The sequence below is a fragment of the Asparagus officinalis genome, chromosome 3 (assembly GCF_001876935.1).
Source record: "Asparagus officinalis chromosome 3, Aspof.V1, whole genome shotgun sequence".
Classification (NCBI taxonomy): domain Eukaryota; kingdom Viridiplantae; phylum Streptophyta; class Magnoliopsida; order Asparagales; family Asparagaceae; genus Asparagus; species Asparagus officinalis.
Genome location: NC_033796.1, coordinates 31,368,486 through 31,438,195, shown reverse-complemented (window position 1 = coordinate 31,438,195; position 69,710 = coordinate 31,368,486). Strand labels below are relative to the sequence as shown.

General features: G+C 39.0%; 3 protein-coding genes and 1 long non-coding RNA gene across 12 annotated transcripts in view; 3 read left to right on the top strand and 1 right to left on the bottom strand.

Annotated features, from left to right (window-relative positions):
* Positions 13,818-20,389, top strand: LOC109833660 (alanine aminotransferase 2-like). The gene is given in 17 exon segments (XM_020401407.1): positions 13,818-14,028; positions 14,030-14,096; positions 14,944-14,994; positions 15,711-15,761; positions 15,844-15,909; positions 15,994-16,055; positions 16,513-16,591; positions 16,681-16,785; positions 16,880-16,990; positions 17,736-17,873; positions 18,367-18,441; positions 18,693-18,813; positions 18,887-18,982; positions 19,087-19,145; positions 19,255-19,329; positions 19,714-19,911; positions 20,002-20,389. Coding segments are annotated over 17 exon segments (1,581 nt in total). The 5' UTR covers positions 13,818-13,918; the 3' UTR covers positions 20,119-20,389.
* Positions 25,350-33,592, bottom strand: LOC109833659 (proteasome subunit alpha type-5-like). The gene is made up of 9 exons (XM_020401406.1): positions 33,452-33,592; positions 33,274-33,355; positions 33,088-33,168; positions 28,579-28,692; positions 28,398-28,499; positions 27,191-27,249; positions 25,907-26,009; positions 25,748-25,813; positions 25,350-25,642 (listed from the first exon to the last, which is right to left on the bottom strand). The coding sequence occupies exons 1-9, from the start codon at positions 33,463-33,465 to the stop codon at positions 25,550-25,552; spliced, it is 714 nt and encodes a 237-aa protein (XP_020256995.1). The 5' UTR covers positions 33,466-33,592; the 3' UTR covers positions 25,350-25,549.
* Positions 40,641-53,242, top strand: LOC109833657. 8 transcript variants are annotated; one of them, XR_002245303.1, is made up of 5 exons: positions 40,670-40,726; positions 50,705-50,764; positions 51,215-51,293; positions 51,372-51,474; positions 52,931-53,242. It is a non-coding gene; the product is annotated as an uncharacterized LOC109833657 (long non-coding RNA). The 8 variants fall into 8 exon arrangements; XR_002245301.1 differs by having other exon boundaries at positions 50,705-50,794; XR_002245304.1 differs by having other exon boundaries at positions 40,670-40,733.
* LOC109833656 (uncharacterized protein At3g61260-like) overlaps positions 68,512-69,710 on the top strand; it is a 4,108-nt gene continuing 2,909 nt past the window's right edge. Inside the window, exons 1-2 of one of the 2 annotated variants that reach the window (XM_020401404.1) lie at positions 68,512-69,209; positions 69,291-69,696. In XM_020401404.1, the coding sequence (XP_020256993.1) occupies positions 69,390-69,696 (307 nt within the window). In that variant the 5' untranslated portion in view covers positions 68,512-69,209; positions 69,291-69,389. Of the gene's footprint in view, positions 69,697-69,710 lie in introns of both variants that reach the window. The other variant, XM_020401405.1, reaches the window with a different exon arrangement.

Below are 69,710 nucleotides of genomic sequence, written 5' to 3'. Positions count from 1 at the left end.
GTCTTTCTCTCGATATGAACTCTCTCAAATCTGTTGTAAAGATTCGAGGAGAATTACTCACTGATCGTAAGGTTTGAACTGGAACCCCCAGTCTATGATTGGACAGGACTGGCTCTTGGTGAACATGGATCTGGTTGAGATGCCTTGAATCCATGGACTTTTGACATCCGCCCCTCAATCTAGTCGCGCTACGCAGAGTATTCGGGGGTCTCGCTGCCCGGTCAGCGAGCCGGGGGTCCAGGGGGCGGCGCGCCCCTGGCCAGGGGGTCTGGGGGGGATGGAATACCCCCCGGCGGGGTTCGGGGCAGCGCCCCGAAGCTCCACGGTATACACCAGGTTCGGTATTGAATTTCGCCAACTGAACGCATGCCTGAGCTTCAGGTTTTGCTGATGAAACGCATATTTGAGAGTTGCGTTTATTTTGTGGAACGCACCCCTGAGGGTTGCGTTCATTTTGTGGAATGCGCCCCTGAGGGCTGCGTTCAGTCTTATTCACACAGAGCCTATGTTTGGGCTCATAGACGCGAGACTTGCATTCTGAAACAGAAACGCAGGGCATAGGGTCGCGTTTAGGCTCACAAACACGAAGCTCATGTTGACTTGAGGATCGGCATTCTCGGAGATGTGCTCGTCGTAAGGATCTCCTCCTCCGTCGATCGGCATTCTTCTTAGCCTGCTTCAAGGCCTTTGTTGCCTCAAAGGGCATCTTTCGACCCGATACCCGTCGTCTTGGCGCGGGTTTGGTTGAAGCTGAGCCCACTCCATCGGGGGAGGGGCTGTCCGAGCAATCTTCCTTAGGCGGTTCGGCTGTAATTGGAGCAGTTGGAGCTTTAGTCTCTTTGAAGACTTTGTGGATCTTGCGCATAGCCTTGGGGCTAAGGGATCCGGAGGAGATGGCCTCCTCATACTTGGCTTGATTAAACTCGATAATCAGAGTTTCAACGGTCATTCCAGTGAGATGAACGTCGGATTGCACCACCACTTCTTTGTCAGAGAAGCTAGTCCCCAGCGGAGTCGCCATCTTTTGTTTGTTGGAAATTTGCAGTAAAAAGACAGTGAAAGAAAATTTGACTTGTATTCCTCTCAAAATCAATTACAATTTGGATTCCGATTACAAAAGAGAGGAGAATGAATTTGATTCTCCCCTTTGTTTAATTCTGGGTTCTTCACGGTGGCGATGAGATGCCTCCCTCGAATGCTCGCGTCGAGTTTGCTTCTCGTTGACGATCCGAACGTCTTGATTCACTGGAACGATGTCTTCTCCTCACGATTTGACGCTGTGGAGAACTTGCGTGGCAAGTTTTGAAATAACTCTTGACGAGTTGATAACTCTGAACGAGTTTTAGAAGAACTTGCAGAGCAAGTTTTGAACTCTGATCGAGTTGATAACTCTGACGAGTTTTAGAAGAACTTGCAGAGCAAGTTTTGAACTCTGATCGAGTTGATAACTCTGACGAGTTTTAGAAGAACTTGCAGAGCAAGTTTTGAACTCTGATCGAGTTGATAACTCTGACGAGTTTTAGAAGAACTTGCAGAGCAAGTTTTGAACTCTGATCGAGTTGATAACTCTGACGAGTTTTAGAAGAACTTGCAGAGCAAGTTTTGAACTCTGATCGAGTTGATAACTCTGACGAGTTTTAGAAGAACTTGCAGAGCAAGTTTTGAACTCTGATCGAGTTGATAACTCTGACGAGTTTTAACTCTTGAAAAAGAGTTGATTTGAACCGAAAGTTCGGTTAATAAGCCAAGGAAGAAGTTCCTGTTGCTGGTCTCCCAAAACTCCAACAATTCAAGCCGAGAGCCAAAAAGCCAAAAGCCTTCTCTCCCAAGCCAAAATCCCAGCCAAAAAGGAGAGCCCGAACTCAGTATTTATAGGGGGTTAAGGGTATAACCGCCCCCTTAAATATCTCCTTAATGGGCTGAGTGGGGTGTAACTGCCCCCTCTTAAACAGCTCCCTACAGGGTGGCAACTGCCCCCTTAATTAGCTCCTCCATGGGCTGAGTGGGGTGTAACCACCCCCTCTTAAACAGCTCCCGAAATAGTGGGGAAAACGGTTTTGAAACCGTTCTGTTAGTGCTTTGAACGAGTCAAAACGCTGAAAATAGCGTTCTGGGCCTTAACTCTGCGTCTTATTGATGAGACGCAGAGTTGGGCGCTTGTTGGGAGTTGATAGAGATGAACTCTGTGTTTTAGGCTGAAAACGCAGAGTTGGGCCTGTTTAAAGGCTGAAAACGCACAGTTGTGCTGTTTTAGAGATTAACTCTGCGTTTTGATGTTGAAAACACAGAGTTGAGCCTGTTCTAGGCTGAAAACGCACAGTTTGTGCTGTTTTAGAGATGAACTCTGCGTTTTAAGACTGAAAACGCAGAGTTGGGCCTGTTTAAAGGCTGAAAACGCACAGTTGTGCTGTTTTAGAGATTAACTCTGCGTTTCTAGATTGAAAACGCAGAGTTGAGCCTGTTTAAAGGCTGAAAACGCACAGTTGTGCTGTTTTAGAGATTAACTCTGCGTTTTGATGTTTGAGAACGCAGAGTTGAGCCTGTTTTAGGCTGAAAACGCACAGTTCGTGCTGTTTTAGCGATTAACTCTGCGTTTTGATGTTGAAAACGCAGAGTTGAGCATGTGCGCTTTGACTCTGTAATGCAGAGGCGAACCTTAGGCGGGCTTGGCGGGCTTCAGGCTGAGTTCAATGTTCTGACGAAGTCCAGTCTTGCAGACGGACTTCAGAACATAACTTGCTAAGAAGAACAGGTCATAACTTTCAAACCGTAAGTCGGAATTGGACGAATTATATATGAAAATCGGCTATCTCGACGAGACGGGGCCATCCGAACCAAGCCTTAGGCTTTGGTTCGCTTCCTCCGTTTCGCCAAATTCCTTACGGTTTGAGAGATATCTGCATTCTAATATGAAGAGACCGTCAATTTGTAGTCTCTTTTGCTAGAGCTTTGCACAGATCGTCCTCTTGTAATCTTCGTCTTGGCTCCTTGAAAATATGAGAGTCGTCAGATTGTAACTCTCGATGTTGATTGTGAAGGCTGTTGAATTAGAGCTTTCATCAGTTGTCGTGAAGGTCCTCAAATTGTAGCCTTCTGGAAGTCGTCAGATTGTAACTTCCGTCGTCGGTGTTTGATGGGGGATAAGCTATCTATTGTGATTTTTAGACAGCCTACAGTGGTCTTGGGGCAGCTACACGCCGATAATACTGCCCTGATAATCTTAGCCTGCGAAAAGCGAGGGTCCGCTTCTCGGGTACTTCTCTTACGATATTTGTTCATACCCCCCAGCCTGATAGTACAAGTCATCGGTCGGATGACCGGAGCAACCTATCGTGTGTTGACATGACTCCCCTGGTATAACGTTGTTATCGTTAGATGAATATGTTTCTTTCAGGGGATTTACCGCTTTATTAGTGTTCTCAAGAGTCACATGTTTAGAACTACGCTTTTAGGAGCGTAGGATCTTAACAGGCTCCTGGTTTTGAATACACACCCCCATGCGGGTGGAAACTGGAGTTTTCCCTTTATGAGAAGGTTTGAAATTGTTGTGAGGGCGTGTGCGACCCCCAGCTCGATGATTCGCTCGGGGTTCAATCACCGGACCCAAGCGTTCTTCGATTATAACTTTGCCTCAATCCTCATGCAAAGGACCCAGGCGATCGACCATCCTCACTTTGAATCGGGACAAATCCACACTGTCGCGGGGCTCCACTGGAGGTGCGAAACTCAAAGGGATCGACAAAACTGGTGCAGAACGTCTTCTGTTTTTACCTTGGCACGGGTCATACTTGGGCGACCCGCGGGTTGGAGGGTCGGATCCAAGTGACCCGCGAAGTGGAGAGTCGGATCCAAGTGACCCGCGAAATGGAGGGTCGGATCCAAGTGACCCGCGAAGTGGAGGATCGGATCTAAGTGACCCGCGAAGTGGAGGGTCGGATCCAAGTGACCCGCGAAGTGGAGGGTCAGATCCGGATGACCTGTGAATTGGCGGGTCGGATTCGGGTGACCTGCGAATTGGCGGGTCGGATTCAAGTGACCCATGTTTTGGCGGGTCGGATTTGAGTGACCCGTGATTTTTGATCTTTTCGGCCGCTGTCTTGGACTTTGGCCTCCAAACTTTGTGCGGTTTTTGTGGCTTCTTTTTTACTTCTTCCCTCTGCAACCTTTTTGCCTCTTGCGTAAGAATTCGCGTGTACGCAAGCAGTGCACGGCGCTTTTTGATCCGCTCTTCAAGAGTTGAACGGGTCCTTTTGACTTGTACCCATTCACTTGTTGGTGATTTGGAGGAGAGGGCATTTGTCCGTTGTTGGGGCGCTTGGCGTTGCCTAATTTTTAGATACGCCTCGTAACGGATCCCGTCAATTGACTCCAAAGCCCTAACGAGTTGGCGTGCAAGGCGTTGGCGCTGCCTTTGATGAGCTCTCTTCGATAAAGCGGGCGTGCTTTCTGTACTCAACTCTTTGATTGAGGAGGAGTTTAGATCTGTAGATCCGGACTCGTTGGAAGCCGGAAGGGCGTCGTAAGATTCAGCTACCGCAGCAACGGGGGCATTGATCTTCCTGCGCTTGCGAGAAGTGAAGGATCTGGAGGAGGAGGACGAGAGGTATTCTTCATACTTCTGTTGGTCGAACTCGTATTCGACCACCTCTTCAACCAGGATCTTAATCATCGGTTGCGACACGACGGCCTCGGCAGCGAGACCATTGGCTCCCACCGTGGTCGTCAGTTTGTTTGCGTCGAAAATTGATGTATTCATTGTGATATTCATTACAACTTTAGTCGTTACAATGAAAACAAAAAATGATTGTCTTTTTATAAGACTTTTACACAATGAAAACAAAAGTTACAACTCTCGTCAAAACAAACGCAGAGAGATCGTTTATCGGTCTTCTGCTTGCGTGGGTTCTTTGCCGGTACCGGGGTTTATCCGTGGACGACCTTTGATCTGGATCCGGTTGTTGAAAATTGGGCAGAGCTTCGCCTTCCCGGGGTTTATCCGTGGACGACCTTTGATCTGGATCCGGTTGTTGAAAATTGGGCAGAGCTTCGCCTTCACCGAGGGAGTGTTTGATTTGAAGCGCTGAGATCGACCAAGCGAAATCAGAACTCTTCTCGAGATTAAGACCAAGCCTAATCTCGAGGAATGGATAGGAACGGGTGTCAGATCTCTCGAACTCTCCTTCTTTATGCCAAAAAACTCGTCAAGATCTGTCAACTCTCACTGAAATTCGTGCTCCTTTGACTCCTCAATCCGGCAGCACCTCCTCGTCTTGATAATTAATCCGCCCCCGCTGAATGGAGCCATTAGGCCTGTATTTATAGGCTTTGGAAGCGGTTATTTGGATGAGAACAAGTGATTTGGCCTTATCTTCAGTTAATAACTGATTAACCATGTTTAGAGATAGGATTTAGGTAGTTAGGAACCTTTAGAACTGAAAAGATCTCGTGAAAACCCGTCGAAACCGCCAAAAACAGGTTTTCGGGTCAAAACAGCGCGACGGGTCGCGCTGACCCGCGGGGGGGGGGGCGGCCCTTGGCCGACCCGCCCAGCCGACCCGCGCTGGTGTGGGTCGGTTTCGGCCGTCCCGCATCGGCGCGAGTCCCGAAGCTTGACACTTTCTTTTGGTTTTCCGACTCTTCCAGGACTTGTATTTTCCATCATTTTACGTGTTTGACCGTCTTGTTGACTTGTACACTTCATTGTGGAATTGACTGTCGAACGTGCGTTGGTTGATTGATGCACGCATGTTGACCGACGCGCACGAACTGATTGACGCGCGCGTGTTGATTGATGCGCGCGTGTTGATTGATGCACGCGAGCTGATTGACGCACGCGTGTTGATTGACGCATGCGAGCTGATTGATTCGTCGTTTCGTTTCATGCGCTTGTCAACGATAAATAATCCTCTTAGACTCGGATAACAACGTTCATCGCTTTCTCTTGGTCTCGAGCTGCGTGCGGGCACCCATAGACATTTTTAGACGCCTACAGAAACCATGTGATTAACTTAGCTCAAAGGCCCGACAACTTAAAGTCTACTGCTAGAGTATTATTGTATGCCCTTACACATCCAATGCAAATTATGGAATATTTTTTGAAATTTTAATGGATTATTTGTTGCACATATAATTTGGGTATCATTTATATAGTTGTTATTGTCCTTGAAGTTATTTTTAGATCATGCATTGTGATGGTCGCTTGATTGAAGATGTAATCTAACTTAGAGATTTCTTAAACTTGTAATTAATCTTTTTTTGGACGCAAAAATAGGGTTAAACGCCCTATTCAGAAGATGTATATGTATGTATGTATGTATGTATGTATATACGTGCATGTGAACATAACCATGACTTAGGAGGAGGGCTCACTCATGCCAAGATCAAAGAGCAGTCCTTTGACGTAATTTGAAACTTGAGTTGAGAGTGAGCCAATCCTCCCAAGTCAAATTGCTAACCGAAGATAATTACAAAAACTAAGATCAAGCATGTTCGCCTTTGTGTCCACCTACTAAACTAAACACCGTTCATCTAAGATTTAAAGGATAACTTTGTGATAACAGGTTATTATGTAGACGTATGAGATATGGTGGTAAGTCTCAATCACCAGGAATGAGATTTCTTGGGTATACGTCATAAGCATATATTGTGATGTGTGTAGTACTAAACTGCATTTGAATTCTCTAGGACGAATCATCCAAGAGGTAAAGAGTTCAAATTATTACATGGTCACTTTGACTTAATGATATTGTCTTTTTTTTATAATTATGATTTGGTGTGATTTAAACTTGTTTACCAAGTACTATACAATGTGAAATATTGAGTTGATAGATTTCTTTTAGGAAAATAATTAATGTCTAGATAGGATCCAGTATGCTCACTATAATGAGTTAATTTATTATGCATATCCCATAAAGTTTTCAAAACCTCACCGGTGGGTCTAGAATTTTTTTCAAAATTTAATTTTTTATAAAAATATGTTGATATCTCAAAATAATTTGTATTTATGTTTATGGGAATTGTAATGTTAGCATGGGAAATTACATAAATTATTCTCGTCAATCAAGTTGCCTAAAATAAAATGACACTGGAGGGGCCTAAATCTAATATAATAATATTTACAAATAATTAATCTTATATATTATGAAAGAGTTTTTATGAATAGTTATCTCAATAGGAATTTGTCTGTTAAATTAAAATTATTAATTTGATTAATAATTAGTTCTCGATATAGGACCCAATTAGTCTCACTAATCTTATTAGAAGAGGTACAAATGTAATACAATTCTATTCTAACCTTAAGTGCTATGGATTGAGTTTTTGAAAAGTCCTAAAGTGTTTAAGAATTATGATACATAAGGCTAGTCTAATCCTATGCATAAGATTCATATGTAGCTTTATGAAGATGAGACAATCATGAAAAAAAAATGAAATAGAAATTATTAGAACCTGCTTTTCAGTAATAGGTGGATTTTAGTTGGAGACTTTTTCTCTTGAGTAAGCCTTTTAGGTAGAGCTTGAGATTTTTAAATAGCTCTTTGGAGATGACATTGTAAAGAATCAGAAAGTGTTCTAAATATTCTTCTAAATTTTTATTAATTTTGATTAGTTGTTACGATATGCATAGTCGATATTATTGTATGCCGTGCTTCCAACACCTAAATGATGCTAAATAGATAAGAAAATATCTCAATACATTAATCACAATATTTATATTTGATAAAAATAAATTAATCCAGTCTTGAAAAATAATAATTGATATATTAAAGATGTGTCCAAGCTAGCTTTGATATAAATGTTTATGTTAGTAAAGAAGTTTTCATGTTATTTATGTAGAACAAATGGATCTTCTTAATCTATAAGCAAATGCATATCCTTGTACATCTTTCATGTATATAGCTTATCAGTTTGTTATATCAATCAATCTATCAATATATATAGTTCGAACTAATAAATCAAACAACTGTGTACGTTCAACTAATTAATTAAGTTGTGTTTTGATATAAGGATCTCATTTAAAATTCTAGAATTCAATTCTATATTTTAAAATTTGGAATTTAATTTTAATTTCATTGTTTGAAAATTGTTAGAATTTCAATTCTAGAATTCTCAATCCTAAAGAAAGATAGAGACTAAGAAAGAGGTACCTTATTTGTTCTTTTTTTTTTAAATCCTAGCCGTCTTAGACTGAGAACAAAGGAGGAAGAATAGATGTACCTATGATTAGGGTTAGGGTTTCAGAATAATTTAGAATTTCAATTCTAGAATTCTCAATCCTAAAGAAAGATAGAGACTAAGAAAGAGGTACCTTATTTGTTCTTTTTTTTTTAAATCCTAGCCGTCTTAGACTGAGAACAAAGGAGGAAGAATAGATGTACCTATGATTAGGGTTAGGGTTTCAGAATTATCTATACAATGTGAAATATTGAGTTGATAGATTTCTTTTAGGAAAATAATTAATGTCTAGATAGGATCCAGTATGCTCACTATAATGAGTTAATTTATTATGCATATCCCATAAAGTTTTCAAAACCTCACCGGTGGGTCTAGAATTTTTTTCAAAATTTAATTTTTTATAAAAATATGTTGATATCTCAAAATAATTTGTATTTATGTTTATGGGAATTGTAATGTTAGCATGGGAAATTACATAAATTATTCTCGTCAATCAAGTTGCCTAAAATAAAATGACACTGGAGGGGCCTAAATCTAATATAATAATATTTACAAATAATTAATCTTATATATTATGAAAGAGTTTTTATGAATAGTTATCTCAATAGGAATTTGTCTGTTAAATTAAAATTATTAATTTGATTAATAATTAGTTCTCGATATAGGACCCAATTAGTCTCACTAATCTTATTAGAAGAGGTACAAATGTAATACAATTCTATTCTAACCTTAAGTGCTATGGATTGAGTTTTTGAAAAGTCCTAAAGTGTTTAAGAATTATGATACATAAGGCTAGTCTAATCCTATGCATAAGATTCATATGTAGCTTTATGAAGATGAGACAATCATGAAAAAAAAATGAAATAGAAATTATTAGAACCTGCTTTTCAGTAATAGGTGGATTTTAGTTGGAGACTTTTTCTCTTGAGTAAGCCTTTTAGGTAGAGCTTGAGATTTTTAAATAGCTCTTTGGAGATGACATTGTAAAGAATCAGAAAGTGTTCTAAATATTCTTCTAAATTTTTATTAATTTTGATTAGTTGTTACGATATGCATAGTCGATATTATTGTATGCCGTGCTTCCAACACCTAAATGATGCTAAATAGATAAGAAAATATCTCAATACATTAATCACAATATTTATATTTGATAAAAATAAATTAATCCAGTCTTGAAAAATAATAATTGATATATTAAAGATGTGTCCAAGCTAGCTTTGATATAAATGTTTATGTTAGTAAAGAAGTTTTCATGTTATTTATGTAGAACAAATGGATCTTCTTAATCTATAAGCAAATGCATATCCTTGTACATCTTTCATGTATATAGCTTATCAGTTTGTTATATCAATCAATCTATCAATATATATAGTTCGAACTAATAAATCAAACAACTGTGTACGTTCAACTAATTAATTAAGTTGTGTTTTGATATAAGGATCTCATTTAAAATTCTAGAATTCAATTCTATATTTTAAAATTTGGAATTTAATTTTAATTTCATTGTTTGAAAATTGTTAGAATTTCAATTCTAGAATTCTCAATCCTAAAGAAAGATAGAGACTAAGAAAGAGGTACCTTATTTGTTCTTTTTTTTTTAAATCCTAGCCGTCTTAGACTGAGAACAAAGGAGGAAGAATAGATGTACCTATGATTAGGGTTAGGGTTTCAGAATTATTACAATGGACGAGGTAGGAATTGGGGTGGGAGGGGGGGTGGGGGGGGGACAGTCAAGAGGAGAGAGTGAGTGGAGTCAAGAGAGATGAAATTTGAAAATGACATGGGTTTAGCTGCCATTTACAATTAATGGTCCAGTATAGTATTACAATACAATTAGAACCGGGCCAATTCCAAAAGACCCAATTACTTTGTCATCCAGACATTGAATTGGTCCAATTCTAGTTTCCAAGCGTACAATCTGACAATGAGTCAGAGGTATTGGAAGGAGAGAGAACGACAATAGGGGACAATCAAGCTGAGGGCTCATCGTTGGAGTGGAAATTTGTATGGAGTTTAGATTCCAATTAAAATCAAAATATTTGCATAGAGAGCATGTCATGATATTATACCTAGATAATAAATATTAAACCATAGATGCTTAATGGTGAGAAATGGTTGTTTGGTGTGTGGAGCAAAGAGAGAATTAATATATCGTGTTCTATATATGGGCATGTCCGTTCGCGAGACTAGCTAGTTTGAGCAATTACATGCATACCTTCATTTTTGGAGTGGATAGAGGTGAGCCAAGGACTAGTAGAGAACCCTTTTGCAGGTTGAGGTAAGCATCAAACTTGATTTGGTCATTGTGATCTCTTGGTCCTAATGGAGAAATAGAAATGAGGTTAAACATCAAGGGAAAGGAAGAGGAGCTAAATATTTATTTCATGGGGCTGGGGATTACCAATATGAGTACCTTGCTGCTCAAGAAGCACAATTGTAAACACCTTTGAAGTCGGTTCCTACGTGATGGATCCCTCCAAGATTGAACAACATGAAGGTCAGTGTCGACGGAGGAGTTTTTGACTGTCAGCGTGCAATCGGAATAGCAGTTGTGATTCAAGATAATCATGGGCTTTTCTTTGTAGATCTCTCAAAGATGGTACGAGTGCATGGCAACATGAAGTTTGCAAAATTCATAACTATGAAATGAGGCAGTTCAATTTGCATTGGAGATTAGCTTTCAAAGGGCTTAATCCGACGATGATGCAGAAAAGGTCATCTTAGTTATGCGAAAAATAGATACAATACTCCTCTTTTGGACATATTGTAGAGGATGTGAGACGTCTCTGTGGCACATTTGAGCACCATTATTTCAATATGGCTCGTTGGACAGGGAATAAAGCAGCTCATGTGCACTTGCTAGAAAGGCTATTAATTTCGAAGAGTGTCAAGTATAGTCTTTGAAGACCCACCTGATTTCATGGAGAGCACTCTTGTCACGGATAGGGAAAAGTTGGTCGAGGGTGAGATTTGTCATAGGCGTGCTCAAGAAGTTCAGAAGTAAGTAGAGTGTTTCGGTGTTCTGAAGAACAATTGTGCCAATGTTGGCTGATGATTAAAAACAAAAAGACCATTAGAAATTCCCACACAATCTGATCCCTTCAAGGTTCGAGACAAACTGAATCAGCGATGAATTTGAAGAACGATGAAATGACCCTTGCAAGTCATTGATTTGAACCATTAAAAGGGTAATTCTCAGCAAAAGAAATTAATTATCTCAATGACATTCAAGCGGGTTGGATTAATTCCTTAACGATAGTTTAGGATCTGATCTCATCCATCTTAATTAAATAGAAGTCATAGGAGCGGTGATGTAAATAAAAACATTGCAGACTGTGACCGATCTAAGTGTATATTATTTTGTTATCTTGATGTCAACAAATTGCATTCAAATATGACCTGAACTATACAGCAATGTACGAGTAAATATTAATTGTTCTGTGGCCTAATTTATAAGATACGCCTGACTACAGAAGTAGCAAAATTGTGACCTGAACTCTCATCAAAATATTGTTTATTACATACTGTTGATATAGTATTACTATTTACTTTTTAAAAAACAGTTAAAATTAAGTTGTTCTATGAGTTTTTTTTTTTGGGTGGGGGGGCTGAAGACAGCAAAAAAGGAAAAGCATGCTTATTACCCTAAAAAAAAAAGGAACCACAAACATACTAATATAGAAAATAAAGTAGAAGCTGTATACATATGTTTCAAAAGTGTATTTTAAAATTATCTATAACTAATTATGTCAATCTCTCATGATTTTCCAGGAACGCATATTGTACCAGTCTTTCCTACCTAGTGTTCGCACAAACACAAAGCTACGTGTTACGCACTGGGAGGTCCTAGAATGAGGCCAAAGAGGGACGTGACCGACGGACTTGAGCTCGGAACCTTGGGATATCTACAGCTGTATTCCTTTAGATTTTTTTTTTTTTTGTTTAGGATTTTTCAAGATTAATCCCTTATATCTTTCACGTTTTGAATTAGTCCCTCAAATCATGGGAATTGCTATCATCTCCCTCAAATCTTGAGTTATTGTGAAATTATCTCCTCATCATTGAAATTGCTATTAGGTCCCCGAATTATTATAAGTTGTTTCAAATTAATCTATCTGATTCCCATTTCTACTCTTGGCTAGAGGGACTTTCGTTCAAAATAAATTAAGATGGGATCTAATAGAAATTTCAATGATTTGAGGGACTTAATTACAACTTCCACGATTTGATTTTTCAGGCACTAATTCAAATTGTTCGTTTACATTTATTTATTTATTTTTATTTGCATCTTAAATCTTGGCATTTTTTTTTTGTAGGCCTTGAGATTTTGCACGGTTGTAAAAATTAGAAGAGGAATCATAACTGCTTAGAACAAAAAATGTTTTGAGTCCTAGACGACTTGATCAATCATGCGTAAGGCTCCCACATAAAGAATGCGGGCTCCATTTGGGTGAAAGAGAGAGTTCAATCACACGAAATAATAATAATAATAATAATAATAATAATAATAATAAAATAGATAAATAAATAAATAAACAACAATTTCATTTTCGTAATTCTTCAGGATAAGTTGAGAAAGGATGTTTTTCATATAAGACCATATTACTATCATCACATTGTCATGAGAGTCCTTTCAATCTTCATTTTCTCAATTCGTATCTCAACATTTTAAGAGTCGTTTGAATTACACCCCAAGTAAAATTCTGTCTACATCAGTTATTATGACGTGATTAAATTTTAACATGCTGATAACTTATGTTTAATATCCTTGGTTAGGATATATTTTATTGTTGTAATACTTATTCTCTCTCACTTTTTCTTTCTTCTAATTAAATTTTCTAGTTCAATCACTGGATGTAAATAGGAGAGACTGGGGAGGCAATCTGCTTATAGAGAAGAAAAAAGGGTGGAAAAATATAGAAGTCAAACAAGTATATAATATCACCTAATCAATGATAATAACCTGTTTGACTTTGTGCCAAGTAAAGAAAATAAATATATATGAACTTATATAAATAATATTACATGGCATTGAATTATTTTATTGTTTGATCTTGATTGAAGGGCATATGACATCTCTTTTATCTATCACAAATGAGTTCCAAACAAGATGAACAAGTCCATAACTTTTCCTACTTCACATTAACTCTATTTCAAAACGGCCCAAATAAAATAACAATAACGATGAAAATTTAATCATAAATATTAGAATTAGTATAAACTATAATTCTCGATTCCCGCTATAACTTCTGAGTTTTTGTGTAACGGTTTGATGAGCTTAATTCAAGATGGTAATCATCGATCCTCGCCATAACTTTAGAGTTTTGGTCTAATAATTAGAGGGATTTAATTGAGAATAACAATGATGAAAAATTAACCATCAACCATAACAACAATGAAAAAATAACAATATACTAATAGAAGAAAATGGGTGAAATAAATTAACGCTATGAAAAATATAAAGGCCATATACAATTATGATGGTATATAAGGTCTAATATGTAAGAGACATGTATAAAATTGATTTTATACTTCCGAATTCTGTGGGTGGCAGAGTTCGATTACCTTATTACACCAGCGACGAGACCTTTTTTTATTAGGTTCGAGAGAAAAAGACGAGACCTTTACTTATTTATTTATTTACTGAGAGAAGCAAAAAAGAAAAAGAGGAGACTTTTATTTTTCGTGGTTTCTTGGGCAAGAGGTTTTAATAAAAAACGAAATCCACCTCATTTACCACGGCGCCATGCGGCGATTTGTCCTCGAAAGGGCAAAGCAACTGCTCTCAACCTCTATAAGATCAACCTCATCCTCTCCGCCACAATCACCATCGCCTCTTTCCTCCCTGCTTTCTCGAGCGGCGGATGTCCTCTTCATCCTCTGCTGCCGGCGCTGGCGTCACTGTTGAAACTATCAACCCTAAGGTGAGAAAGACAGACCCTTTCTTCGATCTCATCGATCAAGATCAGATTTTGATTGGTGGTTTGATCCAAATTCGGCGATTTCCCATCTGGGTTTTCTCTCTAATCTTTTTTATTTGATTCATTGGAATTATTTTGGTTTTTTTTAAATTCTTTTGTGAATAGTTTGATCACATGTTTGTGATCTTTGAAGTTAGGCATTGATGTGATAGTCTCTGAAATTGTCTCGTTACAAAAAGCGAATGCTTTCTGCAATTTGACAGGCCAATGGTTTTTAATATTTTTTATGGATCTGACCTCCATCCATAAGCCCATTTGATTTTCAAGTATTTTGATGGGGGTAAGCTTAGTGAGCCTCTCTCCTGTACATTCGTCAGCTAAGCTTTCTTCTTCAGATATAGGCTATAGTCTATATAGCTCATTGTTCTGTGCTCATAGGTATTTTCCCCCCTTCTTTTGTTTTCATTTTACCTTGCTGTTACTACAAATAAATATACGTTTTCTTTCTGCTTATCCTTACCTTGCTCTGTATAAATATTTATACTTTTCTCTCCTATGGCTTTGCCCCCAAAACATGGACTGTACAGTGCCATTGAGTATATCATCGTCGAAGTCTTGGGCATATCACGGAATGAGAAGCTTCAATTAATTATTACATGTTAGTAAAATAGCTTCTGTCAACATTCATCGGTTGATGTGGGGCTATGGACTTTGACAATGCGGATTCATAGAAGTCACCACTGTCTATGTTGAGCCATTACGTTTTATATATCAGATCGCTTTAGGGGATCTCTCACTTGTTTTTCACTTCGTCTTTTTCTTGTATTTATGTATTCCTGGTATCTTTCAGGTTGTGGAATGTGAGTATGCTGTTCGTGGAGAGATCGTTATCCATGCTCAGGTTGATTGCTTTTCCAAGTGGATCTATTATTCTTATAATATTTGCATAACTAATACATAGGCTTCAAAGGATTGATTTGGACACCTCTGTTTAGAAGACACATCTGGTTCCGTTCTTGTTCACTATATTTTCACAAAATACACTATAATTGTCTTTCATGCAACATGTAGGCTTACTTCAAAGTTCCCTTGTCCATGAAGCTCATAGAACAACATGGAAAATGGCCCACTGATCAATCAATTCTCACATATTTAGCTCTGCAACACTTGATGAAATGTTTTATTTGAAAAAAAGCCTTGATGAAGTCAATGTATTGAGTCTATTGAGTATTGACATAACCAGCATACATCAAGATGAGCCAAGCATATGACCTTTCTTTGCGAGAGGTTCTTATTGCAAGTTCTCCTAAATCTCCCAAGTCGTCAAAAAGAATTTCCCCACATTATTTATTTCTATATCTCATATATGATAGAACATATCACATGTACAAGCTAGTAATTTATGTAGGTACCAAATCTCTATGACAAAGTACTATCACTGCATATTGAGGCAGCATAAAATTTTAAGACTGATAGTGCTTACAAAATAGATACTAATAAGTTGCAAAAATTTTATGCAAAAGTTCTTTCCTTGTGCAGCTGACTGTTTTAAGCTTACTTTAAAATGTAACAAAATTTATGAATCAGATTTTAAGCGGTTTGTTATTTTTTTCGCAGCGCCTTCAAGAAGAGCTACAAAAGAAACCAGGTAGCCATCCCTTTGATGAGGTATGTATCGGCTTTTAGGACAAGTCAACAATAAAAGCTTTTGGTACAACAATGTCACTCAAATCTTACTTTCTTTTGGCAGATACTTTATTGCAACATCGGGAATCCACAGTCTCTAGGCCAGCAGCCAGTTACCTTTTTCCGAGAGGTTAGCATATATCTAGTGAAATTGGGTTTGTGCAGTTGACTTGAGTTTTTCTGGATGTTTATTTCCTTCTTTTTTAAATTTCAGGTTCTTGCTTTGTGTGATCATCCAACAATTTTGGACAGAGATGAAACTCATGCCTTATTCAGGTAGGTGTTCAATCTTCATTAGGATGCATCCAGCATCACTAGTGATTTATTATATAATTAGAGAGGCATAAGATTGGTTTTTGTGAACAAGCAATGTTCTAGAAAGTGAGAAAAATATGTAGAACTGCAGGGAGTCATGCTATGTAGGAAGTATTTGACTTAAGTTATCAATTAGATTTTTATACAAGTTATCAATTAGATTTTTATACTCTAATTTAATTTCTTATTTTCAGTGACTGTTCCTATCACGTTGATTCATCTTTTGTGCTGCTATTATTTGGTACATGGATGCTGGGCGTTTGTTTAGTAACTTGTTATATTTGAAAATTTATATTACAATTCAACTTAAGGAAACCCACATTTATTACGTTGGTTGTACTTCTTGGGGAATTGCTACAAATTTTTTCCACTACCACCATTCCTAATGGTAATGGTACATATTTATATCTTATTACAGTGCGGATTCCATAGCAAGAGCTTGGCAGATCCTAGACCAGATTCCTGGTCGAGCTACAGGTGCCTACAGTCACAGCCAGGTGAGCTTATGCTCAAGTTACCCTCAAAAGATATATCTCCTTTTCAACTTAATGAAGTTGAAGTTCTCTGGGGTTACTATTTGCTTCAGGGTATCAAAGGATTACGTGATGCAATTGCAGCTGGAATTGCTGCTCGTGATGGTTATCCTTGCAAAGCAGAAGATATATTCTTAACCGATGGAGCAAGCCCTGCTGTAATCAAATTTGAACTTTTGATTTTCTCAGTTGAATTTATGGTTTGATTTTGGCAGAAGAGCTTCTTGCTTATTACCTGTTTGTCCCTCACAGGTCCACATGATGATGCAATTACTGTTGAGGTCAGAGAAAGATGGCATCCTTTGCCCCATCCCTCAATATCCTTTGTACTCAGCTTCAATTGCTCTTCATGGTGGCCATCTTGTATGTTGATCTCTTTATCTATAAATCCCATTTATATAACTTCTATTTGATATAATTGTAAGATTTGTGAGGGTATCACCCATTTGTACACAAGGTGTATGGAGGTGACAGACGAACCTAATTATGATAAATCATGAAAAATTAGTGCATTTTGATTTTGTGCTAGATAGTGCACCATTGAGACATTTCAGGTTCATGTAATGGATGGTTTTTAACTGTTTCATTCAGTTGACATGTGGTAGGCTATTAAGACTATGGTCAACTCATGAACAACCTTCTTAACTATGGTCTTTTGATACATTAAAAACGTTCAAGGGCCTTGAATTCTCTAAACAGCTGAGCGGTAATTATAACCCTGTCTGCCTAGTATCGAGGTAATCGGGTTATGGATTCTATTTGATTATCAAATCAGCTTCAGGTGTGAAGAGCTGACATTATTAATGAAAGGGCAGAACTTTGGTTACTTCAATGTCTTCTAGTTCCTTCATATGTTAATATCACTCCCAGGAATTGTATGTTTGTTTTGTAACTACATATGTGCATGTTAAATATAGTTTACACAACAATTTGTGACTAAATAGAATGTTCTGATATTTTGTTTCGGTTTTGGATTCCCATGATTGTCTTGTTCCACTCAATTTGCCTGTCAATTAAGCAATCCTGGTGGGATCAAGTAGTTCCCTTGTTTTATGATTATGGTATGTATTTAAAGGGAGAAACCTCTAAGAGAATTGTTTTGTTTTAGGTCCGATATTACCTCGATGAAGCAACAGGGTGGGGACTGGAGATTTCTGAGCTTAAGAAGCAATTGGAAGATGCTCGATCAAAGGGTATAACTGTCAGGGCACTTGTAGTCATAAATCCTGGGAATCCAACGGGGCAGGTTTGTTCTGAGATTCTCATGATTCAATTGTTTAATGAAGAAACTATGAAGCAGTTTTGTTTATGAGTTCCAAGGCAGTTGTATGTTGTAGAAGTTATTGTGCCTGATCAATTTTTAGCAAGAGACTTTTTTTATTTACTATTTAATATTGACTTTTACTGGAAACTCTGTTGCGGCATCATTGCCAAGCCATAAGCATATCCATCGGAGACTGTTGACTATTTTCTTCATCTATTATTGCTATCTAGACTACATCACTAAAAAATCTTTCAAATCCTGTTCCAATTCGCTTATGTAACATAAGATTTATGTTCCCGTATAATTTTTCTGGCGGATGTAATACAACTGTTAAATTGAGATACACGATTAGGTACCCTATCAATATGAGTTCTCTTGGAAAGCAGTCTGATAACGCCCCTATCAATCTTGACATTTAAGTTCTCTTGAAAAGCAGTCTTTTTCTTATTCTAATTGATTTTCTGCTCTTCTCCAGGTTCTTGCAGAAGAAAACCAGCGACAAATAGTGGAATTCTGCAAAAAAGAAGGTCTTGTTCTCCTAGCAGATGAGGTAAGAACGACTTGTGTGCTTTCATCTTCATTTGAACTTCACTGCCATAAAATGGGATCCAGTGTCAGCCTTAAGGTCCAACGGGGAAATTGGCGAAATTGTGCATCCTACCATCAACATGTTCATTGCACTAATTCATTGAACCATTTTTTTGATGCTCGTAAAAGAATTTTGTTTCCTGGCTCCAATTGATTTTCTTTCTTTTATCCCTTTTTTTTTATAAGCAATGCAATGTGCTGTAATTTTCACAGGTCTACCAAGAAAATATCTATGTTGAAGACAAGAAATTTAACTCTTTCAAGAAGATTGCACGATCAATGGGATACGAAGACCAGGATATTTCTCTAGTATCATTTCAGTCAGTTTCTAAGGGTGGGTATATTCATTGGTTTTTGTTCTCCTCGACAAATATCAATCATAACTCATGGGATTTTTCGCTTTTCAGGTTATTATGGAGAATGTGGAAAGAGGGGTGGCTATATGGAGGTTACCGGTTTTAGCACTGAAGTGAGAGAACAGATTTATAAGGTGGCATCAGTAAATCTTTTTAGCACTGAAGTGAGAGAACAGATTTATAAGGTGGCATCAGTAAATCTTTGCTCAAATATATCTGGTCAAATTCTGGCAAGCCTCGTCCATCAGTAAATCTTTGCTCAAATATATCTGGTCAAATTCTGGCAAGCCTCGTCATGAATCCACCTAAGGTGAATATCATTCCTTTCATTCCTTTTTAAAGAGAATAAATGAATTTCCTGCATATATGATGAATTTCTGTTTGTGATTACAAGAAACATAAGTTGGGTTGACATGCAGGAAGGGGACGAATCCTATGAGTCTTATGTTGCAGAGAGAGATGGAATACTTCAGTCTTTAGCAAGGCGTGCAAAGGTCAGTTCTAAATAACCTTTTCTTCTTCTTCTTTTTTCCCTTCCCTCTTTGACTTATTAAATCTTGTTAGCTATGGAGAGCAAGAAGCTGGTTGTTTGAGATGGTTTTGTCAAGTGCAACGTCCGCCGTTAAATGAACCAATTGGGATAAATGATAATGTTATAACTTATAACTAACGGAGAAAAGAGAACTTGATTGCGAATAAGAAGTGTTGATAGTTAATAAAGGAGATAGCCATTAACAGAACTGAATGGAAGAATAGGATTTCATGTAGCCGACCCGGAAACTGGCATAAAGACTTTATTGTTGTTGTTGATTACCTTATAGGGAAAAAATTTATTTAAGATCATGTTATCATCCTCCTTTGTTGAATGTTGAATACAGGCACTTGAAGATGCATTCAACAGCTTAGAAGGCATAACATGCAATAAGGCAGAGGGAGCAATGTATCTTTTCCCTCGTATTCGCCTACCTAAGAAAGCCATTGAAGCTGCCGGTAATACAAAGCCTGATGCATTCTATGCACGTCGCCTTCTTGATGCAACTGGAATCGTCGTGGTTCCTGGCTCTGGTTTTGGGCAGGTGAGAGAAGAGCTAATATACACGAATTGCATACTTTCTCTATTTGAAATGCCTCACGCTGTGTATTAAAGCAACATTTGGCTGTGTTAGGTCCCTGGAACATGGCACTTCAGGTGCACTATACTTCCTCAGGAGGATAAGATCCCAGCTATCATCTCCCGATTCAAAGAATTTCACGAGTCGTTCATGAATGAATACCGCGACTGAACTCCTCTCCTCGACTAGTTGATTAGATCTCACAAAATCATAAATTGAGCTGGGTGTTCTATGTGGTTGATAGAAATAATAAGACCATCCATGTTTTATCTGTTAGTGGATGGATCAGTTTTACCGCAGTTGCTTGGTGGTTGCGGTATACAAACAATTCAGACTTTAGAGGTCATTATGTTGTACTATTTAATAGAGATGTGTTGTCCTGTGCGCTCATTTCATTTGATGATGAAGGAAACTGATTAATTTTGGAACCATTTCGTGCTTACTTGAGTTTCTTAAATTTACATTAGTATTCCAATAGCAGGCGATGCCTACATGATCCAATACATATTTATTAATTAAACTTTTATAGCTTGGTTGCGGTAGAATGTTGTCAGGTGTATGTTGTCATGGATAGAGGAAAACAATAAATTTTGAAACTAAACAGAGTGAAGTTGTACCTGATAAAGATTGAGTTGAACTATAGATAACACATCCATCATATATATCTTAAGCACTGCGTCATCACTATAATCATAATCACCATTACTAGAAGAGTACCTCTTTGAAGTCTCCTAGACCTTTAAAATTTTCACAGAAGTCCAAAGTTTTGAATAGCCATTTTTATTCTTTTGAATAGCCATTTTATTATGTGAACTTGATTTTTGTGGAATATTCTTGAACGTGGTTTGGAGGAGAGGAATCAGTTACTATTTTAATTTTCTTAGTGTTTAGGTTGCGGGTGCAGTTAGCTTTTAGTTAAGATGCTCACTTCCTTTTAGTTCATGGGTGTAGCTGCATAACTGAGTTGGAAGTAAGTTTTTTCCCTCTTCCAAGTTTATCCATTTGTTAGTTTTCAAATTATTACTAGCGTATGTTTAACTTTCGATATGTTTGGAATTCTTTTAAAAGGTGATTAGCATGGGTTTAAATGTCATTTTAGTGGTTTACGAATTTTGTTTATTACAAATCATACTTACTCCCGTTAAAAGTACTAAGTTGGAGAAAATCTTTCCATGGTCAATATTACCCTTAACTTTTTTAAAATATTATATTGTTATCCTAATCTATTTTAATTTTCTATCTCCTTTGAATTTATAATTAAATGATTTATCATATCCATAAAGAGACTTATCATGTTATTGGATAAAGAATGTACATTTGATATAATTAAAATCTTTTACTTATTTCAGTTTACAGGAAAATCTAAAAAATATATGTCAGCCAACACCTAAAAGTTTTTGGACCTTGTAAAAATACCCTTCAAGTTTTTTTAATTGCAAAAACACCCCTACAAATTTAAAAATTAAAACATCTTGAAAATTATAGATTTTATTTATTTTAATTTAGTGAGAAATCTGAAAAATATATGATAGCTAAAAAATAAAAGTTTTGACATTGGAGAAAGTATCCTGTAAGTTTTAAAAAATGCAATAACACTCTTAAAATTTTAAAATTTGTAAAAAATACCTTAAAAATTTCAAACCTATAAACACACTAAAACCCTACAAATAGCAAAAAAAAACCCCGAAATTTATGGAATTTACAATAAACACTCTAAACTTTTTACAAATTACAAGATAATACCCTTAAGATTGTAAAATTTATAAAAAAAATCCTTATAATTTCCAACCTAACAGTACATTAAAAATATAAGAGTTACAAATATCCCTGCATAATTTATAATTTATAAAAAACACCCTTAAAGTTTTAAAAATTACAAACAAACATTTAAAATTCAAATTTTACAAAAAAAAAACACCCTGAGAATTTCAAACTCATTAGCAAATCGAAAATATAAGAATTATAAATAGTCTATAAACAATTTACAATGTATAGAAAAGACCTATAAGTTTAAAAACTTACAAAAAACCCCTAATGTTCATAATTTATAAAAAAACACTATGAGAATTTCTAACATGTAGATAGTAAAATGAATATACAAAATTACTTGCAACCCCTATAAAATAAAAAAAATTATAAAAAAATATCATACTCCCTTTAAAAGTATAGGTTTAGGAAAAACTTTTCATGATCAATATTATCCATAACTTTTTAAAAAGAACAAAACTAATTGAAAACCTATTAGATTTGAAATTTACAAAAAAAAAACAAACTTAAAGTTTAGTACATTGTAAATTACCCCTCCAAAGTTTAAAATTTTTCAATGATTTTTTGTAGTTCCTTGATTTTAATGTAAATTTTAATAGTTTTTTGTATTTCTAAATTATAAAGTTTAGGGTGTTTGTTTTTACAATTTTTAAAACTTTTGAGGGTGTTTCTTTTGTAGTTTTCTAAATTTTCATTGTGTTTTTAGTGTAATGCATAGATGCATCAATTAATTAATGATGATATTAAAGAGTAAGTCGTTCTTAAGATGTATTAAGCTATAATTAAGTATGCACATCACTATTCCTAGGTAGTATAGTTTATACATGCAAAAATTTTCAAACAATTTATATAGTGGTTAAAACGTTTTTGACTTTAATGTACTATTTTTTATAAATTATATTTAATGTGAACCCACCATTTAATTTTGACTGTGGTCATTATAATTTTAATATATTTAATCGATTAACTATATAGGTATATAGACCATAGATTACTTTACTTTCTTGCATGAACTAATATTTGGTACTTAATAATTTAAATTATTATTTTTAAATTTAATATAAAGAGGAGCGTTAATAACATTTATTTATTTACCTATAGGATAATACAATTTCAATTCCTATTTTTGCTTGAGATTTATTTTATAGTTACGCGTATAAAATTACTAACTAAAATAATAATTATTTATGTTTAAATTAGGATGATTGTAGTTGGTCACTCGTTATGAATTTTTTGTGAAGATATATACATTACTTTCTATAGCTATCAGCATTGCCTATGTATATTTTATAAATTAGTTATTAATTTAATATATTAAATTATTTTTCCTTCGTAGAAATTTTTTTCTTTGACTTTTGGATTGTGTTATCACTATGTCACCATTCTATCGTAGAAATGACCTCATTCTAAATGGATTCAAGCCAATGTTTGAGTTGAACTAAAGTATATACTATTGCTACTATGTATATATATTTTTTAAGAAAATCATGTCGACACTTTTTTAACATAAATAATATTCTAACATCTGATATTATAAAAATAAAATATAGTCAATTGAGTGACTAGCAAAAGTGGACTTACATCAGAAATGTGTGAATAATAAGATAAAGAGGAAAGATAATGGCATTGTCAATAGTATTACTAATAGCAAACTACAATGTAAAGTTACACTATTTTGTGGAGCCCAAACTACTGGCTATAAGCATCGATGTTTTCATATATATATATATATATATATACTTTATAATTTATTAAAAAGGGTATATAATCTTATATAATAAAATTAATTTAATATTGAATAGTACTATCATTGTAAATGAGCAATTATAAAGATGTTAAGGACTATAACATGTATGTATTTAAGATTTCACGACGAATATCTTAATAACCAATTTATATAAACACGCCCACTTTGTCACATATTCTATTCACTTTTCTCCTCGCTCATTCTCCACCAATTTCGCTGTCACGCTCGGAGAGAAATAGAATTCATGTCGGTGAGGTCTTCTCTCCCTCTATCCGTTGATCTCATATTTTTTAAATTAATATCTTTAATTCTTTTTTAATAATTTCTTGGATCCATTTCATGCTTCATTCTATGAAATAACTTGTTAGATTCAATTTAAATATAATTTTATTTCAATTATTATTTTTCCCTATTTATGGGTCAATTAATCACCAGAATGTTTAGGTCTATTTGTCCATTTCATATTTTGAATTAACAGTTTATTTTAGGAGAATTTTTAAAAATATCACTTTTTAAAAATATTAGCAAAATCGACTGTTTTACATAATAATTAATAAAATTGACATCTTTTTTTGCTACACCATGAAGACCGGCAAAAAACCACACCATAAAGCTTGACAAAAAAGAGGTCGATTTTGTAAAAAAATTATTTTTATATACACGGGACTCATAGTCTCGTGTAATTAGAGATTGTTAATTACAAAAGTAATTGAAGTTAGAAAATACACTAGACTACCACTCTTGCGTATTTTACAGTCAGAACCAGAAAATACATGAGACTACTGTATGTCCTATATACAATATAATTGCTCCAGGTAAGTGAATTATAATAACATTTTTCATTCATATTGTTTGGAATAAGATTTGATAGAGACCTTACATCAAAGAGATTTTTTTATATGTAAAGTACATGGCGAAATATATCATAATCTCCCTGCTCTAATTTCGCAAGAAAATAATTCTTCATACTTTCAGTTTTACTTTTATAATACGGAGAATGAGCTATAAAATTGAATGAGAATATTAGATAATGTAAATATGAGTGAAACCACAACTAAAAGTTAAAGTGAATATGAGTTAAACCACAACTAAAAGTTTAATGGACATATTGCAAGTAAATTTATATGTAAAATTCCTTTACAAATTGAATGATCACTCGTATTTTAAAGACTTTAAGATACTAATAAACAAAGATATTGTACTGGATTAATATGTTTATAACTCACAAATAGTATATCACGTGGTGACAGTATGGGTTGAAGGAAACAATAACAATCTTTCATTTAAAAGAGAGATTATTGAATTGATGATCAATCACGCAAAAAAAATTATTTTCTCTTTTATTTTTATTCTATTTTATCAATTTAAATAACAATGATATTCGACCATGTGCATTGCACGTACAATCCAACTACTATCTTTTAAAAACTAAAGATGTAAAGACATGCAGGAATTATTGAAACTATGACCAAAAAAGGGTATAACACAAAAAAAGTGATCCAAAAGGCATCTTTCTTTAATAAGTAGTAGTAGATGCAACTATTACATAAAGGTTACTTCTCACTTCTACTTCTGGAGCTTATTTGTTGTCAATACACAGTTTTGTTGGGTCTAGTACTAATAAAAAGACTTCAAGGATTACGAGTGACTACAACACCATGGCATCTGCTATTAACACTTTTTATTTACTTTATACCATTTTGACTGTTAGAAATCTGATTCCTTTGCATGTATCAGCTGGTACTACAAAATCCTAAATTTCTAGGCAGGATATAAAGCATAGATCGTGAATAGTTTCGTAGTTCTGCGAAAATATAAGGTCATGGAAAGAACAAAAAAAAAAAAAGAGAACAAATAAGAAGAAAATCAAACATGACAACTTCACCAGTAGATAAGGAAACATTGACAGCAATTCATGAAAAGAGGATTCCTCAAAAGTTGGCACTCATACAATGGACTACTCAGCTCTCTAAATTCCACCACCACCAGAAAATAGGAAAGAAAGGTCATTGGCAGTAAGGAAACAGAAAGCAGAAAAGTTTTGAGAGAAAACAACCGATGGAAATGAGAACCATATGGTTAACATGCTTATAGACGACCTATAACAGCCTCGACCTCAGCAGGAGAATAGAGATGATAATTTGGAGAAACCTTTGCAATATCGACATTGTTTGGGGTCACCTGATCAAAAATAACAATAGTATATTCTCTTAAAATGTTGACAAATAATCTACACTCTAAGGGTGAAACTTCAATTAAAAAAAATAACAATAATTGCAGCTGTACCTTCTCCTCCATCACTTGCTTCAAGATAGAAAGAGCAATTGTTTCAGCTTCTTGGAGGGTTAAGTCCTGTAAGAAAGCCAACATATCAAAAAAGTTCCCCAATAAAAGGCTAAATAGAAAGAATGGGAAAAATAAGGAGTGTTAAATTGTGCTAGTTACCTTGTTGTATTGCTCCTGGAGAGAGCTGTCAGCGCCTTCGGAACCTGAACCTATTGCTTTTGCATTGCATTGCCAGAATGTACCCGATGGGTCTGTATAATACCTGCAGATCATTTGCTGTCAATAATCAACTATTAGCAAAAATATACATTCACAATTGGTAGTAAAGATAATTTCGCCTGCCAACAGGGTAAGGAAAATTAGTTAATGACGTTTCCTTATCAGTTTGCAAGGGAACAGATGGTTTGTTTAGACTAATATAATTACAGAAGACTCTATAGAGAGATGGCTTCATAATAGAGCCAACAACCATACTACATAGAGACACTAGTGTTTTTATTTAGCATAAAATAGAAGCCAGACTCTTGAAGAAGCATTTTCAACAAGAATATACAGAAAAAATCTTGAGTGACACCATCCAATTAATAAACTATAGTCTTCGAAAAGGCTAATCCGTCCATTACTTGATCCTAATCATTTCTTGCTTAGCACATTGTATATGAAAATTACAGATTCGTATAAACAGAAAATGCACTGCATGATTCATCACTGCCACGCCAAAGCCACAATTGTCCATTTACAATAGTATAAGAGCTTTTGCGCTTACAGATCTGGTTTCAAAAAATAAGAGCAAAGATTGTCCATTTACAATAGTAAAACCTCACTTTTCACTCGCCATGTTGATATAAAGCAACAATTGGAGATAACACCAGCATAAGAACCGCAAGGTGATATGATAGTACAAGAGAATAAACCATCTAGCTTACATTTTAAAGTGAATGATATTTCTATTTCTTACTAAAGAGAAGCAAAGACGACGCCCTAAAACATGGGTGGTCGGTTATGAGCCTTTGATGGACTCAATGGGAATTCTCCCCATTGTGTGGCTCAGAACCAACTGCTCGCATGTGGTTCAAAACCAACAGCTCGCATGTGGTCAGTTCTAATAAGATTTGTAGTTGAAAACATGAGTGACTTTTCAAAGGTAATTCATGTGATCGGTTCTGTTAAGATTCGTAGTTAAAAAAAAGAGTGATTTTTCACAGATAATTCAAGACAGAACTACTACCGAGCATAGTATTTGCCCAATATACTTAAAGAATGCATACTAACATGCAGCTAGAGGCTGCAATGTATCTGGACTTAGAATTCTTCATATAAGGATTACTTCTGATCCAGGATTCTACACCAACTAGTTGGAGTTACGTTCATTAACAATCAGTCATTGTAACAGAAGAACAATGCCGTGCACAACATACAGAATGTGTGTAGAGAAAGACTTACAAGCTTGGTCCGTTTTCATCATGGCCAGCAATCAGAAGAGATACTCCAAAAGGTCGAGACTGAACACAATAATCATAGTAGTTAGTAAGGATTTTAAAGAGCATCACTATGTTCAATATTAGCAATAAGTAGAGGTGGTAAACGATCGAATCGAATCGAGTACTAAGGTGTTTGTATTTGTATTTGCTTAAAATTATCGAATTCGAATGTGGACTCTAATATTCATATATGGTGTTTTTCAAATTCGAACTCGCATACTATGTATTTGATAAATATTCACAAATATTTATCGAATATCAAAGTATATTTATTCTGCTAAAGAATTTAATTTTCAAATAGTATTTAATGTTTATAAATAAAAATTATTCATTTATAATATATGATGTATATATATATTTAATTCAAAATTTTCATTAGAAAATAGATTTATAATTATTTAAGTCTTAAAATTAGTACATAAAACTTAAATAGAAATGGTAAGTGGGTTAAAAATATGATATTATATGTGCAATAATAAAAAATAATAAGTGATCAAATTTTAAATGAATAATTGATAGACAAACGAATCGAATATACATCTGGTTAAATTATTTGTTAGTAAACTCAAATACTAAAAAATATTTGTTTAGTGGTAAATGAACTACCGAATCGAATACGACCGAATAGTTATTTGTTAATTATTTGGTTCATTTCCACCCCTAGCAATAAGTACTATAGCAAACACTCTGTAGAAATGGAGATTAGAAGTTAAATGCATGTTTGATTTGAATACTAGAAATTTTTAATGTGTGTTCCATTTGACCACTTAAAACCTATTGCTACCGAATGGGGGCCAATTAGGGGACAAGACTCATAAGTTTAGACAGGACATAAAAGAATAATAAGGAATAAAATTATACCATATAAATTAAAATCTTATATGCTCTGAAAAATATAACCATGTGATGGTTTACAAAAAGATCAATTACTACATCCTGTATCCTGAACACTTCCATTAACTCACTTGTATGTAGGAAACAAATCAACATGCATAATGCGTGTTATGTAACCCACTAATATGTGTCAATGTGCATACATATGTCACCCATGAAGGTGTGTAGGCGTTGCATGTTACAAAAATGATGGTCAGGAATGGTGACGAATAATCTTTTGCCCATTGTCTGCTGAAGGGGGAAAAAACATGATGCTTAATGATAGTAATGCTTACCATGGATTCTTCATCTCCTTCACCAAATCGCAAAGCAAGATCGCATAGAGCCTGAGTGGTTGACTCAACTGTCATTGGTTCACCATAAGAAAACCTGTGATTCTGATGATACGCAATTTCATTTAGTAACTAATACACAAAATAATTGCAATATGGAGTTTTCCGCAGAATCTAAAAGCACCTGAGTTTCAACACGAGCATGCTCAACAAGAGTCCGTGCATCAGCAATCAATCCACTCATTGCACAGCCTATGTGCTCATCAATTTCCATTATTTTCTCTACACTGCTCGGTTCCTAAAAAAATAGAGTAAATAAAAGGCCAAAACCCCTGAAGCTCAAACCGTACAGTACAAAGTGGGATGTTAAGAAATAAATGGTAGGTTAAATAAAGCAATAGCTAATCTGGACCAGGTGTCCAATTCAGAGCATAATTTGAATCTCGTTTCAGGCAAGGATCCTTGAAACTCAAGCAATAATGTAGCACATATCCATATTCGAAGTCATACTATAGGATATAATTAACAATTGGGTATGAACACAAAAATGAATCTGGTTACATCCTATTGCATGTAAGAAAGTTAAAAAATGAGCACTCTCAGATTATAAAAAAATTCTATCAGCTAGTATTTACCATGAAGGATTCTTGAACCCAAAATTAACTACAACAACTGAACATATTCAAAGGATGTAATTTTAATATGTTTCTTTTAATAAATGTAATCATTCTTCTATAACTTATGGAAATAACAACATAATGGGATGCCGACTAGTTGAAATTATATTATAAGCTTTATCAAATAAACCATTTCATGATTTCTTTGATTTGAATTATAAGAAAGGGGATGGGCAGGATCTTCATTTTCTAATTCCTCTTGTTAAGTATTTTCTCTTCTAATTCCTCTTCTGAATCCAACCGTGATGTTTTTTTATGGCAATATTCAGCGTCAACTCAATTTTTGGTTATTACTCCATCCTAGCACTTAAGTTTAATTAGACCAATATAGAATAGTTGTTAAACAATAATGCTAGTATCAATCATAGTTACACAGTACGCGGTATGTAGCAGGTCACGTACGAGTTCAGGTATGCAATTCACCACTTAGAAAACTTGGATACGTTAGGGAGTAGCTTGCTTCGGTATGCAAGTTAGGTAGGTACGTTGTAAAGTTTTTTAGGGTGTGCTTAAAGTTTTCCAAAGTATATAGTAGAAAACTAGAATTCTAATTATAAATTTAATATTTTTTCATACCAAATACTTAAATACTTCTTTTAGATGGTGTTTGTTCCTTTGTTCTGTGTTTTTTTCTTCACAAAGCTTGTTTTCGGATCATGCTTTTGTTTTGCATCTAATTAACATATGTTTAGTTATAGTAAAATCATCAGCTCATACACTCTATTGTGTGACTCTCTTCACTTAATTGCACACATTGCATTGCGTCTTGTGCACGTGCACTTAAAAAGGCTTTGCATCTAACATACTTGTAAGTGGTACGCCAACTTTAAGGAATCGGTTCATGTAAATATACCGGGAATCGGTTCATAAATGTACCAGGAATCAGTTCGCAGGAACTGTACGATGATTCGAGGGGTCTGAGTAAAGGTGCAAAACGGTCCGGATATATCCGGACCGACCGCAACTATATCCATTTACAAAACATATATGGTAGGGAAAAATTAAAACCGGTTGGATATGGTTTCGGATATGGCTATGGTTTTGATTTTTTATCCGGATATGGTTATCGGGTCAAAATTCGGATACGGATATCCTGATATTTAAAATGTGCTAAAAAACTAAGTTTCTAACACTTACATAGTTATATTAGGTCGGGTCTACAACATATACTCAACCGGACCCATATTCAATTCATTCAAAGAATTAAGTCCAGATAGCTTTTTCATTTTCACGATTTCCTCAAACCTCTTTTTTTCCCCAAGGGTGCTGCTGCTTCCTAACTCCGCCTCCATGCTTCGACGTCAGCTTCACCTCCACCTCCAAGCTCCGACGCCGATTCCCCCTCCGCCTCGGCCTCGGCCTCCCCTCCGCCTCCACCCCGTCCTCATCTCTACTTCGCTGTTCAAGAAGTCTGTCTCGTCCTCTTTTTCATCGACGACCATTAACAGCAACCTCCTCTCCTTCTTCGAAGATTCTCCTCCTCAATTTCATATATCTCAAAGGTGAACTCAAAACCCTGATTGGTTGATGCCCTAATTTTTTTGTTTAATAAAAGCTCTAATTTCGAGCCCTAATTTGTTTGATAAAAATCTCTAATTTATTAGCCCTAATTATTTTCAGCTGCAATTTATTTTTTATTATGATTGTAATTTGTATCATTATATTTTTTTGCTTGATTAAATTTGTAAATTTCATTGCATAGATATTGGAATCATGTCGTCCAATCCATATTTATGTGAAAGGATTAGGACGAAGTTCTTCAAAATTAAGGCAGGAGCATGAAAGCCATCCAAGTAGTGGAAAGCAAAGCCAAGTTATTTAATAGAAAAGTATGCCGTAGTTTAGATGAGTTATTCATTACTCTAAATTTTACTGCATTATCTGCAAAAATATGGGAATGTATCTAACTTGTAGGCTTCAAATTTCAGAAAGGAGAGCGGATGCTAACTTTTGAGTTCATGTCTAATGGAACTCTGAGGGAATGTTTATTAGGTTTGCTCTTAAATAACAAAAATCATATATTCTTCTCTCTTCACTTTGCCTACACTAAAAATTTTCTTTTCTTTTTTCATAGATTTTGGGCTCTCCAAGCTAGTATCGGACAGCGAAAGAGGTCAATATACTACTCGGGTGAAGGAGACATTGGTGAGTATTTATGTATAGTTACATACTTATTTCCCTAATTTCTATTTTGTGGGATGAATCTGTGTAGCAATGTTCTGAATTTTTTTTGCTTGCAAGTATATTAGTTTTTAGTTATATTTTATTTGCAAGTTATTAAAATAATATGTATTTTTTGTCATATCCTATTCATATACATTTCCCAAATATCCGATTAATATTCATATCATATCCGTATCCGATTCTTTAATATTCGAATTGTATCCGCTTCCGTTTAATGCGAATATGATACTGCTCTTTTCTTACCGATGAATATCTGAACCATATCCGTATCCGTTTTTAAAAAGTGGGTATGGATATGATAAGTGTCATATCCGAACCGAATGCACCCCTAGGTCTGAGGAATCACGCAATTATAGTATCGATTACATTTATCAGTATACAGTTCAAACAGTTCTTCAGAATGAGGGATGTGAATATCAATTGGTTCATCCTCTTAACCAACAGAGTAAAGAAAGAAGCAAAAAAAAAAGAGTATCAAATTTTGCAAGAATGCCTAGCAGAAAAATACTGGAAAATACTTTCATGCAAAAACGGAAAACAACAATCCCCACGATACTGTCCGGGCTCCTGCCCCCAAACCCAATCAAAGTACAACACCAATAGTGCGTTCTGGAGCTATAGAACCAATGTGAATCTTGGTTGTGTGGGTTCTGCATAGTGCTGATAGTTGGACAAACACTGTCTTGATAATAGTTGCCTCCACCAAGAATTTATCACCAGCTCAAAAAGGTTGATTGAAGGCCTAATTATGACTGCGAAATTTGGTAAATCACTTTATGAAGCCTAAGCTTTAGCAGCTGCTCGACAGACAATAGAATTGTGATGAGAGAAGGTTATTATGATCATGATGTTAATGAAGAAAAAGCAGGCGAACTTCTTCCTTGTAGAAATCTTTACATGTGAACTCTTGATCTAGACTCTTCCTTTTCTGCAGGAAATTTGGATGCTTCTTCTCAGTTACATAGTTTAAATTGCATTCCATATAACCATCAAGACCTATGGAATTTCTTCAGGTTGAGTTGTCTTCCTAATGAATGCTATTATGATGGAAAAGGGCTTATAGATGGCTTGTGATGAATGACTGATGAACTTATTTTGTTATGGCAAAAGCCGTCTACTCATATAAACATACAAATGACATTATGGAGAATGGAACACTTCTCCAAGTTTATAGAAGAATAATTACTGTAACAACCAAAATTTGCTGACCAACAAGATTTTTTTGGCTCTTTGCTCTTTGCTCTATTCTCACATGATCAAGTGACATTATATTCGAATTGGACACTCTACATCACAACTAGCAAGAGAGCCCTGAAACTGTCGCAGTTGCAAAAAAAAAAAAAAAGAAGAAGAAAAAAATCCCTTAGCTCGCCAAATACCAAAAGCTAAAGGAGCGACAGTGGACAAGGCATACAAGAAAGGAAATAAATAATAGAACAATCGGATAACAAAGGAGTAGCTAGAAACAGAACATAAGTGGATGAAGCTGAAATATGCTTTTGGTGGCATTATGCGACCACAGCCACAGCAACGCTCAGCAACTATAGGAAAAAATCACAGAGGCACGAAGTTCGAATATAAACACTGGTAAAAGAAAACAACATAACACCAGCAAAATCAAGATTTTTATATACATGTATGATTCAACTATGAATGCCAAACTGAAAACAAGCGCTCGTAATACCAACATAAAAGTATTTATGCTTATGAATATACCTCCTGTTATTTTTCTCAAGTAATCAACTTAATCATCAAATCACCAAAATGTAATTTGCTTAATTCTAAAAGCAACAAAATGAAACCCCTTAAAAAAAACAAATTGAGACAGATACCAGCAAAGTTGAGGTGACTCTCTTCTCGACCGCAAGCACAACTCCTTCCTTCGTTTTCAAACCAATCGCAGTCGAACCCAACTGAATCCAGAAAAAAAAAATGAATTCAATAAAAACAATGATGATAAACCAATACCCATCTCGTAATTAGATCCAATGAATCCAAAATCAGCGGAGAAATCAAACCTTGATTGCTTCGATGGCATATTCCACTTGAAACAGCCTCCCTTCAGGTGAGAATGTGTTGACTCCTCGATCATATTCAGTCCTTCACAAAGGAAACCCCAATAGAAAACCTAAAAGATTTAGTTGCTGATTTGCTAATAATGGAGGTGTTGAAATAATAAAAGACGAGGCTTTTTACCTGGTGAGAAACATGGTGAAAGAATCGCAAAAACCCTAGAAATCTGCTGCTGAGGGCGAGGAGTTTGGGAGTTGTATTTTGTGGAGATTTCGAGCTGGGGTCGACTCTACTTAGCGAACAAGTCAGGCGTGGGGAGGAGTTGAATGGTAATTTGAGGGGGAAACGAGGGGTGTTTTGGTCATTAGATAAGGTTACGAAGGAATACTATGGGCCTTTTATCAAACAACGGACATTCATGGGCTGGTAGATGGGCCTTCTTTCGGACCTATTTACACACAACCTTTAATTGTTTTTTCATTATGACCAATTTGCCCCCATATTTTAACATTGGGTGTTTCACGTGTTCCCCAAACTAGTGTGTAGCCCATGCAAACACGGTCCCATGTTGTTTTTAAGCATGATATTAGGCATATTATTCATAAATATCTTGTTGCATATATTTAGGAATATATAGCTGTATAGTTTCCGGTTTTGTATTTAGGAATATATAGCTGTATAGTTTCCAGTTTTGTAGCTTAGTTTCCTAACTAATCCTAGCTAGCATTAACCTAGTTTTGTATATATATTGGCAGAGCCGCAAGGCATAAGGCAACGAAATACAGAAGAGAATTGCTCTCCTTTCTCTATTCTTAATTCTAGCATGGTATCAGAGAAGGTTTGATTTAACAGTTTCTTTTTCATCTTTTGTGATATTCAATTCTCCATTACAATGGGCGACACTGGAACTAACAAGGGTGTGGATTCTTCGTCTCCGTATTATTTACACCCTTCCTCGAACACAGATCGAATTATATCCCCGGTGGTGCTCCGTGGGAATAATTACAATGAATGGGCTCGATCGGTCCGCAATGCTTTCAAAGCGAACAACAAACTTGGGTTTATTGATGGCTCGATTCAGCCACCCAAGTCGACAGAATCGACGATGTTTTCTCCATGGGTGCAGGTGAATTCTATGCTCGGGGCATGGTTACATAACACCCTTGATGCATCCATCCGTTCTATTGTCCCTATTAATGATGATGTTAGGGATATGTGGGAAGATATTAGGCAGCGTTTCTCGGTTGGAAACGGACCTCGAATCCATGAATTAACGAGTCAATTGACTCATCTTGAACAAGGTGGCGACTCGGTGGTCGACTATTATGGCAAAATACGAATGATTTGGGATGAATTAGCTTGCTATTCAGCCCCTGCGTGTACCTGTAGCTGCAAGTGTGGTGCGAAGGGTGCATTGGTGAAGGAAAGGGAAGATCAGAAGGTTCACCAATTTTTAATTGGTCTTGACTCATCCATACATGGTACTGTCCGTTCTTAGATTCTGATGCAAGAATCTCTTCCGCCATTGAACACGGCCTTTTCCAACGCTTTGACTGAGGAACGCCATCATTCCATTGTTCGTCAAGGTGACAAGAAGGCTGAGGCCGTGGGTTTCGATCATTCCATTGTTCGTCAAGGTGACAAGAAGGCTGAGGCCGTGGGTTTCGCGGTGCAAGGCAGTGCTCGTGGGCGTGGAGCAGCGCCTACCAAGGTGGGTGACAAGCCTCGCTTCACCGGCACGTGCTCTCATTGTAACAAAGTCGGGCACGACAAAGACAACTGTTTCCAGCTTCTGGGATTTCCTGACTGGTGGTATTCTGAAAATAGGGCAGCAGCTAGGGGTGGCGGCAAGTACACCCGTGGTGGCAGGGGCAACGGTCGTGGACGTGGGAATGTGGCCAATGCTGTTGGCCAATCCTCTGGCAGCACATCAGGTCAACAAATTGGCGCACCCGATCGCAATGGGGTGCAACTGTCGGATGCACAGTGGCAGCATTTGTTGGGTATGCTAAAACCCTCTTAACCCAATGATGCTACTCCTACACATGATGGTAAGTGTAAGTCCACTCAATGGATTATTGACGCTGGTTGTTCGAACCATATGACCGGGAATATTTCTTTATTCGAAAGTTTGTATGATGTTTCTCCATCTCCAGTTGGGTTACCAAATAGCAACCAAACGACGGCAATTAAGGAAGGCAAAATTGTCTTGAGTGATGGTTTGATTTTGAAGAATGTGTTATATGTTCCTAATTTGAATGTTAATCTCATTTCTGTTTCACAATTACTTGCTACCTTGAATTATTTTATCACAGTAACTGATTAATCTCATTTCTGTTTCACAATTACTTGCTACCTTGAATTATTTTATCACAGTAACTGATAAGCTATGTATCATACAGGACCGCAATTCGAGGACCCTTATCACAGTAACTGATAAGCTATGTATCATACAGGACCGCAATTCGAGGACCCTGATTGGAGCAGGTGAACAATGTGACGAAGTATATTGGTTTAAGCCCACGAAGCGGATTCAAGCTAATCAAACTACTGTGGTTGGACAGCAAGAATTGTGGCATCGTCGGCTTGGTCATCCTTCCCGAAAAGTGGTGTCTCTTTTGCCTTTCATTTCTTGCAATAAAGCTCATAGTGAGAGCAATGATTTCTGTGATTCTAAGGAACCTTGTGGTATTTGTTTGATAGCCCATCAAACTAGAAGTGTTTTTCCGATTAGTGAAAGTAAAACAGTTGATTTGTTTGAGAAGATTCATTGTGATATTTGGGGCGATTACAAAGTTGCTTCTAGCTGCGGTGCTTATTACTTTCTCACAATTGTTGATGATTTTTCGAGAGCCGTGTGGGTGTATTTAATGGGTGCCAAGAGTGAGGTTGGACAGATTATCAAAGATTTTTGTTCTATGGTGCAAACTCAATTCAATAAACGGGTTAAAATTTTAAGGAGTGACAATGGGCATGAATTTACCTGTTTACGATGTTTTTATGCTGAAAATGGAATGTTACATCAAACGTCATGTGTTGATACACCTCAACAAAATGGTAGGGTAGAACGTAAGCATCAAGATTTACTTAATGTGGCTCGGGCTTTACGTTTCCAAGCTAACCTACCTTTGATTTTTTGGGGTGAATGTGTCTTGACGGCTGCTTATGTGATCAATAGAACTCCTTCTCGTGTGTTAAATGGCAAGTCTCCGTACGAAGTTTTGTTTGGCAAATCTCTGAATTACTCTCTTATACGCATTTTTGGAAGCTTGTGTTATGCTAATTATCGTCCTAGAGTGAAGGATAAGTTTGGTCCTCGCTCTCGGAAATGTATATTTGTCGGATATCCATTTGGGCAAAAGGGTTGGCGGCTTTATGACTTGGAGAGGAAGGTCTATTTTGTCTCTCGTGATGTTATTTTTGTGGAAAATAATTTTCCTTTTAACAACATGGATGCACCTGTGACAATTGATGGAGTTGGTATAAATGAGTTATTTCATCGCCAACCACAAATTGTTGTTGATGAGAATGATGGAGAAAGTGGAGTTAGGGGGAGTTATGAGGGTCATGAGGTTGGAGAGGACGACCATATTACTGCTCCCCTTGACCAGAGGTCTCCACAGCCTGGGTGTGGCACGAATGCATTACCCACGCCCTCTCCGTGACCTGCCCAGCAGCAGCACACGCAAGAGCAGCAGGCTCCGCAACACGGGTGTGGCTTTGATGCACCAGCCACAGTCCAGTTGCCGCAGCCACTTACCACTCCACAACCTATTTTTGAAGAACCCCTTGGTAAAGGACATCGTATACGGACTCCGTCAACTCGATTAAAAGGCTACATCACCAACACAATCCAAACCATTACTCCCATCACTGTCACTAGTTCATCTCCTCCAAAGCGGTCCTCAGGTACGCCTTTTCCAATAGCTTATTTTGTTAACTGTGATAAATTTTCTGTGAAACATAGGCAATTTTTGGCAGCGGTGACAACTTGGGTTGAACCAAAATCCTACTCTGAAGCAATCAAGCACCCAGGATGGCGTAATGCCATGAAAGACGAACTTGACGCTCTCGAATGACAAGGCACGTGGACATTGGAATCTTTACCTCCGGGAAAGGTCGCTCTTGGTAGTATGTGGGTGTACAAGGCTAAGCTCAAGCAGGACGGGTCTCTGGAACGACTGAAGGGGCGACTTGTTGTCTTTGGCAATAGACAATTGCCTGGGATTGATTTTAATGAAACATTTGCACCAGTCGCAAAAATGGTGACTGTCCACATGTTTTTAGCCGTTGTTATTGCTCGAAATTGGGAACTTCATCAAATGGACGTGCACAACGCATTTCTTCATGGAGACTTAGAGGAAGAGGTCTATATGAAGCTTCCCCCTGGCTATGCACCATCGGGTTCGGCGAGTAAGGTCTGTCGTCTTCGAAAAGCTTTGTATGGTCTTAGGCAAGCACCTCGGCAATAGTTTGCCAAATTATCTTCCGCTCTGAAGTTGTTTGGTTTTAAACAGTCCACTGCATATTACTCATTGTTTTGCTATACTAAGGGGGATGTGTCATTATATGTTCTTGTATATGTGGACGATCTACTCATTGCAGGTTCAGGTCATGATACAGTGCTAAAATTTAAGGCCTATCTGCGTGATTGTTTTCATATGAAGGATCTTGGGGTCCTTAAGTACTTTCTTGGAATTGAGGTGGCTCGAGGTCCTGCTGGCTTATTTTTAAGTCAAAGAAAGTATGTCTTGGATATCATAAGTGAGGCCGGCTTATTAGGGTCCAAGCCTGTCTCTACTCCAATGGAGCAAAATCATCAATTAGCTCGTGTTGAGGGGGAGTTGTTTTCAGAACCTGAAAAGTATAGGCGACTTGTAGGGCGATTGGTCTACTTGACGATTACTCGACCTGAGCTCTCCTATTCGGTTCATGTATTGGCTCAATTTATGTCTTCTCCTATGATCGACCATTGGGAGGCAGCTCTTCGCGTTCTTCGATATCTTAAAGGGTGCCCCGCCCAAGGAATTTTGCTACATCGTCAGTGTAACTTGCAGATATATGGTTTTTGTGATAGTGATTGGGCTAGTTGTCCTATTACACGACGATCTTTAACCGGTTATTTTGTGCTTCTTGGGTTGTAGGGTAGAAATTTGATTTCCCGGAAAAGGGAGTTTCGTTTGTATTTATAAGAAAGCTTATTACAAACTAATAATCAAATGATTACAACAGAAGCAGAGGGAATGCCCTCTTTGTTTAACGTGGGTTCCTCGGTGGCGATAGGATGCCTCGCTCGGTGCTCGTGCCGAGTCTGCTTCCCTTGGACGATCCGATCGAAGTTGCTGCTGGAGCCGGAGCTTCGGTTCTCAAATGAGGGAGCCTTTGGCAAAGGTCCAGGTTCCACCTTTGGGAGATTAGCCAGCAGAATATGCAACGGCCAATCCCCCATCTTCATGCTGCTGAAGATGGGTTTTAACAGGCAAGGGATGGCATGGGCTATCCCTTGATTCATGGGATTTGACCACTAATAGAGGTGAGGGAGATAGCTTGACTGCTCCTTGAATTATGGGATGTGACCACACGTTGTTCGGAGACGTCCTGCTGTTCATTCGTACCGTCAATGGTCATTCGAAGAGCTGTGCTCTGCATCACGCTACATAGGAGTGGGAAAGCCCCTCCTCGTATGCGTGACAACGGCTGTCAGATGCTTGCGTGGATCTGACCAACCACCGAGCGTTGGCGGCTCTCGTCCCTTCACCTGGACAACTGAGGTGAGCCGCATTTATGAGGGTGCAGGCTGTTTCGGCGCCTGTCCGCTCATTCGTACTGTGGACGGCCCTCTGACGGGCCTGGAGTATTGTGCCCCCCCTACCCTCACATCACGGAAAATAAGGGAGGTTTGTCCTCGCGAGCTTGGGACTGCAGGCAGAGCTGGGGATTGCAGGCAGACTTGGGGTCTGCAGGCGGATTTGAGACTGCAGGCAGACTTGGGTCTGCAGGCAGATTTGCGACTGCAGGCAGACTTGGGTATGCAGGGGGATTTGCAACTGCAGGCGAAGCTGGGGACTGCAAACAAACCTGGGTCTTCAGGCGATCCTCAAGCCGTTAGGCGAGCTCTATAGCATGGATCGAAGAATAGGCCGTAACTTTTAAACCGTAAGTCGGAATTGGACGAATTATATATAAAAATCGCCTATCTCGACGAGATGGAGCCATCCGAACCTAGCCGAAGGCTTCGGTTCGCTTCCTCCGTTTCTCCAAATTCCTTACGGTTTGGGAGATATCTGCGTTTTCCCCTTTTTCTCTATTTCGGGTGAGGTTTTAGCAGTTTTGTTCTGAACTTCTCTGATAAGGATTAAAGCAATTTTTATTGCCTACAAAACCCCCTCCAAAGTTTTCTTCCGCTGAGGCAGAATATCGTTCCATGGCTACGACTACTTGAGAGTTAAAATGGTTGAAGTCTATTTTATTTTGTCTTGGTGTACGACATGATCGACCTATGCGCCTGTATTGTGATAGTCAGGCGGCTTTACATATTGCAGCAAATCCAGTATTCCATGAACGTACGAAGCACATTGACGTGGATTGTCATTTTGTTCGAGATGAGCTTAAGGCTGGTAATATTGCCACGTCATACATACGAACGGGTGATCAATTGGCGGATATCTTTACAAAGGCCCTTGGAAAATCACAGTTTTTGGTACTTCTTCGCAAGTTAGGCATTCGAGATCTTCATGCTCCAACTTGAGGGGGAGTATTAGGCATATTATTCATAAATATCTTGTTGCATATATTTAGGAATATATAGCTGTATAGTTTCCGGTTTTGTATTTAGGAATATATAGCTGTATAGTTTCCAGTTTTGTAGCTTAGTTTCCTAACTAATCCTAGCTAGCATTAACCTAGTTTTGTATATATATTGGCAGAGCCGCAAGGCATAAGGCAACGAAATACAGAAGAGAATTGCTCTCCTTTCTCTATTCTTAATTCTAGCACATGACATTTTAAATTTGTCTTCCTCTAAGTTTTAACATATTTGATTTAATTATTATATGCTTAAAATTAGAAATCATATCTACTCTTATATACTTAAAGAATGTTAATACACTTGATTTAGAAATCATATTTATTCCTCTATACTTGAAAAGAATCTACGTTTTAATACATTTAATTTGTTTTACTATTTATAATACAATAAAAATACTATAGAATGAATAGTAGCTTCCAGATGATCGGATCTGATTTACCGTTTATGCTACAATAATTTACTATAATATTTACTGAAACATAAACAATAATTCTTTATATCCTCCAATAAATATAAATATAGAAATACAGAAGAGTATATTTTTGGCACCTTCTGGCTCTCTCTCTCTCTCTCTGCCCCACGTTGGCCGACCAGACACAGAAGATGTCGAAGACATGCAGCATGGCCCGTTCCCCATTGAAAAGCTTCAGGTATTTGGTAAAAATCTAAATCTCAATTGCCCCTTTTTGCCCTTTTGCTAAATTTCATCAAGTTTTGATCTTTTTGGGTTTTTTGTGCTTATTATTCATAATTGAAACGTGGGTATCTCATATTTTCCTCTTATGATTGCAATTTAGCGGTCACTGTACTGGAGATAGGCTAAGGTTTTAGCTTCATTCGAAACACGAATTTTTATCCTGATTCACCACTCTTTTTTCTTTTTTTTTTTTGGGTTAATTCGGCTATCAAAATTTTGCCTTTCTTGGGTGCTGATATCCCAGGCTTGTGAACAGCGCTTTTTCCCCCTGGTTGGATTGCGATTTCAGATATCTCCTGGTGATAAGAAGAGACATTCTGTATAAGTAATGTATAAAAGTCAATGTCTATTTCTTCTGTGCATATAAAGAAATGATAGAGGCACAGCACCAACCACACTTCCTCTCTCTCTACAGTGCAGGGGGCATCACATTAAAAAAATCACACGTGGAGCCCCCTGTACTGTAGAGAGAGAGGGGGTGTGGTTGGTGGTGTGCCATAGAGTGTGTATATAACGCCTCTCGTGCATATATATGTCCGAGTGTTTCTTGATTTGCACCTTAATCCTAATCTCGACATTATACTTTCAATATTCGACTATTTTTACCATTAATTTATAGGGTATCAGTTTATTTCAAAGATTAATAATAAAATAAAAATTTCCTCATGAAACAAGAAAAAGCTGTTGGATTTAATCTAATAAATCTATTTGTGGACACATATGATTAATCAATGTGTATTGCTATCCTTCAGGATAACCCACTAAAGTGATCAATTAATTTGGGTTAATGGTTATTTAAATAAGTCATGGGGTTATATGTGCAGATACCAGGTTATAATTGTGATTTGATGAGGGGCCAAATTGTAAATGTACAATATCTATAAATAAGGGGTTATGATCCCTAATCTAGGGTTACATTTTCTAATTCTCTTCACCCCCATCTAGAGAGAAATTTGGCTAGAGAAACCCTAAGGTTAGAAGATCATCAAAACCTTAATCAGGTTTTCCTCAATGGATTCAGGTATAAGCTTCCGCTCTTTTCTTTTGATTCTTGTAAATCTCTTTGAATTAATCATGGCTTTATGGTTTAGATCTTAAGTTTTTATTAGATCTAACAAGTGGTATCAGAACCACCTTGATTTGTTCTAAGAGATTAAGATTAAAATTAGGGTTTTTGATCTTAATTGTTTTGGACTCAATTTTTGTTCACGGATGAACAGTAACTGCTGTTGGAAAAATTTTCGGATGAACAATAACGTATTTTTTTGGATGAACAGTAACGTATTTTTTGGATTTTTCTTCGATTTTTCTTGGATCTGGATCAAGAAAACTCATTTTTTCGATTCTGGATTTTTTTCTTCGATTTTTCTTGGATCTGGATCAAGAAAACTCATTTTTTCGATTCTGGATCTGTTTTGAAATAAAATCGAGAAATTCTTTTGGAAAACTCATTTTTTCGATTCTGGATCTGTTTTGAAATAAAATCGAGAAATTCTTTTGGATCTATTGTGCTTTGGTCGTTGATCCTGTGCTCCTCGCCGGCGAAGTGTCGCTGGCGGCCTCGCTCTCAACTTCGACGGCGACGGTGGCGTTAGGAAACCTTAGGGTTTCGACCTTTGGGTGTGGGAACAATGGCGGCGGCAGTTTCAGATTTAACCCTCTAAGGGTTCGTGCGTGAAAACGTGCGGGAATTAAGGAGGTGGTTACCTCAAATTTTGGCAAAGCTGAAAGCTTCAAACGAACTTCGCGTTCGTTCTAAGGTGAGCCTCGCGCTCAAATTTATACAAACTTCGCGTTCGTTCTAAGGTGAGCATCGCGCTCAATTTAAACGAACTTCGCGTTCGTTCTCAGGTTGAGTCTCGCGCTCAATTCAAGTTGAGCCTCGCGCTCAGTTCTCAGGTGAGCCTCGCGCTCAATTCAAGTTGAACTCTGCGTTCATCCTCAGGCGAGCCCTGTGCTCAATCCAAACGAACCTCGCGTTCGTTCTCCAGTTGAACTTCGCGTTCATTATCAAAACGAATCTTGCGTTCGTTCTCAAGTTGAACATCACGTTCAGTTTTTAAACGAACCTCGCGTTCGTTCTTAGGTGAGTCTTGTACTCAATACAATCGAACCTCGCGTTCGAAATTAAGCGAACTTCATGTTCACTATGGTTAAGCCTCGGCTTTTCATAGGTCCACTTTGGTATACTTAACTTATTCTTAATTTATTCAATTAAGTTTGAGCCATATTTAAGCTATGAAAATTTAAATTAATTTAATTTAAATTTAATTTGGTTTTTTAATCAATTATTTAATTCAAATATTATGACACTAAGGTATTAAGGTTGTCTCACACTCCAATTGATTAATTGAAATAAGAAGTTGCCAAAGTAACCTCTCTTGTGTAGATTGTTCATGAGGAATGTGAGATGTTTGTATGTATGCTTTTGTGTAAATATTTAATCGGCCCAAAGGAAGGTTAATATTTATTTAGACTGTATACACATCTGCGATGATAAGCGTGTGACAATTATAAGGTTTACATGTGAATAATGAATCGATTCAAAGATAGTTTCATTATTTGACATGAGTTATTATCAATGTTTGATCATTGCAACAATGTATCACTTACAAGTTAATATTACTGTCCAAAGACTTGATATTAATGTTGTGCCAGATATCTTGGATGGGATTCGTCATTATTTAAATTTTATTGATTACTAATTATGATTATTGATGTGAGCATTTTTGTTTTATTTCAGCTAATGCATCTGCTGTAACAATTTCTGCTAACATCAACTCAATTCCCATGCTAAATGGGACAAATTTTAAGGTTTGGAAAGAGAACATATTAATTGTTCTTGGCTGCATGGATCTTGACTATGCATTAAGAACTGAACAACCCCAACCTCTCAATGCGGATAGCACTCCTGATGCAAAGAAGGAGTATGAGAAATGGGAGAGTTCAAATCGCATGAGTCTTATGATCATTAAGCGCGGCGTTCCGGAAGCCTTCAGGGGCATAGAATCCGAAGGGATTACTAAGACTAAAGATTTCCTTGCAAATGAGCTCATTTCATACTGTGTGCAAGAAGAAGACAGGTTGAAACAAGATAAGACAGAAAGTGCTCATTTGGCCTATGCCTCTAAGGATAAGGGCAAGAAAAGAAAGAATAATAATGAAGCTGCTAAGGGTCCAGTTCAGAAGAAACAACATAAGGATAATCAGAGTTGTTTCTTCTGTAACAAACCTGGACACGTAAAGAAGGATTGTACAAAATATCACGCCTGGCATGCTAATAAGGGTACGTTCCTTACTTTGGTCTGTTCTGAGGTTAATTTAGCTTTAGTACCTAGAAACACTTGGTGGTTAGACTCTGGTGCTACTACTCACATAAGTGTTTCTATGCAGGGCTGCCTGAGCTACCGAAAGCCAAGTGCTATTGAAAAACACATCTTTATGGGCGACGGACAATCGGTAGATGTGGAAGCAATTGGGCACTTTAGGTTATTGTTAGGAACTGGTTCTTATTTGGATTTGAAAGATACTTTTGTAGTACCGTATTTTAGACGGAATTTAATTTCTATTTCTGTATTGGACAAATCAGATTATTCTTGTTCATTTGGAAACAGTCAATTCAGTTTATCTTTTAATTCAAATATTATGGGAACCGATTACTTGAGTACTTATGACAACCTATATTTACTTGATACAATTGCTTCTTATAATGAATCCTTGCATGTGGAATCACGTGGTACTAAGCGTAAATTAAATAAGGAAAATTCGGCGATATTATGGAATAAGCGCTTGAGTCATATCTCAAAAGGTAGAGTTAAGCGTCTTGTGTCTGATGGCATTTTGGATTCCCTTGATTTTTCGGACTTCGACGTATGTGTTGAATGTATCAAGGGAAAACAGACCAAAGTTAAGAGATTAGGTGTCAACAGATCTTCGGATGTCTTATAATTGATACATACGGATATTTGTGGGCCATTCCCTACGGAATCCTGGAATGGTCAATAATATTTTATATCATTCATAGACGATTACTCACGTTATGGGCATCTATATCTTATTCATGAAAAATCTGAGTCTCTGGACATGTTCAAAGCCTATAAAGCTGAAGTTGAGAATCAACTCAACAGAAGAATTAAAACCGTTAGATCTGATCGTGGTGGTGAGTACTACGGTAGATATGATGGTTCAGGTGAATAACGTCCAGGACCATTTGCTAGATACCTAGAGGAATACGGTATCGTCCCACAGTACACCATGCCGGGTTCACCTAGCATGAATAGTGTAGCTGAAAGACGAAACAGGACTCTTAAGGATATGGTAAGAAGTATGATTTCTCATTCTTCTTTACCGGAGTCTCTCTGGGGAGAAGCACTTAAGACAGCAACTTACATTCTGAATAGAGTACCAAGTAAAGCAGTTGCTAAAACACCTTATGAGCTTTGGACTGGTCGAAAGCCCAGTTTAAAGCATTTACATATTTGGGGATGTCCAGCTGAGGCAAGGCCTTATAGGCCAAATGAAAAGAAATTAGACTCCAAAACAATTAGCAGCTACTTTATTGGGTACTCTGAACGCTCTAGGGGCTATAAGTGTTGAATGTATCAAGGGAAAACAAACCAAAGTTAAGAGATTAGGTGTCAACAGATCTTCGGATGTCTTATAATTGATACATACGGATATTTGTGGGCCATTCCCTACGGAATCCTGGAATGGTCAATAATATTTTATATCATTCATAGCCGATTACTCACGTTATGGGCACCTATATCTTATTCATGAAAAATCTGAGTCTCTGGACATGTTCAAAGCCTATAAAGCTGAAGTTGAGAATCAACTCAACAGAAGAATTAAAACCGTTAGATCTGATCGTGGTGGTGAGTACTACGGTAGATATGATGGTTCAGGTGAATAACGTCCAGGACCATTTGCTAGATACCTAGAGGAATACGGTATCGTCCCACAGTACATCATGCCGGGTTCACCTAGCATGAATAGTGTAGCTAAAAGACGAAACATGACTCTTAAGGATATGGTAAGAAGTATGATTTCTCATTCTTCTTTACCAGAGTCTCTCTGGGGAGAAGCACTTAAGACAGCAACTTACATTCTGAATAGAGTACCAAGTAAAGCAGTTGCTAAAACACCTTATGAGCTTTAGACTGGTCGAAAGCCCAGTTTAAAGCACTTACATATTTGGGGATGTCCAGCTGAGACAAGGCCTTACAGGCCAAATGAAAAGAAATTAGACTCCAAAACAATTAGCAGCTACTTTATTGGGTACTCTGAACGCTCTAGGGGCTATAAATGTTATGATCTCACACTAAGGAATATTTTTAAGACGGAAACAACAACATTCTTTGAGGATGTTGAGTTTGGGGGGGAGAAATAAGGTTAGAGACATTAGTTTTGAGGAGGAATTGGCTTCAGATCCAATCCATACAGTTACTTTTGATAATATTCAAGTTCCCATACCTGTTGTTGCTCAAGAAGTAAATCCGGAACCTCAAGATGATAATGTTGAACAACTCCCTGTTCAAGAAGAACAAACTCAATAACCTCAAGAACCAGTGTCATTAAGGAGATCCACAAGAGAAATGAGAAATGCTATTTCGGATGATTATATTGTATTTTTTCAAGAACATGAGGAAAATAGTAGAATGTTGGAAGATGATCCAATCAACTTCTCTCAGGCCATGAAAAGTTCTAACTCTCAACAGTGGATTGATATCATGAATGAAAAATACAAGTCTATACAAGACAATAAGGTTTGGGAACTTGTCCCATTGCCAGAAGGTGCAAAACCAATTGGTTGTAAATGGATTTTTAAAACTAAGCAGGATGCAAATGGTAATGTGGAGAGGTATAAAGCACGTCTTGTGGCTAAAGGTTATACTCAAAAGGAAGGCATTGATTATACAGAGACTTTCTCTCCGGTTTTATCGAAAGACTCTTTCAGAACAATCATGGCACTTGTTGCTCATTATGATCTTGAGTTACATCAGATGGATGTTAAGACTGTATTTCTCAATGGAGACATTGATGAGATGATTTATATGGTATAACCAGAAAACTTTATGTCAGGAGACCCAAAGAATATGGTCTGTAAATTAAGAAAATTCATCTATGGACTCAAGCAAGCTCCTCGTCAATGGTATCATAAGTTTCAACAAATAATTATCTCGTTCGGTTTTGAGATGAACATTGTTGATGACTGTGTATATCACAAGTTCAGTGGGAGTAAGTATATCTTTCTGGTTCTGTATATCGATGACATATTGCTTGCCACTAATGATATAGGCATGTTGCACGAAACCAAGAGATTTCTATCAAAGAATTTTGAGATGAAAGATCTTGGGGACGCCTCTTTTATATTAGGGATCCAGATACATCGAGATCGCTCTCGGGGTATTCTTGGATTATCACAAAAGAGCTATATCGATAAGGTACTTAAAAGGTTTGGCATGCAAGATTGCAGACCAGGTGACACCCCTGTTGCTAAAGGAGACAAGTTTAGTCTCAATCAGTGCCCTAAAGGTAACCTTGAAATTCAGGAAATGCAGAAGATTCCTTATGCTTCGGCTGTAGGAAGTCTAATGTATGCTCAGGTATGTACGCGTCCGGATATTACGTACATTGTTGGGATGTTAGGCAGATACTTAAGCAACCCTGGTATGGATTATTAGATAGCAGTCAAAAGGGTTATGAGGTATCTTTAGAAAACAAAAGATTACATACTCACATACAGAAAATCAGAACAGCTGGAGGTCATTGGGTACTCTGATTCTAATTTTGTTGGATACCAAGATAGCAGAAAGTCTACATCAGGCTACATTTATATGTTAGCATGAGGAGCTATATCATGGAAAAGTATCAAACAAACACTTGTAGCTTCCTTCACTATGACAGCGGAATTTGTAGCTTGCTATGAGGCATCCAATCAGGAAATATGGCTGCAAAATTTTGTCACAAGACTGCGTATTTTGGAAAATATGGAAAGACCACTAAGGTTATATTGTGACAATAAATCTACAGTAATATATTCCAATAACAACAGGAGCTCAACTAAGTCAAAACATATTGACATTAAGTTCCTGATTGTGAAAAAAAAGGTACAGAGTGGACAGATATCTATAGAGCACATTGAGACAAACTCCATGATAGCTGATCATCTTACTAAGGGATTGCCACCCAGGGTCTTTCATGAGCATACTGCTCATATGGGTGTGGTATTATTTGAGGATATCATAATTTAGTAGGAGTTTGTAATTGTGGTGCTTTATGTTTGGTTGTATTGTCTGATCAGAATAAAGTATTCAGTTAAGACACTCTGTTACATTATGTTTGGTTTTGACCTCACTAAGGAGGACCAGTTGAAAATAGACATGTACTGATCACATTGCATGTAATTTTCATGCTGCACATTCATGATTGATCTATGTCGTTTGATTGTATTGGTATATGTGACCATTGATGGGTCGAATCACGATAAATGTGACGAAGGCCGCTTTGATCCTATATTGATATAGTAAATAAACGAGATTGTTTAGAAATACCTTTTCAGTGATAGCAATTTTTGAGCTCATAAGGTTATACACAATTTAAGGAATCATATGGTGCCCAAGTGGGAGATTGTTGGATTTAATCTAATAAATCTATTTGTGGGCACATATGATTAATCAATGTGTATTGCTATCCTTCAGGATAAATCTATTTGTGGGCACATATGATTAATCAATGTGTATTGCTATCCTTCAGGATAACCCACTAAAGTGATAAATTAATTTGGGTTAATGGATATTTAAATAAGTCATGGGGTTATATGTACAGATACCAAGTTGTAATTGTGATTTGATGAGGGGCCAAATTACAAATGTACAACATCTATAAATAAGGGGCTATGGTCCCTAATCTAGGGTTACATTCTCTAATTCTCTTCACCCCTATCTAGAGATAAATTTGGCTAGAGAAACCCTAAGGTTAGAAGATCATCAAAACCCTAATCAGGTTTTCCTCAATAGATTCAGGTATAAGCTTCCGCTCTTTTCTTTTGATTCTTGTAAATCTCTTTGAATTAATCATAGCTTTATGGTTTAGATCTTAAGTTTTTATTAGATCTAACAAAAGCTCTTCCCGCACACTTGTGTGTGAGTTTATGATTCATTGCTTTGAAAAGCCTCAAAAGACCCCAGTAAAGCCCCATTTAGAGCGAATCAAGCCAAAAGCTGCATTGCTTCGAGGAAAAAAAAAAACTATTGTGAAAATTCCTGGATTCAATTGAAATTTTTGGTATCTCACTTTGGCCCGCTTTCTCCTGCTTTCTAGTGTCCTAGGTATTAGAGATGTAATTGATCCTTCGTTCACTCAGTTTAGTTTTGATTTCATAAGTTGCATACTCCAATTTACTATCTAGCTAGGTATATTGATTAAGAGAGGATCTTCCTGCAACAAATGGTCCCGTAAGTCTTCAAAATATTATTTCTTAATTATTTTCTGGTATGACATTTTCTCCCCCGTTTGCCAATTTTCTTCAGTCTTCGTATCATGTTCAGTTCGAAGTTCTCGTATTGATATTCAATGTTATCTTCACTCTTTGAAGTTGTAAAAATATTGACTCTTTGCCTAGGCTTGAGTGAATTTATTCTATTTCGACCTTAATAAGACATACATATTTTCTTATTTTCTAACTTTTTTATTTTATTTTGAAACAAACTTCATGCTTTCGTGATTCATTTTTTTTTTTGCATTCACATGTTTACATTTACCATATGAGATATCATAGTTTGATCCTTATGAGTATCGTTTTTTATTCTTGTGGAGTATGTAAATTAGTATATTTGAATCACTAGTCTTAATAAGTATATCTAGTCATTACTTCCTACAGTTATCTTCTTAAATATTTGTTAGATTCATTATATTCATCTTTATGATGCTTCAAATATATCGCTTATCATTGCCTATAAATTTCCAACAATCAACAAGTTATCTCGTATAGTTTACACTTTTCTTAAATTTTCAATTTTTCTAATTTATCCTGTTTTAGTTATGTTAACCTTTTTCAATTAAATATTTTCCGCGTTTCTTGCCTTAAATGCCCTCGTACGCCCCTGAAGCCTGAACACCATCCTATCGCTTTCCAAAATAGAGCTTACCATCACGTGAAGTGCAGAATATAGTGACACTCAATGGTATCTGAGGATTTTGCTTTCATGTGTTAAGCCAAATTTTAGGGTTTAAATTTGTATCATCTACTAGTAGATATGTTACTCCTTTTCGTACAATTCTCTTAAAAAAAGACATACTTTTCTTGGTAATATCTTAAATCTATCAGACTATGCAGTCTAAGTTTTAACAGTGCATGAATAATGCACTTGCTAGTTAAAGCAGGACTTTCTGGTTGATGCTTATAGCTCCTATTCAGTATTTAATCTTTGCTCGTTTTATCCCATTCTATCAAGGCATCTGGAATAGCTGCTCTTGATGTAAAAATAAATAAATAAATAAAAAATAAATAAATAAAAACTCAAAGATGCTGCTCTCTGCACTGTGGAGTCTGTTGCATATTCACCAAGAAAAGATCTACTACAAAAGGAAATAGCGAGGCGAAAGTTGACAAAATCATTGAAGCAGGTATGGTTTCCCTCCCAATAATAATAATAATAATAATAACCAAAATGTCTATCAACAAGTTCTTATAGAACATTAAATAGAAAATGTCTTCTACAGCCTCAAAGCCTGTTCGATCAGGCTTTACCAGTGCTAGCCATCTTATTGCACAAAGGCTTTACATCATCCAAAATGCAAATCACTTTTGGGTCAAAAGAACTTGATAAGATATTGAATGGCAAACTCTACTCCATGCATTGAGGATTAAAAAAGATATAGGCTACTAAATGTATAATCATTTATTAACCTGAGTTTTTTCTCTGGTCAGGACAGATTGAAACTGGATCTGTTACTGAAATATGGTAAATTTCGCTCTGGAAAGACTCAGGTGTGTCACACACTCTGCGTCACTTGTCAAGTAAGAATTAGTGTTATAAATGTAATCTTTACCTATGAATGAATATCAAATTTTGTTCATGATTTTTCTTGGTAAGGCATATATACGTCTGATAGCAGATAAGGGTTAATTAATGAATTGATAGCGAACATTGATTACAAATTAAACCATTACTTGTATGTTTAAAGACTTTAACCAGCTAATTATTCGTGGCTGAGAATGAATGCAGGAAGCTCTAGACATTGCATTAATAAGTTTGCTTGATTTATTTCTGCATTTTGCATTCTTTAGTTTTGTTCAAATGATGGCTTTGTTAAGATTTTTGCTTGCCATAGTTCAAAGATTTTCCCACCTTTGCTTACACACACTCTATAGATTGTTGATTCAAATCACAATATTATTATTATTATTTTGATATATCTAAGCTTCCGCTGGATCAAGGTGGTGGTGAAGGGAAAACCATGTACATTGATGCAGAGGATACTTTCGGACTGCAAAGACTCTTATAGATCGCAGACGGGTGCCAATCCTGCCCTTAAGGTTATCTTTCAACATTTACGGCATGGTAGTTAACATGATTAATGCTCGATGTTCACAGATTTGGACTAAATGGTGCTGAAGTTCTGGAGAATGTGACTTATGCTAGAGCCTATAATACTGATCATAAATCAAGGCTTTTGCTGGAAGCAGCTTCAATGATGGTGAGGCCATGCATGTTCAGTTTTGAATCTGGCACGTTTGTTCATTTATTTATGTCATCATCCCATTAACATCATAATCTTTTCTTCTTCTTTTTGCATTCCGACAATCAATAAAAGAACGTCTATTCCTTTCAGTAGTTGAAATAAACTACAATTTTTTATATCCCGACTACGAGAAAATGCTTTTACCAATTTAATTTGCTGTGGCATCTCAGATGTTCAAAACATTAACTTGGATGTAGCACAAATACATGGTTCCTCTTTTATTGATGAAATTGGCAGTGATCTCATGACACGTCATAGTTTGGCAGTTCTATGCTTGTCTGTCTTTTTTGGCACAGTATGATAAGCTGTTGGTGGAATGTAGTAAAAATATAAGCACATGACGTTTTATGGAAAAAAATTAGTGTGGCATTGGACTATGTAAAGGTTATGCTACCATCCACCCCACCAGACATACAAGGATCTTACCTTTTAGCTAGTTTTTCCTTTTGTTCAAATAGGAAGTAGGCATGATTTGGGCTCCTAAATATGCACAATTAAGTGTTAAAACTTTGAAACAATATCATGCTTGAAAAAGATTAAGGAACTTTTCTTTTGTTGCGCGCCTATGCGGAAGCGTGCTCGCACACCGAACGAATCTGTGATCACGGGAGAAGATGACCAACCACACAAGAGCACAATTCAATCCAAATACGACAAAGCAAACCAAACACAGAGATATACGTGGTTCGGCAATTTGTCTACGTCCACGGGGAGAGGATGAGAGATTTCACTAAATCAAGGAGAGTACAAAGGGGTTACAATCTCACAAAATCACTCACACAACCCCTAAACCAAATCTCTCAACTTGCTCACAAGTTCTCCCTCTCAATATACTCAGTACAATCTAAAATCTCTGTTCTAAACCCTAGAAAAAACGTGTTTCAATATATATCAAAACACAAACCTAATGCGAACAGGAAACCAAAGTTCAGGCCCAGCCCGACTCGTGGTCGACCGCAGAGCCACGTGCGGTCGACCGGATCCAACGACAGAAACCAATTTCATTACAGGGTTTGGACGGTCGACCGCCGGGCCACTCGCGGTCGACCGTGAAAAGTCCAAAGACTGTTCTAGCTTGCGTGCATGTTTGCGGTCGACCGTCACGTTACTTGCGGTCGACCGCTGGAAGTCCAAAGCTGTTTTCTGTCAATTTTCCTGTATTCTCTTCATCTTTGACGAATGAAAGAATCCATCTGCATTCCCTGCGAAGTTTGCAGTCTATATATGGACTGGCATACTATTTTGTGGCACTCATATCTTGTATACCCTTGCATTATCCGCGTACGTGTTCTTAATCTTTCATACCCACTTCTGTTTCCTGTATAATAATTAGATTGCTAATGCGATCTTCATGAGTCCTTATCGTCTATGGGTTCTTTTTCATTGGTATGGTGAAACTGTTCTTTTGCAGGTTTTGTAAAGTAATAAGTTCTCCATGCTCAGCAGAAGCTGACACAAGGTTTCAAATTTCTTCTGAAGGTGTACCAGATGTGAAGGATTAATATATCTGATTCAAGCTAAGCTTGTTGCCTGATTATTGCGTCGGTTGCTGCTTGATGCCCTTGTAGCTTCCAGATGTCACAAGCTTGGGTGCAATTCATAAATGTGAAAACAGTTGTCTTCTTTTCCTTTAATAGTATCTATAGACTATAACTTTGTTCTTGTAATTTCTGTACGCACGAACATTTTGAAACTACAGCAAGATCAGGGATGTTCTCTTCAAGTGCCGTTGTCGTTAACAAGTGATTTCCATTAACATCAATAGCAGTTATGAAGGTGATGCCTTCTTTCAGTAATGAAAAATCAAGTTCATGTGGGGATTAGCTGTTGTGTGATTTTTTGCCTAAATGATTCATATGCTTTTTTCGAGTTTAAAGATGGATAAATGGGGCTGCAGAGATGAACAATGTAAGTTTCTTGGTTGGGAATAAAGAAGGGGGAAAACACCCAAGTATTGTGTCACAAAGTTTGGCTTCTTTAATATTTTTCCTTTTGAAGAACAAATGCAAGAGGAGGATTTTGATCTGCTCCCCTAGAACATGCTGAAGTTACACAAGAAGCATCAGCACATGAGGCAGCAGAGCAGAGGTCAGTGAAGCTATTTGCAAATTGCATTACACGGGTTCTGTTTTCAAGTTCTCCTGTCCCTTTCATCTCATGTAGGAAGCATTAAATGCTTTTGACTATTTCATGCAATTCGTAGAAAAGTTTACATCTTGCTGCTAGTACTCATTTAAAAAAAATTAAAGTGCTATTTCTGTGTCTGAAATTGGCAGTGAAAGGGGTAGAATCGATCATCTCCACTGACTGCAATCTGTCGTAATTTGGCTTTTAAGATGCACATTGCCCATGCTGCTTTGGATTTTGTTTGCATTGCTTCTTGGCAGTAATTGTTTTCATGCCTCTCATTGCTTTAACTATTAACTTTGTTGTGGTCCAGCGTATTGTTTACTGAACTTATTGATTTTTATTTTCAAAGGACGCAGTTGGGCATAACATTTTGCTCTACCCTTGTGCTATTAGCCATGACTGCCTCGCCTACAAAAAGCCAGTGATATTTTATGCGAATTGCTTGATTCGTGTATTGGAAAAAAAAAATTCCCTAGTTAGTTATCAACTTAAGCTGTTTGGTTGTTTTCCAAAAAAATCGGAAATGAAAAACTCACATTTCAACTCATTTCAAGAGATTTCAAGACATTTCCCGCATTTCTTTTTTTTTCGCAATGAAATCATCGTCACGTTGTTGCGCGCAGCGGAAATTTCGGCAGCACTTCGGCAGCACAACAAGAGTTAGGTCGCAATAAGAATTCTTATTTCTCAAAGGGAACAAGAATCTGAAGTCTAATATCCCATCAAAGTGGGATATTTGCTCTTCCTCTCGTTAGCTCTAGGACTGCGCGTCGAGGGAACCTAAAAAGCTATTACAAATCACACAAATAGCAGTACAACCAATTTTTACGTGGTTTGGCAAATTGCCTACATCCACGGGGCAAGGAGGGGAGAGATCTACTATTAGAGGGAGAGAATACAACTAGGGTTTACACAAGAATCTCACAAATAAAACCCTCACACAACACTCTCAAATCCCTCACAAAGCTCTCTCAAAGGGATGCACAAAACCCTAAAAGAGACTACACAAAATCTCCTCAACTGCAGCCACAAAAAGAAGAAAACCAAATCTGCTTTGCATTGTTTGCTCTCTGTCGCAGCCGCCAAAAAACAAAACTCCTCCTTGCGTGCACGCGAAAACCTAGAAATCAATCCTATTTATAATTAATTTGCGGGCAACGAAATCTCGAGCCGTGGGCTGTAGTGGGCTCGTGCTCTTCACGCGTTCACACGCCTATGCAGCAGCACTTGGGTGTTTCTCTCATGTGGGTGGCCCCCACGTCCACTTTCGTTCACAATTCTCCACCTCAATGAAGTTTTCTCAAAACTGAGCCCACACCATAGCATCCAAATGTCCCAACTTATTGTGTTCAGTACGAACTCAATCCACAACAAGTCGAGAACCCGAACGAGAGTCCAAACAATCTCACCCCCATCAAAATCAACTAATCCAAAACCGGCTGCATCTGAAAGACTGCCTACGTATCCTCTTGCCCAAGGAATCAAGCCGAACGTAGTTCATCCAAATGGCCGTCAACGGCCTCAACAATCACGAATATGCAACAAGTTTCGACAATGATCAAACTTGTTGCTCGGAACCACCTTAGTGAGCATATCCGTCAGATTATCCTTCGTGTGGACTTTCATAATCTCCACATCGCCATCTTCAAGAACATCTCGAACGAAGTGATAACGAACATCAATGTGCTTCGTCCGCGCATGAAAAACCTGATTCTTCACCAAATAGATAGCACTCATGCTATCACAATGAATAGTGACGGACCTCTGCGATATACCAAGTTCCTCCAAAAGTCCTCGAAGCCAAAAAGCCTCCTTCACAGCCTCCGTACCTGCCATATACTCTGCCTCCGTCGTAGACAAAGCCACCGTCGACTGTAAGGTGCATCTCCAACACACCGGTGCATGGGTCAAAGTAAACACATACCCCGTTGTAGACCGGCGCTTATCCAAATCCCCGGCATAATCCGAATCAACATAACCAATGCATAGCTGCCCACCTGTAGTGTCCCGCTCATAAACCAAACCAGCATTGAGCGTACCTCGAATGTACCTCAAAATCCATTTCACAGCGTCCCAATGACCCACTCCTGGATCATACATGTATCTCGAAACCATGCTTACCGGCTGTGACAAATCCGGCCTCGTACATACCATCGCGTACATCAAGCTCCTAACCGCACTCGCATATGGAGTCTTCGACATCAACTCACGATCTTCAACTGACTTCGGTGAAAGACCAGCTGAAAGCTTCAAATGGGCTCCAAAAGGTACACTAACTGGCTTCGTATCCATGCTAACATGAAATCGCTGTAGAACCTTCTGTAGGCATCGAAAATTGCCTATAGGTCTCCACGAACGGCTAAGTGCTAAGAAAAGACGATGAACGTCACCATCTGGTTCACAGAAGCTTGATTGATGTCGGTGAATGCTTGAAGTAAACCGACGAACTACGTGAAACAACGGAGCTTCAGAATGATGAAGATACGAACTGATCGGGAACCTCACATCGTTCACAAACGGCGAAATACCCTTCATATCTCATTTGTTCAACTGATGATATAATTATTGCAGCTTATAGAATTCTTTGTCGGCTTTCCAACGTACTTGGAATCACTCAAATCCGAGGTCGAATGAAGAATTTATGGTGGAAACAATCAAATAGGCATAACGGGACGTCTCAGGCTGAACTAGGGCACCCGGGGTGTCTCGGCACGGGCGAGACACCCTTGGGTGTCTATGCCAAGGCCGAGACACCCTAGGGTGTCTCGGCCAAGGCCGAAACACCCTTGGGTGTCTCGGCCCAACTGTCTCGCACAGGTGCGAGACACCCCGAGCTGTCTCGCACTTGGGACGTGTTTTTGACGGTTTTCGATCGGTTTTAACCACCCGAAACCTCCTGGAGCCTATAAATACAGCCCCGGGTCCTCATTTATTTCAGATCTGGAATTTTGGAGATTAGGCGAAGCCCTGCCGGATCGAAGACTGAAGGTGCACGAATTTCAGAGAGGAGGAGGAGTAGAGATCTGATCAAGTTCGTCGGTATAAAGAAGAAAAGCTTGTCAGATCTGCATCACCCGCATCCGATCCTTAGGATTATCCCGTTGTGGTAATTCTAAGAAGAGCAATTATCTCGCTTCGCCGAGATAAGCGCTACAGTTTCTCGATCCCTTCGCGCGATAACAATGAAAACACCAACTTTCACCGCAAACAAACTGGCGACCACAGTGGGAGCCAACAGCCTCGCTGCCGAGGTTGTCGTGCCGCAGCCAACGATCAAGATCCCCGTGGCTGAAGAGGTTGAATACGAGTTCGACCAGTAGAAGTTCGAGGAGTATGTCTCCTCCTCCTCCTCCAGATCTGCCTCTCCTTGCAGGTGCAGGAAGGACTCCTCCTCCCTGAATATCCGTCGGTCTCCAGATCTGAAGAACCAAGATATCGATCTCCCCATAGCCGATGCTACAGTCGTACCTTACAACGGTCCGCCGGCATCCAATGAGACCAGATCTGCAGATCTGAACTCCTTCACGATTAAGGGGTCGGCTGCTGAAGGCGCGCCAACTCTATCAAAGAGAGCACGTCAAAGGAAACGACAACGCCTCGCGCGCCAATTCGCCAAGGCTTTGGATCAGGTGGATGGACTCCATTACCAAGCAGATCTGGAGCTCAGAAAGCGCCAAGTGGCTAATCTGTCGCCACGACCAGCATCGGAAGCCTCCTCTCGATCTCCAATTAACGAATGAGTTCGTGTCCAAAGAACCCGCTCTACTCTCGAGGAGCGAATCCAGAAGCGCCGCGCCTTGCATGCGCATGCCCGAACCCTTGTGCAAAAAGCACAGGAAATACAAAAGGAAGAGGCAGTTAAGAGATCGTCGAGATCCAAACAAGTTTGGGTGCCAAAAGCCAAATCAGCGCCTAAGACAAAAGCAGGCGACGTTGCTCTCCGGCCTTCGTCAACTCCAGACCCTACTCCCGCACTTTCGGTGAAGCCCTATGACAGCGTGGGTCTCTCCAAATCTAGAATCCCATTGAAGGATCGTGTCGGTGCCCTACCTGAGAATCGAGGAAAAGCGCTTGTTAAGGAAAGCTTGAGACCGTTGAAGGAGCTTCGAGCCAACATCCGGACTAGGGGTCGTACGCAACCTCCTAACAAATTAATTTCTACAACGGCCCGCTCGGGGGTGCGTGCAGAAAACAGGAGCCCGTTAAGGTTTCACCCTCACAAAGGTGTGATTCCAAACGTGTGACTCCTGCAGACGCCAACAAGGCAATGTTTACTCAGAGGAAAACGCGTCAGACAGACGAACGCGTTATACCTGAGAATTCATGTAAGCAGCCGATAGGTTGCTCTGACTACAACGTCGATGAGTTGTACTATTGGGCTGGAGGTACGAATGAATCTCGAAAGAGAAGTACCCGGGAAGCGGACTCTCACTGTCCGTGTATCAAAATTATCAGGGTAGTATTATCAACGTGTAGCTGCCCCAAGACCGCTCCGCGGAGGGTCTCGGTATTTGAGAGGGTCTCCACTAAAGCATCAAAGCCCAAATCAAGGCGTTTTCACAAAAGACGATCGGTTGTTCGAGATGACGAACTCCCAGCGGTTACTATCAACGTTGTCGATAAGGGGAAGTCTCCGATTAGTTCAAATAGTTCGAACCCCAATTTTTCTCCAGGAAGAGAAGTCAGTTTGGGAATAACCCAATGAATATCTCAGCTTCAGCTAGAAGCCGTTGGACATAATGATTACCAGGGAGTCCGTGAAGGAATCCATTCTGATGACGAACTCTCGGATTCTTATTCCGCAATCGCCTCTGACGATACAACGTCTAGCATAGGACAAGCTCGGGAAGTGTTCATGATCAACACCGAGCAAATAGCCAAAATCATTGAGGATGCTCTAGCCAAGCAGAAAGAAGCATTAAAAATCGAAATGGAAATGGTTATGCAGGAGATGAGACAAATGCACGACCAACAAATCCGAGCTTTATCGAATCAGCTAGGTGAGTCCATCCGTCGCAGCACTGCTAACCAAGCAGGCAGTGATTCAGATGTGGATGAACACAACGCTGGGGGTGGCCCCACTAAAAATAACGACGCTGGGGGTGGACCCACCAATGATGATAACACTGGGGGTGGCCGCATTATTCCTCTCGAAAATTGTCCAAAACAGGATATAAATGAGGACGAAAAGATGAAGGACCTCGAGAGCAAAATTAACGCTCTAATGTCTGCTCAAGAGGTAAAGAAGACCAGCATTCTATGTCCTTACCCGAAAGAGTGGGATTCGATCCCGTATCCGGCGAAGTTCAACCTGGTCAATTTCACGCCATTCGACGGGAAGAGCTCGCCCTCTCAGCACCTGATCTACTTCAAGTCCCATTTGGGTATGATCTCCGGTAATGAAGCCTTGATGGTTCGGTCATTCGTTGGCACCCTTCGCGGGCCTGCTTTCGATTGGTACCGCCGTCTCAAGCCCGGAAGCATCAACAGCTGGGAGGACCTGGAGAGCATGTTCCTTGCTCATTTCTTCGATGATGAGGCCGAAGTATCGATCAGGACACTCTTCGATGAGAAACAAAAAGACGGAGAGTCGGTGGATACCTTTATCAAACGCTTCCGCAATCAGGCAATGAACTGCAAGGATCCCGTCACGGAGGAATTCGTCTTGCAAACCTGTCATAACAATTTATCCATTAACATCTTGGACGTCACGGGAGTAGAGCCGCTCAATACCTGGAAAGAGTTGAAGGCGCGCGGAGAGCAGGCCGAACGATTCCTTAGAAGGAGGAAGGTTGAAAGATGCCAACCGATGGCTAACCCTCTGAATTCGAGTCTCGTCTCCCATAATGAAGGGAAGACACCTACAACAGTTGTTGACGTTAATCAGACGTCGCAACAGCAGTCCCGAAGACAGCAGAATAGTTCGGATCCAAGACTCCAAAAAAAGTATTCATTCAAGGACGAAGACGTTCCACCATCTTCGAGACCCTTCTTGAAAACAACAAGATTAAGCTGCCACCCATCATGAATCAAGAGGAAGCTGACAGTACCACGGATCCGAAGTACTGCGCATACCATAGGAGGATCATTCATCCCACCAAGGCTTGCTTTACTTTAAAGAATAGCATTCAGACCTTGGTTGAAGCCGGCGTCATAACGCTGGGATAAGCCAAATGAGAACGGCAACACTCCGACAAGTATAAGAGTATAAACTGCTTCTTAACACTTTGATAAGTATAAGAGTATAAACTGCTCCTTCCTACACTCCGAAGAGTATACGAGTATAAACTGCTTCTCAATCCTCCAACCGGTATATGAGGTTAAACTGCTCCCTGATACTCCAATAGGTATATGAGTCTAAACTGTTTCCCACACTTGACGGGAAGTTCCTAGAGAATTTTTACATGTAATATTCTTAAGGATAACCTGGTCATGTAACTCACTATGATGTTAGACCCAGTTTCGCGAAGGAAGCTAGGGGTGGATGATTCATGTAACGGGAAGTTTCCGGAAGAATTTTTACATGTAATTTTCTTAGGGATAACCCGATCATTACAAATAAAGTGATAAACACTAAACCCACCGTGATTTCCGAACACTCTTTTGCTGAGACAAGATTTGATCACTTCGTCGTGTTAAGTCCTTATCACTTGACACTAAGAACCCCTACTGAGTGATTTGTACAAGTCAACACTCCTACTATGATTTGTACTCCCACTCCCACTGTTTACCTGGTCAAACCTTCTTACAGTTAGGACCACAACCAAAATCTCCTCTCGATTCCTCCAATGAACGAGAGATCCACAAATCGAGTGATCAAACCTTCCTACTGTTAGGATCGTCTCAAACATCCCACTCGGTCAAACCTTCCTACAGTTAGGACCAAAACCACAATTCACTCTCGATAAATGAGAAATTTATCTTTAGTTCGGTAATCAAACCTTCCGACAGTCAGGGTTATCCGAATCTTTTCGATTCTCGGAGTGGAGATCCCACTCCTAGTTTCACCTTTCCGGATTCTGGGGGTGGAGATCCCACCTCGAGTCTCCTTTCCAACTAGAGATAGAATATAAAATTCTTCCTCGCCCCAAGAATAGACATCATTTTTTTCAACTCCTAAAATCCGTACCTCACAGGCACGGGGAATTTTATCCCGAATCCTGAGCAGGGATAAGTCAACGCCTAACACGCGTTGCCAGTTTAATCTTTCACCGATTGAAAAAGACACCAGAATCCAGTCTGGGGTATTTTATCCCGAAGCCTAAGTAGGGATAAGTCAGCGCTTAACACGCGTTGCCGGGTAGCCTATTTCCGTAACAATGGCGAGTCTACGTATTCGAAGTCGTAGCATCAAGTCTAAGGGAGTTCATTCCTTTAGCACAACGTCACATTCGGAACGGATTTCAACAATCCGCTTGCTAGCCCGACTCAAACGGTAGTCGGTAAAGGCATATCAAATCCGTTGATGGCTGAGGATTTGCCAAAAATCCTAAGTCAACGTCTGATACACGTTGTTGTTTAGTCTTTTCACAGGAGAAAGACGAAGTCTACGTATTCTTTTATGCATGGGGAATTTTATCCCGAATCCTGAGCAGGGATAAGTCAACGCCTAACACGCGTTGCCGGTTAGTTCTTGACCGTAAAAAGGACAAAAGACCACATATTCAACATTGTGGCAGGTTGTTATTAATAACACCATAATTCGTGCCTCACACGCATGGGGAATTTTATCCCAAAACCTAAGCAGGGATAAGCCAATGCCTAACACGCGTTGCCAGTTTAGTCTTTTACCGGTTGAAGAAGACACCGGAATCCGAGTCTGGGGAATTTTATCCTGAATCCTAAGTATGGATAAGTCAACGCCTAACACGCGTTGCCGGGTAGCCTATTCCCGTAACAATGACGAAGTCTACGTATTCGAAGTCGTAGCATCAAGTCTTAGGGAGTTCATTCCTTTAGCACAATGTTATATGTGAAACAGGTTTTAATAATTCACATGATAGCCCGATTCAAACAGTAATCGGTAAAGACACGTCAAACCCGTTGATGGCTGAGGATTTGCCAAAAATCCTAAGTCTACGTCCAACACACGTTGCCGGGTAGTCTATTCCCGTGAGAAAGACAAAGTCTACGTATTCAATATCGTAGCACTAAAAGAGTTAACTCTTTTAGCATAACGTTATGTGCAGAACGGATCTAAACAATCTGCATGCTAGCCTGACTCAAACGGTAGTCGATGGCTGAGGATTTGCCAAAAAATCTATAAATGCGAGTCATTGACGCACCAGCTCCATTAGTTGGTCTCGTGACTTGAGCATCCAACAACTTCAGGATAAGATCTATACATGTAGATGAATCAGCTTTAACAGTTGGTCGTGACTTGAGCATCCAACAACTTCAGGATAAGATCTATACATGTAGATGAATCAGCTTTAACAGTTGGTCCTGCAGCTCCGACATTTCGGATCACCATGCTCCAATACCTTAAGTGCTTAAACTGTGTATGCTCCAGCAAACGTACGACGGTTCAAAACCCTAAGGTCAACGTCGGTTAACGCGTAGCCCTAGGTCAACGACAGTCAACGCGTTGCGCTCAAAAGTCAACGTACGACGGTTCAAAACTCTAAGGTCAACTCCAGTCAACGCGTAGCCCTAGGTCAACGCCAGTCAACGCGTTGCGCTCAAAAGTCAACGTACGACGGTTCAAAACCCTAAGGTCAACGTCGGTCAACGCGTAGCCCTATGTCAACGACAGTCAACGCGTTGCGATCAAAAAGTCAACGGACGACGGTTCAAAACCCTAAGGTCAACGCCGGTAACGCGTAACCCTAGGTCAACGCCAGTCAACGCGTTGCGATCAAAAAGTCAACTCAATGACACGAGCCAAACTCAACTCATCAGTTGTAGATTTGAGACTTCAACGACGGCCAGACGATAAACGCAACGCCGGAAGGATTTTAGCTATTCATCAAAGCATCGAGTAGATTAAAAATCGAAGGAGTCAAGAATCAAAGCTGACTACAGGTCCTTTACGCCGACTGAAGGTTGGACCAATCACATCCAAAGTATTCCAGCCTCTTCTACAAAAGAAACGAGTCTGGAACGCTTTGGAGGGGGTATCTGTAGGCATCGAAAATTGCCTATAGGTCTCCACGAACGGCTCAGTGCTAAGAAAAGATGATGAACGTCACCATCTGGTTCACAGAAGCTTGATTGATGTCGGTGAACGTTTGAAGTAAACCGACGAACTACGTGAAACAACGGAGCTTCGGAATGATGAAGATACGAACTGATCGGGAACCTCGCACCGTTCACAAATGGCGAAATACCCTTCGTATCTCATTTTTTCAACTGATGATATAATTATTGGAGCTTATAGAACTCTTCGTCAGCTTTCCAACACACTTGGAATCACTCAAATCCGAGGTCAGACGAAGAATTTATGGCGGAAACAATCAAACAGGCATAACGGGGCGTCTCAGGCTGAACTGGGGCACCCGGGGTGTCTCAGCACGGGCGAGACACCCTTGGGTGTCTCTGCCAAGGCCGAGACACCCAAGGGTGTCTCGGCCCAATCCGAGACACCCTAGGGTGTCTCGGCCCAGTTTGAGACACCCTGGGGTGTCTCCAATGCAGAAATGGCCTTTTATGCGGTTTTAACCGCCCGAAACCTCCTGGAGCCTATAAATACAGCCCCGGGTCCTCATTTATTTCAGATCTAGAATTTAACCGCCCGAAACCTCCTGGAGCCTATAAATACAGCCCCGGGTCCTCATTTATTTCAGATCTAGAATTTTGGAGATTAGGCGAAGCCCTGCCAGATCGAAGACTGAAGGTGCACGAATTTCAGAGAGGAGGAGGAGTAGAGATCTGATCAAGTTCGTCGGCATAAAGAAGAAAAGCTCGTCAGATCTGCATCACCCGCATCCGATCCTTAGGATTATCCCATTGTGGTAATTCTAAGAAGAGCAATTATCTCGCTGTTGCTGAGATAAGCGCTACAGTTTCTTGATCCCTTCGCGGATAGACGAAGCTCTGCCCAATTCTTCAGCAATCAGATCTGATTGACGGTGGTCCACGGATAAACCCCGGCACAGGCAAAGACACCCACGCAAGCAGAAGATCGATAAACGATCTCCCTGCGTTTGTTTGACAAAGTTATAAACTTATTTTATTTTCATTGTGTAAGGAGATCTTATAAAAGATCAACTTTTTATTTCATTCGAGTTTATTGTAACGACTAAAGTTGTAATAGATTCGATAACAATGAAAACATCAACTTTTACCGCAAACACCTTCTTCAAATAAGCCACCTGTGTCAAACAAATTCTGCCCTTCTTCTTGTCTCTGCCAATCTCCATCCCTAAAATGCGTTTTGCCTCGCCCAAGTCCTTCATCTCAAACTCATTTGAAAGCTGAACTTTCAATTCATCTATAGCCGACCTGGAAATATAGGCAACCAACATGTCATCGATATAGAGCAACAAATAAATGTACGCACCTCCTTTCAACTTGCGAAAATATACGCAAGGATCAAACTGGCTCCGAGTGTACGAATGACCAATCATAAAACCATCGAATCGCTTATACCACTGTCGAGGAGACTGCTTCAAACCGTATAGCGATTTCTTCAACCTGCAAACCAACTTATCTTTTCCTGCAGCTCGGAATCCTAATGGCTGAGTCATATATATTTCTTCATCAAGATCACCATAAAGAAATGTCGTCTTCACATCCAACTGATTTAACTCCAAACCATACTGTGCCACCAAAGCTAGCAGAATCTGAATCGAAGAGTGCTTCACCACCGGAGAGAAAACCTCATTATAGTCAATACCTTCCTCCTGTGCATAGCCCTTCGCAACCAACCTAGCTTTGAACCTCAATGGAGTGCCCTCAATGCCTTCCTTCTTCGTGTATACCCACTTGCAACCAATTGCCTTCCGCCCCTTTGGAAGCTCAACAAGCTCTCATGTATCGTTCTTATGAAGAGATTCCATCTCCTCCTGCATAGTCACCTGCCACGAATCAACCTCCGAACTCTGCTCGGCCTCTCTGAATGTAGTAGGCACCAAATCATCGATACTCTCCACTGGAAGTGCATACGCAACTGTGTCGGCATACCGTGCTGGCATCTGTATGTTTCTCCTCTGCCTCCGAACAGCAATAGAATCCTAAACCTGAGCCGTCGGTTCCTGATCCTGTACATTTGTACTTGTATCCTCCGTGTCACCGTCGTGCTCGCCTGGCGTCACCTCAGTCGGCACCTGTATCGATACTGTACCATCTGGACAATGTGGAGCTGCATCGATCTCCACCACCTGTGATATCTCCTCTGTCGGGTCGTTCTCCACCTGATGAGAGCTGGGAAGCTTCAAGATAGAAGCTTCATCAAACGTGACGTCCCTACTCAGCACAATCTTCTTATCAACTGGATCCCAAAGCTTGTATCCCTTAACACCACGCTTGAATCCTACAAATATGGCCTTCCTAGCTCGAGGTTCCAATTTATCAGTTCTAACATGATAATATGCAGGGCACCCGAATACCTTGAGCTGGTCATAGTCATGTGCTGGCTTTCCCGACCACTTCTCCATAGGGGTCTTCCCCTCAATCGCAGATGAAAGCAGCCTATTAATGAGGTGGTTCGCATATGTAAGTGCCTCAGCCCAAAAGATCTTCTCCAAACCACTCTGCGACAATAAGCATCGGATCTTCTCCAGTAAAGACCGATTTAATCTCTCTGCCACCCCATTCTGCTGCGGTGTATGACTAACCGTGAAGTGCCTCTCTATACCCTCGTCTTGACATAGCTGTAGAAAGGGGTCTGATGTGTACTCGCCGTCGTTGTCGGATCGCAACGTCTTGATATTTCTCCCAGTCTGCAGTTCCAATTCTTCTTCCACTCCACAAACAAATCTAGGACTTCACTCTTCTTCGTCATGGTGTACACCCAACAACGCCTAGAATAGTCATCTACAAAAGTGACGAACCAATGTCTACCACCAAGTGATGCAGTCTTGGTGGGACCCCAAACGTCTGTGTGCACGTAATCCAGGATGCCCCTCGTCTGATGAATGGCAGTCCCGAACTTCACCTTCGTCTTCTTGCCAAGAACACAGTGCTCACAGAACTCAATCTTCCCACTCTTGGCTCCCTTCAATAGCCCCTGCTTGCACAATGCCTGCAGTGACTTTTCACCTGTGTGCCCCAATCTATAGTGCCAAAGTCTGCTCATGTCCGCTTCTGAAATAGCCGAAGCAACCTGGCCAATCTCGGTGCTTCCCTTCAGATAATACAAATTCCGATTGCGGACTCCCCTCATCACCACCAATGATCCCTTAGTAACCTTCGCTACAGCGTTTTCGAAAGTCACCTTGAATCCCTTCGCCTCCAAAGCTCCAACTGAGATAAGATTTTTCTTCAGTTGAGGAACAAATCTCACCTCCTTCAACTCACGGACTACTCCATCGTGCATCCTAATCCGTACGGTACCTATCCCACAAACGCCACAGGATTGATCATTTCCCATGACAACAACGCCCCCGTCGACTTTCTCAAAAGATGCAAACCAGTCTCGCCTAGGGGTCACATGAAAAGTAGCGCCGGAATCAAGCATCAAATCTGATGCATCCACATGGTTCACCTCCGGAGTAATCAGTAGAGAAAAGCACGAATCATCGGAATCACCGCCTTTCGTAATATTCACCTCATTGGCCTTCGGGCCATTTTTCTTGTCATTCTCCTTCTCCTTGAGCTTCGGACAGTCTCTCTTCCAATGTCCCTGCTCCTTGCAGAATGCACATTGGTTCTTTGCTAATTGGTGGTGGCCTCTAGACTTTGACATTCCTCTATTACCACCTTTTGGATATGGGCTTCTACCTCTCGTCGACAAGGCCTCGCCTGAAGTACTAGCGCGGGAAGTCTCATTATCCTTCCTCCTCAAATCGTAGTTCGTCAAAGCGTTAGTCACTTCACTATAGCTGATAGAAGATCTCCCGTTCAACAAAGTGAGCACGAATGTATCATACTCCTCATCCGGTAAGGAGCCCAACAAAATAATCGCCTTGTACTCATCCGATATCTTCTCATCAACATTCGCCAAGTCCGACAACAACTTTGTATAGTTGTTCACATGAGCCGCTAGCGAGGTGCCTCTGAACATCTGAAATCTGAAGAATCTTCGCAGCAAGTGCAACCTGTTCTCAACACTTTTTGTGAGATACTTATTGTTGAGAATTTCCAACATCTTCATTGCAGACGTCACCCCAATCACATCATATTTCAGCTCCTGTTCCAAACAGGACCTGATCACCCCCACAAGTGTTCCTATTCATCTTCTCTCACACCGCCTCTTCATATTTAGGTGGTCTTTCGTGGACCATGATGGTCTCTTCCAAGTTCTGAGCATTGAGCGCATCCTGTACGTCGCTCATCCACAAACCAAAGTTGATTTTGCCGTCATACTTCACCACACTAATCTTAGTGTTCTGAAAACCAACTTGTATTATACTCGCCATCGATTTGCTGCTTTCACCTTCTTCTCCCATTGCGAACTAACTCCAAATTGTAGAGAAAGAATAAATTTGATAGAATTAGGAACCACCCAACTGAACCCTAGACCGGATTCCAAATAGATCTCCTATCCACACAAGGAAAGCGAAATCTCCAACGGCAACTCCTAATGCTATCTCCACCGAAGCCTAGAACTCCAAGAACCAAGCTTCCAACTAAATCTTCCTCCACCTAATCCAAAACACCCTAGATCTGAAATCTGGGCTCTGATACCACTTGTTGCGCGCAGCGGAAATTTCGGCAGCACTTCGGCAGTACAACAAGAGTTAGGTCGCAATAAGAATTCTTGTTTCTCAAAGGGAACAAGAATTTGAAGCCTAATATCCCATCAAAGTAGGATATTTGCTCTTCCTCTCGTCAGCTCTAGGACTGCGCGTCGAGGGAACCTAAAAAGCTATTACAAATCACACAAATAGCAGTACAACCAATTTTTACGTGGTTCGGCAAATTGCCTACGTCCACGAGGCAAGGAGGGGGGAGATCTACTATTAGAGTGAGAGAATACAACTAGGGTTTACACAAGAATCTCACAAATAAAACCCTCACACAACACTCTCAAATCCCTCACAAAGCTCTCTCAAAGGGATGCACAAAACCCTAAAAGAGACTACACAAAATCTCCTCAACTGCAGTCACAAAAAGAAGAAAACCAAATCTGCTTTGCACTGTTTGCTCTCTGCCGCAGCCGCCAAAAAACAAAACTCCTCCTTGCGTGCACGCGAAAACCTAGAAATCAATCCTATTTATAATTAATTTGCGGGCAACGAAATCTCGGGTCGTGGGCTGTAGTGGGCTCGTGCTCTTCACGCGTTCACGCGCCTATGCAGCAGCACTTGGGTGTTTCTCTCACGTGGGTGGCCCCCACGTCCACTTTCGTTCACACACGTCACATAAGAAACAAATCCAGCCGCAAGTGTTTCGATTTCCATTTCTTGTGTTCGTTTGAACATAAAAAAAGGAAATGGAAATCAGTCGCAATAGTAACAGTGCTTTCAGCAATTAAATAATCTGTTGTATTCACAGTCACTGTTTCAACAGTGTTTTTAGTAATTAAAAAATCATTGAAGTGGCATTTTCAAGTGTTTTCAGAGGTTTTTTGTGTGAAAACATTTTTCTCAAAAATCTGACGTGCCTCATTTCTTTAAATCACAAAACGAAACAAACATGTGATTTAGAAATCGGTTGAAACCAAAATACTAGGTGACAGAGAGGGACTTCTTGAAATCTGACGTGACGAGGTTCTCTTATTATTATTTTTTTTTTAGCAAACAAAGAGCACCTAAGTATGACGGTGAACATTATCTTCTTCCCAACACATTAAATAATGACAGAAATGGGTTAAAGTCAAACAACCAGGAGACAGGATCCATGCATTGACTGACACCCACAGACTAAACTAACTACACGTCCTTAACACTCTATTATAGTTTTATAGATTAGCCATCAGCCATGATACACTTAAGTCCTCATGGAGTCAGGCAAGAGGACAGTTCGAAGAAAAAGATGCGAGGGTTCGAAACTGTACACCCTCTTGAGTTTATTAGAGGGCTAGACAGCGAGCTGGCTTTCCTAAAACAACTCCAAAAATTCTCAACCGGGATCCATCACTTTTTTTTTTCTTTTCTTTTGGGGTTCGCCATTTCCCAAAGTTTTTAATTTCTTGTTTGAAAAAACTGAGGAAGCTCACCTCCTCCATCATATTATTCACCAGTTTCTTCCGCCGGGGCTTCATGTTAGTATAAGAGACCAGCAAGAACCAGCACACATTCATTTCTCATCCAAAGGTGCTTTCCCAATGCCTTCTACAATAGGAATGCTACTGTTGTGACGCTTCGAATGCTGTCGCTTTTCTCACGATCCAGCAGCCGGTCCTCTGTTTTATCCATCGAGCTCTTCCCTCTCACAAAACGTTTCGAGACAGAAACCCAAGTGAGGACGCCACAGATTCCTGGGTGACCCTCTCCGCACCCTCATCTACAAAGAAGGTGGAAAGCCCTCAGCTCTTCTCCCTTGTTATTTAAGGTATTGGAACTCGACTTGTTGTATCCTTTTGGATTTTCTTGCAGGAATCAGCATTAGAAAGAAACCCATCTGAAGCTGCCCCTCCTGATCCCCTCTGTAAGCTCAACCTCGGAGAAACTTCAGAGTCTGTGAAGGCGTTCCCTATGGCTTCAGCTCAGAGGCAGAGGAGATCGGTGGAGGCCCCTCCAACTCCAGGGAGGACAGTGTTCAGCTTCAGTGCTGGTAATCTCTCGAGGAAGAGCATTCCATCGAAGTGGGACGATGCCGAGAAGTGGTTGATCGGTGGCTCTTGCCATGAATCTCCTGCTCATATCACCAAAGCCTCAGACTCATCGAAGATCTCTAGAGCAAATGGTGTTGTTGGCAAAAAAGATGACGCCTTTGCGAAGGAAAAGGTCTCAACAAGCTTTCAGGGGGAGACAACTTTCTCCTCAGAAGTGGCACTAAGAGGTTGAAATCTCAAA

Coding starts and splice junctions, on each gene's coding strand:
- LOC109833659 (XM_020401406.1), bottom strand. Junction 28,500..28,578: donor ATGCTCGTGTTGAAACTCAG/GTGCTTTTAGAT, acceptor GCGTATCATCAG/AATCACAGGTTTTCTTATGG. Junction 25,643..25,747: donor AGCAAGTGATGGAGGAGAAG/GTACAGCTGCAA, acceptor ATTTTTGATCAG/GTGACCCCAAACAATGTCGA.